The sequence below is a fragment of the Fomitiporia mediterranea genome (genome assembly GCF_000271605.1).
Source record: "Fomitiporia mediterranea MF3/22 unplaced genomic scaffold FOMMEscaffold_4, whole genome shotgun sequence".
Taxonomy (NCBI): Eukaryota; Fungi; Basidiomycota; class Agaricomycetes; order Hymenochaetales; family Hymenochaetaceae; genus Fomitiporia; species Fomitiporia mediterranea.
The window spans coordinates 2,477,838-2,542,787 of NW_006760389.1; the positions used below are offsets into that span (position 1 = coordinate 2,477,838).

At 44.6% G+C, this 64,950-nt stretch overlaps 19 protein-coding genes across 19 annotated transcripts in view; 13 read left to right on the forward strand and 6 right to left on the reverse strand.

The window, feature by feature from the left end:
* FOMMEDRAFT_105229 (STE-domain-containing protein) overlaps window positions 1–1,180 on the forward strand; it is a 6,403-nt gene extending 5,223 nt beyond the window's left edge. Inside the window, exon 5 of the mRNA XM_007264730.1 lies at window positions 1–1,180. This exon is cut by the window's left edge and continues 1,520 nt beyond it. Coding sequence (XP_007264792.1) covers window positions 1–440 — 440 coding nt within the window. The 3' untranslated portion in view covers window positions 441–1,180.
* A 2,248-nt stretch (window positions 1,181–3,428) lies between these two features.
* FOMMEDRAFT_18690 (MT-A70-domain-containing protein) lies at window positions 3,429–5,768 on the reverse strand. Its single transcript, XM_007264731.1, has 5 exons — window positions 5,470–5,768; window positions 5,053–5,401; window positions 4,892–5,003; window positions 4,529–4,816; window positions 3,429–4,466 (listed from the first exon to the last, which is right to left on the reverse strand). The coding sequence occupies exons 1-5, from the start codon at window positions 5,487–5,489 to the stop codon at window positions 3,541–3,543; spliced, it is 1,695 nt and encodes a 564-aa protein (XP_007264793.1). The 5' UTR covers window positions 5,490–5,768; the 3' UTR covers window positions 3,429–3,540.
* Window positions 5,769–6,367: 599 nt separating this feature from the next.
* FOMMEDRAFT_81320 (ubiquitin-conjugating enzyme) lies at window positions 6,368–7,635 on the reverse strand (the record flags this gene model as incomplete). The annotated part of the gene is made up of 8 exons (XM_007264732.1): window positions 6,368–6,463; window positions 6,537–6,608; window positions 6,667–6,744; window positions 6,810–6,844; window positions 6,901–6,998; window positions 7,057–7,074; window positions 7,139–7,176; window positions 7,546–7,635. The coding sequence occupies 8 exons, from the start codon at window positions 7,633–7,635 to the stop codon at window positions 6,368–6,370; spliced, it is 525 nt and encodes a 174-aa protein (XP_007264794.1).
* Window positions 7,636–8,560: 925 nt separating this feature from the next.
* On the forward strand, window positions 8,561–9,875 carry FOMMEDRAFT_154176 (uncharacterized protein; the record flags this gene model as incomplete). Its single annotated transcript, XM_007264733.1, has 2 exons — window positions 8,561–8,583; window positions 8,654–9,875. 2 exons carry the CDS (start codon window positions 8,561–8,563, stop codon window positions 9,873–9,875), a joined length of 1,245 nt encoding a protein of 414 aa, XP_007264795.1.
* A 462-nt stretch (window positions 9,876–10,337) lies between these two features.
* Window positions 10,338–11,528, forward strand: FOMMEDRAFT_120286 (uncharacterized protein). Its single transcript, XM_007264734.1, has one exon. The coding sequence runs from the start codon at window positions 10,478–10,480 to the stop codon at window positions 11,462–11,464; it is 987 nt and encodes a 328-aa protein (XP_007264796.1). The 5' UTR covers window positions 10,338–10,477; the 3' UTR covers window positions 11,465–11,528.
* A 332-nt stretch (window positions 11,529–11,860) lies between these two features.
* Window positions 11,861–12,586, forward strand: FOMMEDRAFT_166719 (uncharacterized protein; the record flags this gene model as incomplete). Its single annotated transcript, XM_007264735.1, has 4 exons — window positions 11,861–11,887; window positions 11,958–11,974; window positions 12,031–12,478; window positions 12,534–12,586. The coding sequence occupies 3 exons, from the start codon at window positions 11,861–11,863 to the stop codon at window positions 12,446–12,448; spliced, it is 462 nt and encodes a 153-aa protein (XP_007264797.1). The 3' UTR covers window positions 12,449–12,478; window positions 12,534–12,586.
* A 2,036-nt stretch (window positions 12,587–14,622) lies between these two features.
* Window positions 14,623–18,491, forward strand: FOMMEDRAFT_145672 (glycosyltransferase family 35 protein). Its single transcript, XM_007264736.1, has 17 exons — window positions 14,623–14,756; window positions 14,831–14,923; window positions 14,982–15,106; window positions 15,169–15,346; window positions 15,405–15,754; window positions 15,813–16,510; window positions 16,562–16,584; window positions 16,644–16,858; window positions 16,917–16,976; window positions 17,034–17,066; window positions 17,124–17,373; window positions 17,442–17,570; window positions 17,635–17,690; window positions 17,750–17,844; window positions 17,914–17,972; window positions 18,032–18,114; window positions 18,198–18,491. The coding sequence occupies exons 1-17, from the start codon at window positions 14,681–14,683 to the stop codon at window positions 18,276–18,278; spliced, it is 2,604 nt and encodes an 867-aa protein (XP_007264798.1). The 5' UTR covers window positions 14,623–14,680; the 3' UTR covers window positions 18,279–18,491.
* Window positions 18,492–18,905: 414 nt separating this feature from the next.
* Window positions 18,906–21,974, forward strand: FOMMEDRAFT_139630 (FAD/NAD-binding domain-containing protein; the record flags this gene model as incomplete). Its single annotated transcript, XM_007264737.1, has 8 exons — window positions 18,906–19,464; window positions 19,578–19,730; window positions 19,840–20,538; window positions 20,607–20,751; window positions 20,809–20,944; window positions 21,048–21,101; window positions 21,165–21,873; window positions 21,934–21,974. 7 exons carry the CDS (start codon window positions 18,906–18,908, stop codon window positions 21,264–21,266), a joined length of 1,848 nt encoding a protein of 615 aa, XP_007264799.1. The 3' UTR covers window positions 21,267–21,873; window positions 21,934–21,974.
* Window positions 21,975–22,858: 884 nt separating this feature from the next.
* On the reverse strand, window positions 22,859–25,162 carry FOMMEDRAFT_81223 (acyl-CoA N-acyltransferase; the record flags this gene model as incomplete). Its single annotated transcript, XM_007264738.1, has 3 exons — window positions 22,859–23,325; window positions 23,379–23,565; window positions 25,064–25,162. 3 exons carry the CDS (start codon window positions 25,160–25,162, stop codon window positions 22,859–22,861), a joined length of 753 nt encoding a protein of 250 aa, XP_007264800.1.
* Window positions 25,163–25,745: 583 nt separating this feature from the next.
* On the forward strand, window positions 25,746–28,235 carry FOMMEDRAFT_166723 (uncharacterized protein; the record flags this gene model as incomplete). Its single annotated transcript, XM_007264739.1, has 5 exons — window positions 25,746–26,388; window positions 26,450–26,577; window positions 26,637–27,236; window positions 27,295–27,897; window positions 27,964–28,235. The coding sequence occupies 5 exons, from the start codon at window positions 25,746–25,748 to the stop codon at window positions 28,165–28,167; spliced, it is 2,178 nt and encodes a 725-aa protein (XP_007264801.1). The 3' UTR covers window positions 28,168–28,235.
* A 90-nt stretch (window positions 28,236–28,325) lies between these two features.
* Window positions 28,326–29,811, reverse strand: FOMMEDRAFT_105250 (cyanamide hydratase). Its single transcript, XM_007264740.1, has 6 exons — window positions 29,441–29,811; window positions 29,324–29,375; window positions 29,017–29,257; window positions 28,893–28,942; window positions 28,828–28,840; window positions 28,326–28,718 (listed from the first exon to the last, which is right to left on the reverse strand). Exons 1-6 carry the CDS (start codon window positions 29,624–29,626, stop codon window positions 28,499–28,501), a joined length of 762 nt encoding a protein of 253 aa, XP_007264802.1. The 5' UTR covers window positions 29,627–29,811; the 3' UTR covers window positions 28,326–28,498.
* Window positions 29,812–30,005: 194 nt separating this feature from the next.
* FOMMEDRAFT_166725 (uncharacterized protein) lies at window positions 30,006–31,676 on the forward strand (the record flags this gene model as incomplete). The annotated part of the gene is made up of 6 exons (XM_007264741.1): window positions 30,006–30,061; window positions 30,113–30,152; window positions 30,199–30,310; window positions 30,369–31,081; window positions 31,152–31,262; window positions 31,322–31,676. 6 exons carry the CDS (start codon window positions 30,006–30,008, stop codon window positions 31,574–31,576), a joined length of 1,287 nt encoding a protein of 428 aa, XP_007264803.1. The 3' UTR covers window positions 31,577–31,676.
* Window positions 31,677–34,261: 2,585 nt separating this feature from the next.
* FOMMEDRAFT_27281 (kinase-like protein) lies at window positions 34,262–37,221 on the reverse strand (the record flags this gene model as incomplete). Its single annotated transcript, XM_007264742.1, has 13 exons — window positions 34,262–34,421; window positions 34,482–34,577; window positions 34,662–34,781; window positions 34,858–34,926; window positions 35,117–35,274; window positions 35,363–35,503; window positions 35,592–35,969; window positions 36,030–36,093; window positions 36,385–36,403; window positions 36,629–36,725; window positions 36,912–37,015; window positions 37,099–37,110; window positions 37,215–37,221. 13 exons carry the CDS (start codon window positions 37,219–37,221, stop codon window positions 34,262–34,264), a joined length of 1,425 nt encoding a protein of 474 aa, XP_007264804.1.
* Window positions 37,222–38,300: 1,079 nt separating this feature from the next.
* On the reverse strand, window positions 38,301–39,776 carry FOMMEDRAFT_166726 (uncharacterized protein; the record flags this gene model as incomplete). Its single annotated transcript, XM_007264743.1, has 3 exons — window positions 39,534–39,776; window positions 39,383–39,466; window positions 38,301–39,309 (listed from the first exon to the last, which is right to left on the reverse strand). The coding sequence occupies exon 3, from the start codon at window positions 38,838–38,840 to the stop codon at window positions 38,301–38,303; it is 540 nt and encodes a 179-aa protein (XP_007264805.1). The 5' UTR covers window positions 38,841–39,309; window positions 39,383–39,466; window positions 39,534–39,776.
* Window positions 39,777–41,534: 1,758 nt separating this feature from the next.
* Window positions 41,535–44,403, forward strand: FOMMEDRAFT_120307 (MFS general substrate transporter). The gene is made up of 10 exons (XM_007264744.1): window positions 41,535–41,860; window positions 41,917–42,112; window positions 42,187–42,347; window positions 42,403–42,524; window positions 42,598–42,610; window positions 42,677–42,977; window positions 43,059–43,198; window positions 43,260–43,369; window positions 43,424–43,542; window positions 43,614–44,403. Exons 1-10 carry the CDS (start codon window positions 41,729–41,731, stop codon window positions 43,811–43,813), a joined length of 1,494 nt encoding a protein of 497 aa, XP_007264806.1. The 5' UTR covers window positions 41,535–41,728; the 3' UTR covers window positions 43,814–44,403.
* Window positions 44,404–46,907: 2,504 nt separating this feature from the next.
* FOMMEDRAFT_139633 (P-loop containing nucleoside triphosphate hydrolase protein) lies at window positions 46,908–49,913 on the forward strand. Its single transcript, XM_007264745.1, has 9 exons — window positions 46,908–47,057; window positions 47,112–47,318; window positions 47,369–47,509; window positions 47,563–48,359; window positions 48,422–48,534; window positions 48,595–48,717; window positions 48,768–48,885; window positions 48,941–49,242; window positions 49,295–49,913. The coding sequence occupies exons 1-9, from the start codon at window positions 47,011–47,013 to the stop codon at window positions 49,820–49,822; spliced, it is 2,376 nt and encodes a 791-aa protein (XP_007264807.1). The 5' UTR covers window positions 46,908–47,010; the 3' UTR covers window positions 49,823–49,913.
* Window positions 49,914–50,019: 106 nt separating this feature from the next.
* Window positions 50,020–52,424, forward strand: FOMMEDRAFT_166730 (cysteine proteinase). Its single transcript, XM_007264746.1, has 5 exons — window positions 50,020–50,071; window positions 50,148–50,182; window positions 50,258–50,516; window positions 50,608–50,926; window positions 50,998–52,424. Exons 1-5 carry the CDS (start codon window positions 50,026–50,028, stop codon window positions 51,902–51,904), a joined length of 1,566 nt encoding a protein of 521 aa, XP_007264808.1. The 5' UTR covers window positions 50,020–50,025; the 3' UTR covers window positions 51,905–52,424.
* Window positions 52,425–52,751: 327 nt separating this feature from the next.
* FOMMEDRAFT_120314 (uncharacterized protein) lies at window positions 52,752–55,134 on the forward strand. The gene is made up of 6 exons (XM_007264747.1): window positions 52,752–53,057; window positions 53,191–53,397; window positions 53,465–53,580; window positions 53,637–53,847; window positions 53,976–54,425; window positions 54,491–55,134. The coding sequence occupies exons 1-6, from the start codon at window positions 52,770–52,772 to the stop codon at window positions 54,641–54,643; spliced, it is 1,425 nt and encodes a 474-aa protein (XP_007264809.1). The 5' UTR covers window positions 52,752–52,769; the 3' UTR covers window positions 54,644–55,134.
* Window positions 55,135–55,407: 273 nt separating this feature from the next.
* FOMMEDRAFT_145679 (uncharacterized protein) lies at window positions 55,408–57,826 on the forward strand (the record flags this gene model as incomplete). Its single annotated transcript, XM_007264748.1, has 15 exons — window positions 55,408–55,417; window positions 55,472–55,893; window positions 55,972–56,276; window positions 56,332–56,351; window positions 56,408–56,422; window positions 56,478–56,516; window positions 56,569–56,611; window positions 56,679–56,706; window positions 56,817–56,851; window positions 56,901–56,927; window positions 56,977–57,015; window positions 57,073–57,174; window positions 57,228–57,306; window positions 57,355–57,492; window positions 57,556–57,826. Exons 3-15 carry the CDS (start codon window positions 56,015–56,017, stop codon window positions 57,824–57,826), a joined length of 1,098 nt encoding a protein of 365 aa, XP_007264810.1. The 5' UTR covers window positions 55,408–55,417; window positions 55,472–55,893; window positions 55,972–56,014.
* Between the last annotated feature and the right edge of the window lie 7,124 nt (window positions 57,827–64,950).

Genomic DNA, 64,950 nt, shown 5'->3' on the forward strand with positions numbered 1-64,950 from the left:
CTGCAAATACGCTTGATGCAAGCCCACTCGGACCGGGTGCCGCTGCTTCGCGCGTGTATCATCCGTACCCAGTCCCGCAATATAGTTCAGCAGCAGCAAATGGATCTCAGCATTCCAGCCCAGCGACGTACCAATCACAGCTCGACTATGCGCAACAAACGCCTGCTACCCAGACGAACTCCCCTGCTGGCTCATCAGTGTATCCAGATGATCTTCGGTCTTTGATTGAACTTGATGCTACCCTCAATGGGTTTGACGGTTCGTCTATTGCTGCGACGGGCGTCCCGGCTTACACGGGTGAAGTCTACCCGGACTCTGCGCGGCAAGGGCAGTACACGTCTGTGGCGGACACATCGGCACCGACCGCAGGCTACTATGACATGAACACGCTCAACGGGTCCACACAGTATCCGGAGCAGTCATATTCCTATGGGAACTGATTTGGCGGTGGTGGCAGCGCGCCTCCGCGTTGATCGCCGCGCCGCGCGCCCTTCTCCTGGCACCCGGGTGGACCATCAGGCTACCACCATCAATCTCATGAGGCCCCTTTCTATTCCTTGCTGTGGCCGCGTCCATCTTGGATCGGATTCCGATTTTTATTTCAATTCTTTTCGCAAAATTCCGCAACTCCTACTTTACGGTATTCCGTAATAATGCATGAATGTCAAATTGCTGTCTGTGTTCTATTCTCTTTTTTTATTCTTCATTTGACTTCCCACTTAATCATCATTGGCCGGCTCATTACTTACATCTACATCATTTTAATCTCTTAATGATCTCTATTACCTTACCTCTTGCTTGAATTCATGTCTTGTGCCTGGCTGCCCATCCCTTCTCCCGATTTTTTCCCACTCACGTATCTTGTGTTTGTTATCCTCTCCTCTCACCTGTCCCGTTTCTCATTTCCCTTTGTGTTTCTTCAAATCCTTCCGATCTCCTCATACATTACACCTACCTCTATACGAAATCATCCATCAATAATAATTCCCTGGCATGCGTTTTGTTTGTCCGTTACGCATTTCACCTAATGGTGGCTCTCGACGGCCCAGCGTCGTGTTATTGTACATAGTAACATAGTTGACGGACGCTGATTTATTAACTCCTCCCTCACCCCCCTGTGTAGCTGCTTTGTTTACTAGTTGTTTCCCCTTTTCCTCATATCCGACTCTCCCGACTCTCCCCTAATCTTCGTACCGTCGCTGTTTCTCTTCCCTCTGCGTAAAACAAAACGTAGGTGCCAATCCGTTGTTACAGTATATAGCGTATTATGTAGTAATATTGTCAAAAAGTCTTGGTGAATATATGACGAGCATCGTATGGATTTAATTTGGTTGTGTGTATGTAAATTATAATAATAAGAGTATGAGTATGAGTAGTGAATGGTGGTAGCGTTTATGTGCCTAGCTTCTTTACTTAGTTGCTTGGTGATAGGGATGTTGCGTGTTAAGTTAGATTAGAGGAGATTCGTAGGAGATTCAGAGACAGGATGCGGAAACTTGAAGCGATGCAGTCATACAATTCATACAACGCGTACAGTATGTTACTATGCACGCCCCCCTAAGTCTAGACTCTAGAATACGAATGATCGAATTATGTAGTTGCGCAGCGCTCATTGTCTTGAGCGTCAATCTGGGCGCCTTTTCCGTCTTGTATTGGGATGCTCGTCAAGACGACCACCGCAGCCATGATTCGAGGAGTTGATGGATCGGACGGATCCGAGGAGGGTACTGATTAGTGTATAATAATAATAGTATGAATTACTTTAGGCGCCTTGCTAAATACTTTGTCACCACGCATGTCAAGGGAGCCACGTCATTCTCGACCTCCCCGGCGTCTAGTTAGTCAGTACGGTATCTGCACATTGATACATTTTGAGAGGATCGGGTGGTTTGTATGGATACAATCTCACAATCTTGTTTATGTTGTGTTATGCTATTTATTGTAGATTGGTAAACAGTACGATCAAGATTAATCTCGCTCAATCATGCGATCGAGCGAGCGAAGGTCCGAGCCTAAGTTGAAATTGCTGAAGTTACTTAGTTAGAACCCGAGACCGTGCTGCGCCGCTAGATCAATCTTGTGAGAAAGGGGCTAAGGAAGATGACCTCGGCGTACAGTATATCAAAAAGCGGAGAAATTAAAAAACATATGAAATATAGAATTCATTCTCAGTCTCCTCGGAATTGAGGAAGAGAACTCATTAAATACTCACCATTGAGAGAAAGTTTACTGGCATTGACAAGTAAGTAGTGGTGGCACAGAAGGAGACCTATCCAAATAAGGATGGCCGAAAGGAACGAGGTGGACACACGACGGTTACTGATCCACTGATCTGCCTGATGGCGCGATCGGCGCTAGGGACGCTGCACATGGAAATCTTATCTTTTTTGGCCACAGGGGTAGTAAAATAAACAAATAAATAACTGATTGAAATAGCGTGTGAATTCCAGGCTACCTCACCCACTATGTAATAACTATGACGAATCCCGTGTCTTTGTCGGAATAAGTAAGCCCGAGCACTAGTGGTACAGACTAAATTGCCACTGAAATGTTTTCCGTAACTCTACATTTCTTCCTTTCGTTGAGCCGAAAGGAAAGCACATCAATTTCATCCGGCTGTCGAGAATTCTGACAGAGGAAAAGGCTCGCGCCCGACTTATCCAATTCATGAAGATACTCCGAATTTTATATCAAATTATCCAAGACTATTAAAGGGGATAGATAAACGCGGAGATAACTATTATCCGTCTTTATTATCCAATAAGAGTCATTAAATGAAATAGACAGCCGAGTCCAAGACTTGAGAAACCAAGCGACCGATGGCACTTGGCGAGAGTAACTAGTCCCAAGCTAGACAAGGCACGATAAGAAACGCGCCGACCGATAAAAGGCCGAAAGGAACTTAAGTATATTAAATTCACAGCAAGGGATGTTCATAATCGATGATGCATCATGCTGGTGCTCCATGTGTACTCCATTTTATTGTTTAGTTGGAATTAAGGGTGGAATGTATATAATTCCGGATCAGCGTTGGTCGCTGCTAAGATGCTTCCGACGTTGGGTCGGAGATCACAGGAGTTAGGCACACGCAACATGGTATGGGACAAGAAATGCATGGTGGAATTACTGGAAGTGTGGTTGACTAGTGGGCTTGTATTCATGTCTTCATTCTTTGGGCCAGCGGTTTTGGTTCCTTCAGGCCTAGTTGTGATAAATATGGACAGTCACACTTGTATTTCAGTATACCCGCGTTGCTAACAAGCTTGATTTCACATTCACATTAATATTTCCGAGAAATGTAGAGTTAAAAGTTAACTTGCATTCCAGTGTTTTGTTCGCTACTGTGACAATATACCGGTAGATGTGATGTCTTTACTTCACAAGGCCCTTTAGCAAAGAGGCTTCGATGGATAAATGTACCAACAAGGCTTGAATTGAATGCAGAGCAAACGCTATAACATACAAATGCACAATACACGGGCAATGAGAAAGTAAGAACGTACTGATAGCTACATAAGTACCCAAAAGAGAAAGAAACATCTAATAGCCACCACCTCGCCATTGTCGCATTCCCTGTCCACCCATTCCCTGACCCATTCCCATACCAGAATTCATACCCATACCTCCCATACGCATCCCCATGTTATTCATGTTATTCATTCCAGACTGCTCGTCCGTGCCGCCTCCGCCACCACCATTCCACATTCTGCCGCCCATGAATCCTCCTCCTTGACCGGAGTCGTAAGTCCCTCCGTAACCTTGTGGGTTCATACCCATGCCCATGTTCATTTGACCCATTTGACCCATCTGGTTCATCTGGTTCATCTGGCTCATTTGGTTCATCCCAGATGTACCCATATTCATGTTCATCATCCCACTTCCAGGTCGCATAAGTCCTCCCCCTCCTCCGCCTCCGCGTCCTCCACCCGACCTATCGTAATTACCAAAGCCCATCCCACTCTGCCCGGTCGTACCCATCATTTGGTTCATCGGGTTCATCGACATACCCATTGGGTTCGTATTCATCATCGCGTCACTCATGTTCCCGCCCATATTCATACCCGAACCCATTCCCATTCCGACTCCCATACCCATTCCCATCATGTTCCTCATACCTCCCATGTTCCCGTTCATACCTCCACCCATATTCCCCATATTCCCTCCCATATTTCCTCCCATATTTCCTCCCATAACGCCCATGCTACCCTGAGATAACGACATAGCATTCATATTATTCATCGATTGAGCCATCATCTGCGGATTAACACTTTGTCGTGAAGCGCCTAAGCTGACTCCACCACTCGTTCCACCCATGCTACTCGACGTACGTATAGGGTTGTTAGGAAGGTTTGGCGAGCCTGTCATTGGTACTGCCGAGAGCGTTGGGTTGCTGACGGTTCGATCACCGCTAGTTTGTCCGCCGGGACCGCGGGGTGCGGGAGATTTTGGACGTAAACTCTCGATTTCTGAGATAAATGAAAATCAGACTCTTGGATTTTTTGGTATATTTCATTGAGGATATGGTTACCTGAAGAGTTTGGTACAACACACTTCCCTCCCTGAGCGAACTCCTTAATTTGAGTCTCCCATCTCTCTCGATCAAACGGCATGGCATCATCTTTCTCTCGGGCTTCTGCAGGAGTCAACTCGAGCTCATCCGCGGTGACTGTTACCCAACCTCGGCGCAAGGAATGATATCGTCCGAATAACTCGAGACGACGGGTACCAAGACAGAAGTTCTCGATTAGTTGGTACATTTCGGGTGGCTTGCGTGTGGGGTCTTGGGGGTCTCCTTCCCAGATAATTACATCCGTATCTGTTAAGATGATAATAGATGCCATTATTCCATTGAGCTCTGGGGTATATGCAATTTAAGATATAAGAGACTCACCGACGTTACAATGTACAAACCAACTATCAGTCGACCGACGAACTGTACCTCGGATTCCCATTAAGCAGTGCTGTTTCGTCCTTGTGAGCAAAGACGTCGTCGGTGGGTCGGTCTACCTCTTCTGATTAGTTGAAGTAATATGGTTTATAACTTGAACTTACACCCGGCCCCTTGTTACTTTCTTTATTCGTCTTAACCCAACAAATATCTTCACACCGTCTATACCCCCACTTCCCAAGGATTTCGCGTCCACGTTCGAGACCTTCACCAGCCCCACTTCCTACCCATAAGAATACGAAACTTGGATCCGCTGCGTAAGATGCTATTGGTAGTGCTTCTAGCTGCTTCCAGTTGAATGAAGACGAGAATGGCGGGTCAATCAGTATAACGTCGAACTTGAGTCCCTGTAATACCGTCTTCGAGGCGGGCATTGAAAGGTATGTGGGTGGGACTGCGTGGTCTGTGACTGCAGCTTTCTTAAGCTGTAGTAAGCGTTGTTGCTTGGGATACCTAAGAAATACCATATTAAACGAAGACTCAGAAAGAGGATTAATTAATTAATAACGACGAAGACATACTCCTCAAACCTCCTCTCCATCTCAGCACCAACGACCCAATCCTGCGGCCACTCACCCCCATCAACGTATCTCTGACTATAATCATTCCTTATAGTCTCTTCCTCAGGTATATAATTATGATACCTCGTGCATCTCGCTTTCTTCGCGGGCGCTAAGTCCGGACGAACAATACGTGGGTTAGGACGAACGACGGTAGACGCTCCCCATAACACATAAGTCTCGTTCGGTGAGAGTGGAGGAGAAGGGGATGATGTAGAGGAACGTGGAGGAGTCTGGATGGTTGGGAGGTTGAGAATTGCGTTGAGAGAGTCGGCGGCGTCGGAGGACGCGCCAGGCGCAGAGGTTAGAGAGTTGGCGTATTCGCGTAAGGCGCGCCGGTTTGCTCGTTGTGTTGTTCGAACATGCTCGAGAAGGGAGGCATGGGATGCAAGGAGGTCGTTAGCCGAGGAAAGAACTTCAGCGGTGCTCATCGTGCACCAAGCAACGCAGAACGACAAGTACACTGAACACTGTACACAGTTGTGATGCGGCTTTCAGCCTGAGTAGGAGCACGTGATCCAGACATGTAACAAAATACAGCAGACTCTAGGTGTACATGACTGCTTGTTTTATTTCAACACATGGTTTAACATCAATACAACTCTCCTCAAGGAGGGAAATCCAACTGAGAGAAGGAAATTTAACACTGGGAATTTAAATAGGAAACCGATAAATAGGAAGAGCCAAAGGTGACGCGGGGGACAAATGTGGGCTTGACTGGCCCACGTCCAGAAAAGACAAAGAAATAGGTGCAGAGACAGGGGGAAAGGACGAGGTAAAACAGAATGCGTGTATCCCGCGACAATCATCATGAAACACGTAATATTTCGTGAATGAAAACGAACGCTACAGGCCAAGGCTACTCGCCCATGGTCTCAAGGTACATGTCTACACTCTTCTGCGCCAAACGTCGTACTTTCTTCTGATATGCTGCTAAGTTCTCCCGAACCTCCTTCTGTTCGAGTGGGAAAAGTATGGAAAAGTATGAGACATCAGAGTATTTTGAGCTACAACAATCGTTTACTGACCGCTGCATCCACATTCGCAGGACTGTCCGTATTTGGTACGTCTGAAGATAGTAGGGAAATAACACTAAGCATCTATAAAGATATGTTGATTGTTATCAATTTGAAATGACAAAAGATAAAAAATTCTCACAATCGATGTGACGCTGTGAATGGGCAACCATCGTTCACCGGCGTCCTCGAAGCCATATTGATCTTCACCGGGAGGATGCTGGTGGAAAAGCAAACTGAGGTCAATACTGTAAGTATAAATGATCAGGGCCAGACAGGACTCACAAGAATGGAGATACAGACTCGCCCATCTGGATAAACTGTGTAAAAGCTATGTAAGTATATTTAAAGTTTGGAAAGACACGGTGACACATACTATTTGGGTGCCACATTGGTGTGATGAACTTCATAGTCGGTGGCTCATTGGGATAGTTTTCAGTGAAGAGGAGTTCAGCAACAAAGAATCCCTCAGAACTACAGAAATCATGAGTATGGAAAATAGTTAAGTGAGTGACAGAAGTAAGGAGCTCACTAGAGTGTATCGGGTGGACTTTGTAAAAATTGCAAATCAGGTCCTGCTTCAAAACGCCACAACTGCGCAGACAGTTACTCACCCGATGATAACAATTCGCCATTCGAGAAGGTTTTCTCCCTTCAATCCTAGAAAATAGGATAGAAGATTAATCTACGGTTCATACGAATGACTCGGACACGAAGAAGAATGTCGGTGGATATATGCGCAATGATAAGCCACGTCCTTCTCGCCACAACATGCGTTGCAGTCACACACGCGATTGCGTTGATAACTGCGAGAAGCAAGACAATGACGTCTTGCTCGTACAAATTGGTCGACCATCCTGGCGAAGCCAGATCCGATTCGGAGGTATCGGGACGGGTGGACATGGTGAGATAGTTTCTGCAAGTTCGCACGGCTCATGAAAGCCGCATACGGCCAGGGAAGGACGAAACCAACCCGCATGCAGGCAAGGATTACAAGCAGAACTGATCGTAAGGAGGAGACAAAGCGCTTACCAGCAGAGAACCCTTCAATCGGATGTGTGCTTAGCTCCTTCAGCTCACGTTTTAGCAGATTGTGAGCTGTAGACGCCATGCCTAGTTATGTGTCTGTCCCCTCTTGTACTGATGTGTGGCTTTGCAACGCTGCAAAGCAGAGACCTGAAGGATCGAGCGCCTGTGTAAGAGCTCCGTGAACGCGCCTGAGACTGTGTAGAGCACGTCAAGCGCACAGAGAACCGAGTAAAAGGCTAATCACACAGACAATACGCAGGAAATAAGCTGTTCGAAACGCTAAGATGGTTTCCTTGTGAAGACAGTAAGGGACTAAGCAGGTAGAGTGAGCAAGAGGAGAGGAGACGCAAAGATGGGTGAGAGGGCACAACTGGTAGAACCGCGTCGATGTACCGATTATCCGGCAACTTCCGGCTAGAACCGGTTCTAATATACGCCACACTTGCGCCCACAACCGTCATCTCTTCTTCGCTTTGTGCCTCATACAAAGAGAAAACAGTGGTATTGAATAATGCTTCTTGTTTTTCATGAAAAGGCTCAATATACAAGGTCGTCTTCTATGGTATAACAATGACTGAGTCTACATTGCTTGAGTCCCGACTCGTCGGATGCAACGGTCCTTGAGGTCACACTTATTGGGGAGGTTTGCTGAAACTAGTAAAACCCGTCTTAGTCTGCCTTCCACCTGTATCTAGGACGTTCTGCATTAAAAACACATTCCTACTACTCTCGACTACAGTTCAGCACTCGAGTACTCCTGTACAAGAAAGCAACACGGACTGGATATCAGACTCAAACCTGGCCACTTGGTTACAAGGCGCAAACACGTCCATACGTCCATGCCGAACATGACTTTGCTACTGCGGGTATTGCAGCACAAGACTCACACGCCAACTTGTTCTTTCAAATATCCTTGAGTATGCGGAATGCACATAGTCCATCTCTGGCGACCCAGGAACGCACGCTGAAGACATCATTTCTCCCTCAGCACGGGAGAAGCTACAGACATGTCATCCGATGATAAAATCGAGTAAGTCTTAACTTTCATGTCTCACCATGCCTTTCATTGGCTTTTCTCGCTGATCGTTTTTCATTTCAAGGATCGAGCCGCATGTGCTGGAGTACATGAAGCAGGTTGAACAGGGCCTCTCTCCTCGTGCTTCGTTAGCCGAGAAGCCCCTCGATGCACAGAAGCGTCTCAGCCCTGTGCTGTTGTGGAGTAAGCGCAGGCGGTCGGACCCTTCGCACAGGGACTCCGATCCAGGAAAGCCCATCCTGAAGAACTCGGAACACGATTTCGATAGGACACTGTCGCCAGATTGGCCGCTACCGCGCGCGAGTATTCGTCGGGGGAATAATGTTCCTTTGGATTTCACAACAAGAAAAGAGCCTCCGACTGTTGATCAGTCTACTAATGGCCAGTCAGGGTCGAATTACACTTTGGACATGGACATAGGAAATGACCTCTTCTATACTCCGAAGGGTATACTCTCAGAAAAGGACTATGACACCGATGACGGTCCCACAGTGGAGGAGTACGGTATGGCCTACAGTGGGCATATGGACGACTTTTATGCGGATCCTCGAACGCCCCTCCCAACGCCAAAGTTGCGCACGTCGTTCAAACAAGATGTTCCTTACCAGGGCTACCCGATGACACCGCAAAACACGACACGTGTCAAACGTCGTCCTCCTCCACTTGTAGACGAACTCGATATCCAGCAGAACCGCCCTGCCTTCCCCAGCCGTCAGTTCTCTGCACCAGCTGTTACGCCCTCGCCGAGTGAATTCCCACTTCCGCCGTCCATTCTTGCAACTGGAGGATCAGCAGGCAACTATGCGAATCGTGGGCAAACATTTGGAACGACGTCCACCGGGTTGTTTGATCCCACCGAACAACAACGCCGAGTACCTTCCTGGCGCCCATCTTTCCCTTCGTGGGGTCGTCGCTCTAGCGAGAAAGTTCAACGCCCAGAAACAGGTCGAACAGCATCCAAACGCAAGAGTAACTCTGGCATCGAACCAGATCCAAAGCGACGCAAAGTGCACTTTGTACTTCCTCCAGGTCATCAGGAACATCCACCTATGAGACGTCGGCCCACGCCTTATTACGAGCCGTTTTCAGCGAAGGTGAAGAGGGTTCTCTTGTCGTTCTTCAAACCGTTCCAGGGGAAGAGTGAAGAAGAGAAGGCACAGAAGGATGCTGCTAAGGCACAGAAGAAGGCTGCTAAGTTACAGAAGAAGAGGGAGAAGCAGGCTAGAAAGGAAAGAGAGGAGCTTATTGAATCTTACAGGCATTTTGATGACTTAGTCGATGAGTGAAGAAGAAACAGATGTTTGGGGCTCGAATAATCTACATTTATTACTCTATAATTTTTACTGCTTACCCTTTGTTAATTCATCTAATCCGACTTCCCTCAAGTAAGGGACTCCTGCCAATTCCATCCATCCCCTCTTTAAGATGATTAATCGGATACGGTCTCAGATCCTTACTGTTATACCTTTCTTTATACTTTCCGCTACTGTATATAACTATGTTTCCTGCTTCAATTATCCTAATGATCAATGAAAAATACAGCTAACAACTACTCGGTACAATAATAGGACTGCCATTCATTCTACACGATTTATGATATGAGTTTACTACTGTTTGTTTGTTTGGGCGACTACTATAAAAGGCCTACAACTACGCCGATCACTTGCAGATCGTCTTCTTGAGCACGCCTTCATGTTCAATTCTTCCGTCATCATGTAGCAATTCAAAATGTAGCTCTTTAGTACCCAGAAATGAGTTCAGGATGCATCGAGTCATCCCTTCTACCTTTAGAGGTACTCGTCAACGACGCCTCCTAATCACCAAGACGTCTCCCGTGGGTTCGAGCCACAATTGAGGTACTCTGCTCTGGCGGTGAAATCGAGCGGCGATGCATATATCAGACCTCCCTCCGGAACTGCATACTCAAATAATTGACTTCGCGTGTGAGGGGATTCCTTCTGTCGGGGAGCAATCGATCGTCCAGGCTTTGTCCCTCGTCTCATCGTACTGGTATGCTGTCGTAACACCCTTTCGATATCAATCTTTGCGGGTCTCCGGAGGGCAGGCAATTGTCCGGCTTGGGACTCTCTTCAGCACGCTTCCGGAGCGAGAGCGACGCGTGAGATATCTGGCGCTATCAGACAAACCTGTAGACGCTTGTATGGATGACGAGAGCTTTCATCAGCTGAAGGCATCAATTTCTCAGCTACTTGCCTTGCTCACTCCTTCCTTATATGCGCTCGCGTTAGAGTTGTCGAATCCGTTTTACGGGACTTCCATGTTCTCTGTATTGTGGATGTCGTCCGCGCCATGTCTCGAGTCACTATCGATTAAAGGGTATTACCCATTTCCGACTGCGCCGATGAGATCATCACGTTCGAATTTCCCCCGATTAGAGCATCTCTCCCTCGATGGTAGCGCGAATCCGGCGGGACTTCTATCCTACCGCTCGCTTGAGGCGGTATTCCCGAGACTCGAGACACTTGAGGTTCGTGGTATACGTAGTGCGTATTCTTTTTCACGGGAAGTACAGCACGCATTTGAGGAACTTGACAAACGGTCGGATCACACCAACTTATGCTCGCGAAAAGACCCATATCATTCACGTTTTCCTCGTACGCTCAAATTGCTATCGATATATCCATCTCCGGAGAGTAGTATTAAATCGTACAAGAGGGGACAGACTCTGCATTTCGACATGTTGAAGGTGTTCATGGATTTAGCGAACCGGGAGGAGAAGCTTGGAGGACCGAGAGTTCGGGTGGTAATCGATGGTTTGTTCACCTACAAGGATGTCGTACCTCCTCCACTGTTTACGTCCCTAACGGATTGCGGGGTGAATGGCGTAAACTCTCGGACTGTAGCTGTTGCATAGTTGATGAACTAAGCTTTCTGTTTTGCGTGGATGAACTATTCTTATTAAAACTAGATGGTCACGGGATGTACCATTGGCAGTGGAAGTGTATGATACTATGAGTTTGTGCCTGCAATGAAAGAATTGGAAATAAACAAAGTAGTAGAACGCGTTTCTCTGCAGAGCCACTCTCCTGATGCAGCAAGAATATCACCAGGAGTTCCTTCTTTAGAGTCTCGTTGTCTTGGCCAGCTAATTCACAGAGAGCAGGTGGTAGGAGAACATTTATTTATTTATTTTAATTTAATGAACGACATACAAATCGCCGGAATTGGTAATAGACGATCACCAAAACAGGAAGTCGTGCACGAAGGGCACGGTGCGTTCCGCGACAAGTGTAAGACTTGAAGTTGAACCATGTTCAGAGGATTCGTCAAGTCGAGGGTGAGTCTGCATCGTATCAACAAATAAATAGTGACAATGTAATGTTTTCTGAACACTTTATTATCACCAGCCAGCAGTTTCCATATTGTTCGTAGGCAGAGACTTTAGACGAGCGTAAAACGTCCTCATGAGCATATCCATAGTCATCACCCATCCTCCGCACAATCCTCTCGTGCGCTCGAGCTTCTACGCTCATCCTTAATCAACCCATACCCGCCAAGTAATCCTAAAGCAGGTCCATTGGAGTTTGACCTGGAAGTCGTCGAGTCCGCGCCTACGCCTGATCAAGTGCAGACAATCCTTGCGTATTTACCAGTTTCAACCTCAGCTTCTTCTCCTTCTTCAATTGCTTCGACGTTCATCTCGTCACATCCCTCGAGCGTTGGCGTCGCATCCGATGGACAAGTAACGTCGAAGACGTTGACTGAACTTGCGCGGTCGAATCCTGGGGCATTGAAATGGCCAATCGTGGTAGATTGGATGGGTGGAAGGGCCAGTGTTGGGGACGTTGATGGTGTACGGCGGATGTTAGATGAGATTCGGAAGGAGCAGTCGCCGTAATAAAGGCTAATATTAATGTAATGTGGTATGGTACGTCTAACAACAGCTCCATTGCACCGCAACGTTTAACTGACCGACCGCAAAGTTAACTAGGAGGAAGATATGTATTATATGACTTGTGGAATTTCAGGCAATCCCTCTCCTTGATGCACGTGCAAAATATGTCTCATTATCTGTATTGCCGTGCCTGAAGCCCGTGTTGGACGTATCTGTGCAAAGTGGAGAGCGTGCCTTGCAAAATGAGGAGGTTGCCAAGGAGCTACTGTGCGGCAAGTCTTACATATGGATTCGGAAGTTGCAAGGCAAATGGTATACCCTCTAACCTCCATGCTACCTTTCACCTAAATGAATCCCTCAGCTCATAATGCATATAGGAACGATAAATTGACTTTGGATTATGTAGAAGGTGGTTCGGCTAATATCTGGAATGACCCACAGCTTTACTCCTTTATCAACGACCTCGAACCTCCAAGACAAGCTCCAAGCGTTCCTTCAAATAACAACACTGACGGTCCCAGAACTTCAACCACGCTCTTTTCTGGCTATCCTCCTCCTACTGTGAACTCCAGCTCAACTAGGAATGATAATGAGTCTGATTCACACAGGGAGACTCAATCTACGCTCTTTACACCTCAACACCATCACCGCCGTTTCTCAACGAAAAGACCTAAGCTCCGTCCTCTACGATCAATCATGAAGAAATCGAATCCAGACCTCTCTGATCCGACTCCTCCTCCGAAACCTAGTATGCCATCAAGACTCTCTTGGCTACCACGACGAAAATCCAAGAGATGCGTTCGCTTTGTCTTCCCAGATGGACATAGCGAAGCAGCTCGTCCTCCACGAAGCTTCATCTCCTCAGTCTCTTCAGCTCTCAACAGAGCCGGGAGAGCCATCCTCTCAACTCTAGGAATTCATTCGCGTACGGTATGGTCGAAGAGTCAGGGCGAACGTGGGAAGGACGTGCGTCCGGAATTGGGGTTCCATACGTGGAGTGTAGATGAGGATGATGTTATTCCGATGAATAGTTTTAGGGAAGGGAGGACGAGGATGATGTCTAGTGTTGGGAGTCAGAGTTATATGGATTTGGGTGAGAGGAGGAATAATGGGAATTATTTCTGAATAGCTGGCTCTGTAAGTGTCTCTTCTTCTTCTTTGATTGGCTCTGTAGCTATAACTTGGTCGAATGGAAGATTGGCTATTCGCCGTAATTTATGGGACTTTGGATTCTTGTGGTATGCGAGTGAATGAATCTAGGTCCAGGTAGACTGTTCTTAACCGCTGTAACCTCGGGAGGTAGTTAAAGTGCAGTATTCTTGTGGCGACTTCTCTGCATCTCGAAGGGTGCCTCGTCCCGGCGATATTGGTGACTCGTGAGGTGAAAATACGTCTCGACGGAGCAAAGCTAGACATCGAGGCAGTAAGTTACTAACAGCAGTAATAAAGGACGAAGGCTGAGTTCTAGTACTCCATTCGCAGTTCCGAGTCGGCGTCACTCTTGGCACTTGCTGCGCCGGGAAGACGGATGAAAGTAAGAGCAATGCTAGACTGATGAGGTGCCGTAAGTTTAACAGGGACAAGAGTAGGACAGCCTAGAGTAGCGTTCATTCGGCGTCAGTGAGATGTTTCTCGGAGCACGTTCCTAAGAACCGTTCTTCATCTCGTCTTCCCGATAGACTTGGAGCTTGGCTTTCCGCTCGTCGTAGGAAGGTTGGTTGAGATATCTCTGGAGCTCTCTTATACACTTGCATTCGGCGTTCGCATTTGTGGCGTAGTAAGGGATCGGTTTGTCTGTTTATAGAACTTACGAAAGTGAAACTTGTGTTTCTCCGTAAGAAATAAACCGTCGGAAGCAAACAAACAAATCAACATGCACACAAGGGATCATTGAGTTACCTTGGAGACTTTGTAAGTTCCATGGATGGAGAGGAGAGGTAGAATTCTGACTGCAGAAGCAAGACGGTGATACTCCAAGGAGGTTCTAAGATGTAAAGCAAATGAATAGAACGACCTGGAATCTATAGATGTACGGTCATGGGTTGAATATCATCCTGCTTATGGCATAACGCTTGCCATTCTGGGCCAACCGAAGCCTACGTTCGGATGAGCTCGCCACTTGGCCGACCTTCGCGATAGATGATGGGCCATTTATCAACGTGCGTCTAAGTCCATCCGCCTTTCTTCTGCTACCTCCCTCCTAGACGCGTCGTCTGTCCAAGCGCGTCTTCCACAATGACCTCCACCATCGACACCAAGCAGATCGGCCAGCCGAAGCAGCGCCAGCGCCGCCATGTCCGCTCTCTCACGGGTATGGCTTATTGCTCTCTCGCCACCCCGTGATCAGCGTTCATGATTATGTCTGACGAACGCGCATATATACAGGATTTATTGGCGACAAAGACGAACAGGGCAAGGAAATATGGCCTCGCGGCGACGAGAAGACCTGGAAGGAGTGTTTGCGCGGCGTCGACGTTGGCAAGTTCATCTACGATCGAGCGCTTTCTTCCTTGGCTCTGACGCGATTTCATTACAGACGTCCCATCCATATCCAAGTCCATTGTGAACCATGTCCAGACTTCGCTCGCTCGCCAAGCGTACAACCTCGACGAGCCAGGCGCATATCAGGCGGTCTCTCTGTCTGCGCGCGATGACCTCATTGTATGCTCTAGATCTCGCGCATATAGCCTACAAATATATGACGTATTGGTTTTGATCTACAGATGAACTGGAATGATACCCAAAGTCAATACACACGCTCCGCGCCAAAGCGTGCGTATTATTTATCCATGGAATTCCTTATGGGACGTGCGCTCGACAATGCGCTTCTTAACCTCGGTCTTAAGAATGAGTTCAAGGATTCCACCGAAAAATTGGGCTTCAACCTCGAGGACCTCATCGGTCAGCTGCACTAGTTTTGTACTTCGCGACAAAATCCAATCTCAATTTGGTTCTTTAGATGTTGAGCGCGATGCAGGCTTGGGAAACGGTGGTCTTGGCCGGCTCGCCGCCTGCTACCTTGATTCTAGCGCGAGCACTGAGCTTCCCGTGTGGGGCTATGGTCTGCGCTACAAATACGGTATCTTCCAACAGTTGATTGCCTCTGATGGTTCTCAGCTCGAGGCACCTGATCCGTGGTTAAATAACACCAACCCGTGGGAACTTCCGCGTACCGATGTGACCGTTGAAATCCGTTTCTATGGTCATTCTGAGCGACTTGACAATGGCAAGGCTATCTGGAGTGGTGGTCAAGAGGTCATTGCCGTTGCTTATGACGTTCCGATCCCGGGATATCATACCAAAACGACGGTATATATGCTATTATTCATTTTTCTAGACAGTGAACTAAATTTATATTCTGCTACAGAACAACTTGCGTCTCTGGGAGAGTAAACCCGTTCGCGGCTTTGATTTCAACTCGTTCAATGCGGGCGACTACGAGAGAGCTGTGCAGTCCTCGAACGATGCGGAGACCATTACCTCCGTCTTGTATCCAAATGATAACACAATGGTTGGCAAGGAGCTGCGCCTTAAACAACAGTATTTCTGGACTGCAGCTAGCTTGAGCGATATCGTTCGTCGTTTCAAGAACCTAGGCAAGCCAATTGAAGAGTTCCCAGATTACGTAGCTATTCAGCTGAACGATACTCATCCGACTTTGGCTATCCCTGAATTGATGCGTCTACTCATTGATGAGGAGGATGTCCCATGGGACAAGGCATGGAACCTTGTTCAAAACACTTTCTTCTTCACAAACCACACAGTCCTTCCGGAGGCACTTGAGAAATGGCCTGTCCCGCTCTTGCAACACCTCTTACCGCGTCACATGCAGATTATCTTCGATATCAACTTGTTCTTCCTCCAACAAGTTGAGAAGCAGTTCCCTGGAGACAGGGATAGGCTTGCACGCATGTCGCTCATCCAGGAGGGTATTCCGCAGTATGTGCGCATGGCAAACCTTGCATGTATTGCCAGTCGGAAAGTCAATGGTGTTGCGGAGCTGCATAGTGAGCTCGTGAAGACGACGATCTTCAAGGACTTTGTGGATTTCTATGGCGTTAGCAAGTGAGTGTTTGTTATGCTTTGCTGAAGTCAATCTAACTCTTATTTCATCAGGTTCTCCAACGTTACTAACGGCAGTGAGCACTGACTACCAATAAATATTTATGAAAGCATCTGAGATCACACTTTTGCATAGTCACTCCACGCCGTTGGCTCGACCAGTGCAACCCACTACTGTCGAACCTCATCACCGAGACGCTCAAGTTACCGAAGGAAGTATGGTTGAAGGACCTGTTCCGGCTTGAGGGTCTTCTTAAGCATGCGGATGACCCGGACTTCCAAAAGAAGTGGGCTGCAGTCAAGCAGAACAACAAGGAGCGACTTGCTCGTTATGTTGAGAACCAGCTCGGGGTACGTTTAGCATTTAATCCTAATCGATTGCGCAGATTGTGGACTGAGCGCTTTGTAGATCAAAGTCAACACGAGGGCGATGTTCGATGTACAGATTAAGCGTCTGCATGAGTACAAGGTACTATTAATAATGTCATCCCCGAGAACATCGCCTGACATGACTTCTATTTCATAGCGTCAAACATTGAACCTCCTCGGGGTCGTCCATGTAAGACACTTCTGTCGGACTCTTATCTTGGACCAATGCTGACAGGTCTGATCCTAGCGTTACCTGGCTTTGAAGGCGATGACCCCTGAACAGAGGAAGAAGGTCAACCCTCGCGTTGTCTTCTTCGCTGGGAAAGCCGCTCCAGGATACTACATTGCCAAACTCACGATCCGTCTAATTGTGAACGTTGCGCGTGTCATCAACGCTGACCCCGATACCAAGGACTATCTTGAGATGTTCTTCTTGCCGGATTACTCGGTTTCCCTTGCGGAGACCCTTATTCCGGCTTCGGACTTGTCGCAACATAGTACGTCTTTCTTATCCTTTCTTACCTATATCAATGGCGTGTTTCTGACTCTGGACTCATGTTTGTAGTCAGTACGGCAGGAACTGAGGCGTCTGGTACGAGTAACATGAAATTCTGCTTGAATGGAGGACTGTTGCTTGGTACTGTCGATGGTGCGAACATTGAGATTGCGGAAGAAGTTGGCGAGAGTAACGTCTGTGAGTTGGGATCCTGTATATGCATACATGGCGTGTAGTGCACCTAACTTTTTGCTTTACATAGTCTTCTTCGGACATTTGACACCCGCGGTCGAGGAGTTGCGTTATCAGCACACATACGTAAGCGCACTTTGTCTTTCATTTGGGAAGGCTACAGACTTAAGTTTTGCTTCTTGAAGCACCCTGTTCCTGTAGAGGAGAAATCTCCCGCGCTAGCAGTAGTGCTCAACGAAATTTCTGCAGGCCGCTTCGGTGATGGTCATGTTTATGAACCGTATGTCGTCTCTGGGATTCTTTATCAACCAACTCTGACCATATTCACTTTCCAATTTCATTTGTATAGGCTCCTCAACACCATTAGAACCGGTGACTACTACTTGATCACAGAGGACTTCGATTCTTGTCAGTTGTCTATTCTTCGTTGGACGTCGAACATTTGCTGACAGAATAACCCATTCTAGACATCCAAGCCCTTGCGATGGTGGATGAAGCGTACCAAGACCGCACAGAGTGGATCAAGAAGAGTATCCGTACTAGCGCGAAGGTCCGTATATGCGTTCCACCCCGCCATTTTTACTGAAGAACTAACTTGTTTATTTCCCCGTGCATTACCTTTCCGCGATGCAGATGGGCAAGTTCAGCTCCGATCGCGCCATCATGAACTATGCCGATGAGTACTGGAACATTGAGCCGTGCAAGGTTCACTGAACGTTCACTTCCAAATTGCCCTCCCGCGAGTCTGGAGAAAGGTTTTGTCAACACAATTTACAAGTGTCGTGGTGGTAGACAGATAAATGGACGCTGTGAAAAATGTGGTTCTTCTGTCCTTTCATATTCTGTTTCTGTCCAAATTTCCACAAAAATAACGAACATTGTCAATAGGCGCGCATGTATTGGGGAATCGTTGTGTAGAAATAAATACATGATTTTGCATTGATTTAAAAAATATTGTTTCTCAATTGTTTGTGTTTATTTACTATGGACGAAAATCCTTGCCTCACTTTAGATCTTAGCACGCGTCCTATGTTATGACCAACAGCTTCTTGAGTTGCAATATTACTAGCTTCTGGACACGACACTATGTGGGCTAGCGTGAATATATACGAAGATGCGGCATGGCCCTTGATACGTGTTATCTACTCATAAATTTGTTCCGCTCGTTCCCGCTGACGGACCGTGTCTATCTGTCTTGTGTGAACTCGTGGTCTTCAAGAGCACGCCATGCCGTGGGCGAATTTCCTGTGTATTTCTGGATTCTGGACTGGGACCAGGAGCGTCCTGCTGAATGTCTGCGCTTAATATCCCAAGTACGCACTCTCGTAGCAAGATATAATAATGCAGGCTAGGACACCTCGTCAAGTAGCTCTAAACTGGTTATCCGCTTTCTCTTTCGCGCTTATCGAAAGAAAAAATGTATCTGCGATATGCGAGCTGTTTCTTCCTGAGGGTTGGTTACGCGACTCGCTGGTTTTGAGTTGGGATGTCAGGTCTCTTGAAGGACGAGATAAAATAAAGGGGTATTTGGAGGAGCGGTTACCGAGGGCGAGGTTTGTAGAGGGGAGTATGAGATTGGATGATGAAAGGCTGGGGCTTGGGCCGAGAGCGTTTGAGCTATCGAGGGAGGTGAAGGGTGTGGAAGCGGGGTTTGTGTTTGAGACGGATGTGTTTTTTGGGCGAGGGTTCGTGCGGCTTCAGCTTGACACGACCCAGAGTGAGGATGTGAATAGTGATAATAATTGGAGAGCGTTATCGGTGTATATCGCTGCAGAGGATATAAAGGGTCACGAAGAGGCAGGGTATGAGTTGGGACTTTATGCCGGACATACAATTGCATGGGAGGAGATTAAGGCTGCGAGACAAGAGGCGATAGAGGCGGATCCTCAGGTTCTAATTAGTGAGTCTTTCAAAACATTCATATTTCATATTTCTTCCGCTGTGCAGCCTATGTTAATATTCTGAATTTTTTCTGCCTTTTTGCTGCTGCTGCTGTTGTTGTTGTTGTGATAGTTGGCGCTGGACAGACCGGATTGCAGGTAGCTGCACGATTTAAACAGATGAACATTCGGACGATTGTAGTTGAGCGGAATGAACGTGTTGGTGATAATTGGCGGAAGAGGTATCCGACGCTTAGTTTGAATACGCCGAGGACGCATCATACCTGTGAGTTTCTCTTCTCATGTATATCCATTGAGGAACAACAAACTTGATCAATTACCGAGCCATCACTAAACGAACACTCTCTCGCGGCTTTGAAATGCGCATTACACAGTGCTATACGCTCCTTATCCTCGTACATGGCCTATTTTCACACCACGCGATAAGATTGCTTCTTGGTTGGAATATTACGCGGAGTCGCAGGATCTTGTCGTTTGGACTTCGACAACGCTGCTTCCCGGACCAGAATATGACTTTTCGGCGCGCCGCTGGAAAGTGAAACTCTCCTGGAATGGGACGATGCTTACTATTCATCCAAGACATATTGTTCTCGCGACGGGAACATTGGGCGATCCATTCATCCCTACAATCCCAACTCTTCATCTCTTCCGAGGGACGACGTTACACGCCTCTACATACAACGGCGGGCGAGCATACTCCGGAAAACGCGTCTTAATCGTCGGATCCGGAACAACAGCAGCAGATATCGCTCAAGACCTGCACGAACGCGGGAAAGCCGCATCTATCACTATGCTCCAACGGCACCCTACACTCGTCGTCTCGCGGAAACTTGCAGATACGGAGTTTCAGGCTTGGCCTGAGGGTGTGCCTGTTGAGATTAGTGATTTTCGGGTGGCGGGTATGCCACTTGGGTTGGCTGGGCGGATTGCGAGGTCTGAGAGTGAACGGGAGAGGAGGGCGAGGATAGATGGGGCGCTGAGGAAGGGACTTGAGAGGAGGGGGTTTAGGACGACGGATGGACCGGGTGGGGGAGGGAGACGGGAGTTGGTGTATGAACGTCTTGGAGGTTACTGTATGTACGCGGTTTCTCCGTATATGATCTGAGTAAAGTAAACGTGACTTCGCTCATTGCTTATGCAGGGATCGATGTCGGCGCTGCAGATCTTATTATGCGCGGAGCAATCTTGGTCAAGTCCGATGTCGAGATCGCAAAATTCGACGAGAACGGGACTACTGTCGAGTTTTCAGACAAATCAACTCTGGATGTCGATGTGGTCATATTCGCGTGCGTGTTTTTCAATTTTTATACCTATTCTCTGTCTTCATTACTCGTCTACTTTAGGACTGGATACGAGAACATCCGACCGTCGATGAGCAAACTATTCGGAGCGGAAACGATCGATCGGACGAGTGAAGTCTGGGGCCTTGACAATGAAGGAGAATTGAGAGGATGTTATCGACCTTCTGGACATCCTGGAGTGAGTCTAGTGCATCACTGCTTTGCTTATGTCTGCTAGCGTTCGCTTTAAAGAGCATTGCTCGGAGTGAACTTTGCCCCGGATGCTGATGTTTTTCCTTTAGCTCTGGTACGCAGCTGGAGACTTCTACCACTCGCGGTACATGTCTAAACAGCTCGTGAGTAAACTATTCTGTTATATATTTATGGCAATAGTTTCTTGACATTGCACCACATTTTAGGCATTACTGATTAAGTCGGATGAGCTAGGCCTTACGAAATTTGAGAGTCCTGCGGCCGCAGTGCCCGTTTGTTCTTCACCTGACTCGAGTGCTTCCACTTGATTTGGTTGCATTGCGCTCATCGGCATAGAACAGCGAACCGCTTGTCGTTTCTGACAATTAGAAATGTCCAATACGCATACATGTTGCCTTTGCTTCGTTATTTCCCTCAAACTTCTATGTTCTTATTACAAGTTAATCTTTTACGAGCGATCCATTTCTTTCTGCACGTGCTCGCGTCCTCCTTCAAGCTCCCAATCATCCCAGCATGTCGAAAGAATCGCGTTATGACGTCCGTTTCCGGGGTGCAGACTTGCACGCTCCGCAGAGGGGGGAACACCGATCTTCCCTTCCACGAGGGCGTTAGTCCAGCGGAGTATTCCTTCCCACTTGAAGCCCATGCGCTTCGCACAGCGAACGGACGGAGAATTCTGTGAATCGGCTTGCCATTGGACACGCCGCAACCCGAGTCCTGGACCGTATTTCTGTTCACCTTTGGCGAGGTGTGCAGGGAGCTCGAGACAGAAGTGTAAGAGCAGCCCGACGGCGTTGGACGTGACGTGCGTTCTCTGGTACTTTGGGAAGGTCATTACGTATCCGATTTCGCAGAATTGGTGGGTGAGGTTTGTGTATATAAGGGAGATCATTCCAGCGAGCTGTGGAGACTCTCCTAAGCACATGGTAAGACTAGTTGGATGGGATGAATACAGTGGTCAGCGGAAGAGCTGACCTGTTTTATCAAATACTGCAAACGTAGCCGTCGTTGGATCTTTGTGCATTTTGTTCTCGAAGAAGTTGTCCTTGACATCCTCGAGCGATGTAGGAGGATAGACGGAAAAGTAAAACTTGTACAGCTCCGGATGCGGTCTCACTTGTTCAAAGAACTCTTTGGCATGTAGTTCAGGCTAGAAGGTGGAAATGGCGCATATAGTCAGTTGTGTCGATCGGGAACGTTGACATTGTGCAGAGTCGACAACAAAACAAGACAAACATTGAATGCTATGAGCCTAACTCGTTCGCTCTCCAGATCGCGAAGAGGAAAGACGAAATTCGGGTCGAATTCTGGCCCGAGCTTTGGTTCTTGAGTTATCTTGGACATGTGGCAGTTGAGAGTGTACATGAGTATATGTGGTTATAACGCGGTGAGCCAGTGCTGCGTCTTTTATTCTCGGATATTGAGAATCAAGATGTGACTCGACTGAAAGAAATAGATTACACAATCAACCCAACACGTCGAGGAAACCACCGACTTGAACCAAATTTATAACCATAGGCTTTCATAAATCATTGCGCAAGAAAGAAGCGCATAACTGTGGTGTTCATGGAAGCAAACGGGTAAACAGGTAGGTTAGGTGGCTGTATCATCCCGCCATTTCCCGGACTTGTGGACCGATAAGACCGCATGGTTAGTAGTATAAGCGCGGGATCTAGATATAAAGAAGCACTTCAGATACATTTTTTGAAGTACGCGCATATAGATTCTGGCGGGCGCTTGTTTATTTAAATATTAATTGAGAATTTGGTCGTGTCGCACTCATTGGCATGGTGTGTCAAAGGACCCGCCGTTTCTGATAGTTAGAATACTCCGATACACATATACATTGACTTTGCTTTGTTCTTTCTTTCACTGCCAAGTTCTTGTTGTAAACCGTTTCCTACAAACGATTCATTTCCTTCTGTACGTGCTCGCGCCCTCCTTCAAGCTCCCAATCATCCCAACACATCGAAAGGATAGCATTATGGCGACCGTCTCCAGGGTGCAGACCTGCACGCTCTGCAGAAGGAGGAGAACCACCCTTCCCTTCCAAGAGGATGAGAGTCCAGCGGATTATGCCCTCCCACTTGAAGCCGATGCGCTTTGCACATCGGATGGACGGTGAATTCTGGGAATCGGCCTGCCATTGCACACGACGCAGCCCGAGTCCTGGACCATATTTCTGTTCACCCTTGGCGAGGTGCGCAGGGAGCTCGAGACAGTAATGTAGGAGTAGCCCCACCGCATTGGATGTGACGTACGTTCGCTGGAACTTTGGGAAAGTCATAACGTAGCCGATTTCACAGAATTGGTGGGTCGTGTTAGTGTATATTAAAGATATCATTCCTGCGAGCCGAGGAGATTCTCCTAAGTGAATGAATAGTAAGAGTGGGGTATGGTGAATAAATATGATGCTAAACGGGAGGATTTACCTGTTTTATCAAATACTGCGAACGTAGCATTCGTCTCTACTTTATGCATCTTGCTCTCGAAGAAGTTGTCGACGAAGTCCTCGACCGATGTTGGAGGGCTAACGTTAAAGTAGAACCTGAACAGCTCGGGATGCGGCTTCACTTGTTCGAAGAATTCTTTTGCATGCAGTTCAGGCTAGAAGGGAAAAGAGTGCATATAGTCGGTTACGTCCAATGACAACATTGTGCAAAGTCGATAGCAAATCGGGACAAACATTAAATAGTGTGAGTTTAACTCGTTCACTCTCCAGGTCGCGAAGGGGGAAAACATAGTTAGGATTAAATTCCGACGTGGACGTTTCCTCTTGGGACATCTTGGGAAGTGTGGTAGTTGAGAGCGTAGCTATAATGCGGCTAAGTTGTGCTGCGCTATTTTGGTACTCGGGTGTTGAGAATCAAGGATCAAGATGTGACTCGACCGGCAGAGATCGATTACACAAGCAGTCATAACCTACGAGGAAACGCCCCTCGATTCGAACGGGCTTCTCAGGCTTCATAAGTTATTCGTAATGTTTTGCAGGTAAAAAGTGGCAGGGTTGTGATGTTCATTGAAGCAAACGAATAGACAGGCAGATCAGGTGGATGACCATCCCGCCATCTCCTGTATTTGAAGTACGTGTACTTGAGTACATACAGTGCCTGGACGTCTATCGCGGGAAGCAATGCCAATTATATTGAGTGTTATGCTGCGGATGATCCTGTACGGCCTTGGGCCAATATTTACTGTCTGTATCAGCTGTTTCCACTTTATTTAATACCACCATAACATCGTCATGCCTAACAAGGAAGGATAAAGAAACATGATTCTTTATCGCACGTATTGTTCAATCTATTGAATCCTTCAATTTTAGTGGCGTATTGTTTGCCGATTGCTAGAAGCAGTCCATTTGCTGCTGAACCAAATTACGGCCTCCTTCAAGTTCCCAATCATCCCAGAATAGCGATAAAACACATTCATGGCGACCACTTCCGCTACGCAAAGCTCCGCGTTGCGCAGAGGGAGGAGTGCCAGGTTTTCCTTCCAAAAGGACAAGATGCCAATGAAGTATGCCTTTCTTTCTTGAATCCCATGCGTTCTGCACGGCGGATTGATGGTGTGTTCAATGTATTTGCTTCCCATTGAACACGTCGTAAACCAAGTCCCGGACCATACTTTTGTTCGCCCTTGGCAAGATGGGAGGGAAGTTCGAGGCAGTAATGTAGGAGCAACCCGAGGGCTTTCGATGTGACGTGCGTATGCTGGAATTTTGGAAAAGTCATGATGTATCCGATTTATATGCTTTGGTGGGTCATGTTTGTTTCTACCATAGAAATCATCCCTGCTAGCTGAGGTGATTCCCCTGAAATAAGATAAAACATTAAGAGTGACCGGATTAGTTGGGAAGTGTCCCTTACCAGATTTATCGAATATCACAAAGATGGCCGTTCTTGGATCTTTAAGTATCATATTCTCGACGAAATTATTTGCGAAGTCTTCAAGTAATTCGGGAGGATTAACAGAGAAGTAGTACCGGTACAATCCTGGATGAGCCTTGACTTTCTCATAAAACTCTTTGGCATGCACTGCAGGCTACAGAATGTAGGTACGATCAATCGACAAACGCGACTATGGGGATCGATTAAAAAGCACGTACATTGAATGGTGTGAGTTTTACTCGGGCAGTCTCGAGATTGCGGACTGGAAAGACGAAGTTTGGGTCAAATCCTAGTGCAGATACTTGTCCTTGGTCCATTATCGATGCATGAGATACGCTTGGTAAAGACTAAATTTGGCGTATTATGCCAATTATATGGTGACTCGCAAGCCAATTCATATATTTCGTCAGCGATCATGACTAACTTCTGATTAAGGGACAATAGCGAATGCTGGCAGCTGCCTGCATAGGCACGAAATTAGGTGGTCGGTCGTCGCTTGAGGTTGTTTCATGTTACTGGACTCCAGAGAATTAGTGAAGTGAAATAGCTGAATTAACCTGGACATGGTGAAGGTCAGTCTGGTAACGTCGAATGCTCCTTTCCGGTTGAGCTTAGAAGTACGCACGTGCATACTCCCTACCTTGCCTTCCCGGTCTATTCATCATCACCCCGTACATGATGTGACTCATGAGAGTCATTGAGTTATTGCTTCAGCAAATCAGAGGGCGTTGGGATGAAATAAGGTGATAGAGTTCAGTTCAACATCAAGAATCAATTCAGTTACAGTACGGGCGTCAAACGTTGAGCGTGCGAAACATGACGTAATGATAATATCTCGCTTGCAGACGACCATGCGTTAGAAACCTGCTTTGTTTGAGATATGAGTTGATTCTGCCCGCGATGCTCGATACCCTGCCTCCCGATGTTCTGGATTACATAGCTTACTTCTCTGGTACACATTCACTGCTTGGCCCTCCCTCAGGTCTACTGCCTCTCTTATGTCTGTGCCGGTCGACGAACGCATCTCTTCGCCGCTCTGTTAATCCACATCTTTATGGGCGTATCTTCGTAGCTAAGTTTGATCTTGCAGCGCCACGTCGCCGACTTGCACGCCTCTTTAAGCACGATACCACTTCGGTCGTTTCTGTGAATGCGCTTGCAGATGAACTCATCCGCCGATTTACAATTATCAAGTACTTGCGCACTGAGCTTCATGCTCGATGTTCCAATGATGTACCTGGAGATGAAAGTATGATCAATACCCCTGATACAAATACGGATGCAAGTGATAAGCTCGATGAGCTCTTGTGGACAGCTTTCTTAATGGTACTTGAAGACGAGGGACGGAACACTGCGCAACTTCGCCATGCACGAATAGATGCATGGCTTGCCGTTTTCTGGTTCGAAGCCCAAGGGGCGTCTGGCGCGAACCGCGCGTTTTCCATTGATCGCTGGCCAGTCGCCCCAGCATATAGCAAGGATGTTCCACAGAAGACAAGGCATGCCCTTGCAATGTGGTTGCTTTGGTTCTTCCTTGATCCTGGTTTGTGTGCATACCCTCTGTTAAACTGGAGCATGTATTCTAATTATTAAGAAATGTGCAGCTGCATACGTCGCAAATGCAGACTTATACCGGCGTGCAGAGACGATTCTCAAGCTTGTCTCTCTCAATGCTCCCCTGGCATGTTCTCTTATCCTTGCTTCCCTTAAAATTGCGCACTCATTGTTTCCTGTTTGAAGTATCCATTGACTCATCTCCCTTGGACATCATTTAATCCAGAACCACTGCAGTTCCATTTTGGCATCCCAGGGGAGCCGACTACGGTGCCTTTTGACCCACGCTCAGACTTGAACTCGTCACCGAAGCAGTCCTCTGCAGAACTACCCTTTACGTATTTCTCTTACCCTCTGCCCAGATTGACGCCCCCACCGCTTGCGGTGCCTGCGAATTTAGCGTTACTCGCTTTGCATGCGCGAAATAGGCGAAATGCCGATACCATCGAAGGTGGCCTTGAGTTGCTAGAACTATTGGGCCCGTCTCTTGCAGAGGCGTTCATCGCGCTGCCTGGGCATATGAGACATTTCGACACCAATTGGCTTCGGAATTTCCGTACAGGCCGGAGTGAAGAGATGTTTGATGAATATTCCCTTAATGATTCGCTCAGAGTCGCAGAGTCAGGTGCACGTATCGACAGCTACCGTTGGGAGTATGAGTGGCTACGGATGGTGTATGCAGTTGATGAAAACGGTGTACCATTTGGCACGGCGGACGAGCAAAACTTGAAAGCGGGGACGAATTCCAATGGATTGAAACGAAGACGTAGTGAGAAACGAAGATACAGGGCATACCAACCTGGTAGTTTTGAAGGGTCGTGGGAAGGCACCTTCACTGTAAGTATCCTTGTTTTTCTTGATAGCCAGCGCAATAATCTAACGCTCTAAAATCAAGTATACTGAGTTCCATAGCTTCGCTGCTCTCCTTGCTGGCGCCAAGCCGTCAAAGCTACAAGATTGCCTGATCGGGCAGCACAGCCAAACTTGGCGCATACGCGAGTATCATTTGCTTGCACCGGTCGCTTCTTCTGTATCCTCTTCGACTTCCAATTCTTCGTCTCTCCCTTTCTCATCATTAAATTCGTCAAATTCCGGCCCTACAACACAGTCTAATGGTACCACAAACGATCCGATTCCACTACCAATTGGCGACCCGGTCTTCGCTCACATTCCGGACGGTTACTCCATCGAAGATGACCCGTCTTGGTTACGCATAACCTTACCGTCTTCTTACTCTCCTCCACCTTCATCTTATTCATCTGGTACGGATCCGCCTCCGTTGGTGTATAATTACACGCGCTATCCGGGACCTGGGTCGAATGAGGTTAATGGAAGCATCGAGAAATCATCAGCTGAAATCGGTGCAGATAGAGGATCATATGCGTCTCGGGTGGTTGATATCCTAATCAGAGGTGAAGGACATTCTGGATGGGGAGAGTTCCGCTTGATAGGACGTGTGAGACCAGTTGATGGCTTTATCACTATACTGAAAGAATACGTCAGTCCCTTTCTCTTGCCTTTGTTCCATTTTTCTGTACTCGACGCTGATATTGTATCATCGTAGACGGGTGGAGACCGTGGTCGCTGGTTATATCGAGGATACCTCGTCGGTGGAGGTTCTGAAATCTTTGAACGAGGAGTTGGAGGGAGAGGAAGAGGAGAAATAGCTGAGAGTAAAGGATATCTGGTGGGACGCTGGCGAGATACACTCACGCCAGCTGAAACACATGGATACGAGGGTGCTTTTGCGATGGCACGCAGGCGATAGACAATATGAAACTTTTCCATTATAATTGACTACGACAGCTATGCTTTATGGTTTGACAGCCAATCTGGGCGTCTCGATGTTAACGAGAATGTATAATAGTTTCTCTTTTCGTCCAGCCTTTGACCCTTGATCAAAAAACGGTTCGAATACAGGTTTTACGGAAGGAATAATCACAGTATGAATTTATCTCCAAAATCAACATTGTTAATGCTACATTATTCACCCGCTCCTCCTCGAGTATTGCGCATTTCACCGTTATTTCCACTCGTCAATAATCATTGATTCCATTGTACCCAGTCCCGTAGCCCACATCCCACAGTCACAAAAAAAATCAATCATATTTCGCCATGACGCTGTTCCCACGAACGTCTGTTGCAAAGTTACTCTGAACACCTTCGACCCAATTGGGTATTTCGAACGTCGAAGTGTGACACCATGGTTTGAGTGTGAGTTCTTTCTCGATTGTGCGTGAGAAGCAGTTGGACCAGCCTTTGCGTGGGAAGGCGGCGCAGGTTGTTGCGATTAGGTCTGGGTGGATCAGGTTTGCACGGCTAGAAGCGGAAAAGATGAGTTAGATTGAATGGAGACGTCGGAGAAAATGAAGGAACATTAGGGGAAAAATTAAATAGTTTGATTAGAAAGAGGATGGAGAAGACGTACAGTCCAACGTTGTCTAAGTTGTGGGCATTAACATACTTTCTCGGGACTAGGAGCTAAACACTCACCAAGAATAGTAGCAAGTTGTATGATCTGCCCGATCATTGTGATGTTCCCACTAAACATACATAAACAAGCGTATCAGTAATCCAAATGCAAGGATTCTCAAAGTGAGTTAACAAATGGACAAACCCCTTGACGAAAATATCTTGGTGGCGTATGATAGCTTCGCATACACCATCCGCCTGATCTTCGACGCCGCCATTCGCGAGGAGGAGCTCTCGCGCGACGATCGCGCCCTTGAATTCGAAAGACATTTTTGTAGTCGCAAGGAATGCATCTGCTGTACCGATATCGTGCAGAAGACAGGTGAGGTAGTACGTCTCGGAGTCGTATGACCAATCGGGGAAGTGTGTCTTGACTAGGGCAGTGCCTTGAAAACAGAATTAGCATGACTTCCTTGCGTGCTTTATGCATATCGAAAGAAAAAGTAGCGTACCGTAAATGTAGACACGGTTACTATGATTGTATGTCTGTTCATTGAGCTTTGACTGATTGACACAGTATACATATCTTTGAGTAACAGAATGAATTTAAAAATAGTAATGAGACATGCCTTTACAAACTCTTTGACTTTCTGCACTAGAAGCGAGTCTGGGATAGGGATGTCCTCAAATTTGAAAGGGTCTTGTTTGGGGCTTGTTCCAGAAGCAGTGGGATGATCCTTGAAAAGCACATCCGGATCTCTAGGAACAGGAGTATACCCGTAGAAGGACACTTTCTGGTTGTCTGAAGGAGCCATCTTGTATCTGAGTTATGTGGATTCGAAGAGAGGTACGCTGCGGGTTTTAACCTGTTCGTCTAGGAGTTCTTAGATGAATTGAGGACTTGCTCCGTCTCCTGCCCGTCTGATGGTGAACTCGCTCAGTTTAAGGGGCTGTATGAATAAGGGTGTAAGGATGTTCGGAGAGTAAAATTGGAGCTTTCTTGGCATATGATCAGAGATGCTTCGTTGTTATTCAGACACAGTGAGAGAGCAAAAGGCGAGTTTGGTTACAAGTCAAGTCCACATTGACCGTATTAGGGAATGATCGACGCTAAATTAATCACGTGCTGTGTGTGCTGGATTTTTCGTCTCGAACGCTGCACAGTGCGCTTACTTGTGCTTCATTACAAGCACAATGAATGCGTCGGTGGTCGCCTGTCTGGTTCGACCTGCACGGCATGCAAGCTGTCGGTATGTGATGAAACTTACGTACCACATGAACACATCATAATTATTCAACAGAGGCGCGTTCCTTCCTGCACGCTCGGTGACACGGCTCCAGGTGAGTTATCTGACTGCTTTGTTGCAAATATCTAAAATACTCTCAGCGATGTAGACCATTACCCCACTCTAATCCCTTATTACTGCCATTTGGAACTTCTCGGAGTTTTTCTTGGAATCCGTTTGGACGAACGCCGAAGACAGAGATACTGCCTTCTCGTGAGTCAATTATTGCACGTGTAACGAATACTGGGTGTTGATTTTCGGCCTTCGTCAGCACCACCGCCTGAAGCACAAACGCCCTCACAGCCAGCGGTAGAAGAATCTGCCCCAGTGACGGGGGCTGTGTCACAAGCTCCTAGCGATGCTGCGATCCCGGACGTTTCTTCGTCTCTCAACGCCAGTATACCCGATACTATCTCAGATTCTGTGTCGAATGTGGCTACTACTTTAGCATCACATCCTATACCAACACAATATGGTGATATGGCTGCTTTGGGTCTCGTCAGCTGGACACCAGCAGGCTTTTTCCCTTGGCTACTTGAGGTGGTGCAGGTCTCAACAGGCATACCCTGGTGGGGCGCCATTGTCATAACTACAGTCGGTGCACGAGCCATGCTAGTCCCATTTATAATCAAGAGCAACCGTATGCAAGGACGGCTTGCACCGTTACAGCCTCAACTCACCGAGCTGCGCGATCGCGCGAACAAGGCTAAGGTAGCAGGAGACACCTTTGCAGCTCAGGCAGCAATGCAACAAAACATGCAACTCCTCCGCACGGCGGATGTGAACCCTCTTTCTTCTGTTTTTACCGCAATGACGCAAATAATAGTGCAATTTGGTTTCTTCCTTGGATTACGGAGGATGTGCAATGCACCTGTTGAGCAGCTCAAAGTTGGCGGATTTAATTGGATTACAGACTTGACGGCTACGGACCCGTTTTACATCCTACCTCTTGTCAACTTCTTTTTCGCCAATTTACAATTATCGGTGCGAAACTAAACCAAACTCTGTGCTATCTAGACAATTGCTAACTAGCTCTTGACTTTGTTCACCTTAGCTCAGCCGACGTGACATGATGGCTGTCGGAACTCCTTCCGCACCGCATATTGTGAATGGATTCCGATTACTCACGGCTATCTCCATCCCTATTTTAGCCAACTTACCAGCCGTACGTTCTCAAGTCTCAAATAATCATACAACGAAAGAAATTAATATCTGCTCCGATAGGGTCTAAATCTTCATCTTATCACCTCAATAGCGTTTATCAGCGCACAAACACTTGTCCTACGCATCCCAGCTGTACGTAAGGCTGTATCTCTTCCACCGCTACCACCAATTCCGAAGACACCGTTGCCGACAATGAGAGGCACTCTGCGTCACCTGGTAGAGTGGTATAAAAGACGAATGGTGGAGGCACAGATGGCGGCTGAGGAAAGACAACGAAAAATGCGGGTGGCTCAGAAGATGACGCCGCGCAAATAAGAGGTGATTTGTGAACTAGATTCGATATGTGGGAGGTTTATGTTACCTTAAAATTATTACATTGACTGTGGTGCTTGATGACTTAGCATTTAAATTAATCAAAGATTCTCACCACTCACTTCTTGAATACAGCTTACATGGCCCCAAGCCGCCGCCTGGGTTTAACCTAACCACTGGAAATTCTAAAATCGTTTGTGCTACAGCTCACGGACCGAAATGTAACAAACATGCAGGTGTCCTTTCGCTGGCCTGCACAATATCGCATCGGGTTGCTCTTTTGTACTCATACACTTCATAGCTCCTTGTCTTCAGCTCTGCTTGTCCCAGGGGTAACAGCATCCAGAGTCTTTCATTTCTCTACTTTTCTTTAGTAACTCTTGTCTGTTCTACGGAAAGACATGATGGAAACAGGTGGAAGATTGGACTTTGATACTGGCGAGAAGCTGTGCGTCCCCTGGCTGAAAAGGATGTTCCTCCTGGACAGCACGAATCAGTGCTTCCGCCTTCGTACTGTACGGCCTTACGCGCGTTTTATACTCAACAGGGTAACTGAGAATACCCGGGGTGAAAGCGACAACTGGCTCAACTTCCCTTCCATCTTCGAACACCTTAGTTATGCTAAACCGTGACACAGAGAGGCTCTGTCCAATCGTGCGTGAGAAACAGCAACGCATCAGCCAGCTCACGGCCAGGACAGACACGACGACCGAAACCAAAGGCAAACTGGTGAGGGTTTATCTCGGGTGCGCGACCATCAGTACTGAGGAAGTGGTCAGGTTTGAAAATCATTGGATCGTGATACTCCTTGCTGGATACTAATGTAGTTTATCCTTGTCTGAAAAATATATTGTTAATAAGTTTATTAATATCTGAATTAGTGAAACACTGAAATGTCTTGTAAAGTATAATATAATATAATCATATTTGTATTGCTAGAATAACCTGTAATCAATTAGAGCAATTGTTGACATACAGGTGTGTGGCAAAAGTGTTCGTCTTTCCTCAATAGGTAGGTACATTATTAATCGATTTGTGTTACCTATTTGAGCTGTCGGAGACGCGTCAAACCTTCGTCTCGCGTCTCTGACTTGTGTGAACACAATATACCCACAAAAAAACATAAACATTAATTTTTGTAAAGTATATACTTAAAACTTGAATACATTAATTAAAATTATAGCTGTCTATAGCTTGTTTAGAAAGAAAAAAAAGAAAAATAATGACTTTAGTAACCAGTGTTTCCTCCACAAGCAATAACAACTGTATCAACCCTCTTTGGCATGGATTCAATCTGTTTATTAATTTGATCCAATGTAAGATTATCCCAAGCTTCCCTAGCCATTTCCTTCAATTCCTCCTTAGATGTTGGTGTCCTTTGTTGACCTCGAAAAATGTTCTTCCAATCAAACCAGACTGGTTTAATAGGATTGACATTAGATGAAATGGGTGGATGATCAATTTGAGGAATATTGTTCTCCTGCAAGCATTGCTTTGTAACTCAGGCTGTGTGGCATCTAGCATTATCCTGTTGGAATAAGAGGCCAGGACGTTCGATTCGAAGCCAATTGAAGATTGGAATAAGGACAGGTAGTAAAACTTGCTCCTTGTACCTTTGTACAGTCATTCCTCCTCCTCTCCCTCCAGGATAATCAAGAATAACAAGAGGACCTTTGAAGTTATGAGCAATACATCCTCAAACCATTATCCTAACTGGATTCTGGTATGGCTTTTCAAGAATGCATGATCTTTCATAAACTTCATGTGGTTTTCTAGTCACCCAAACATTTCCAATGTTTCTATCCACACAAAGGTAGGATTCATCAGAAAAAACCACATTATCCCACTCCTGAACCCTCCAGTGATGATGGTGTCCTGCCCAAATAAGTCTTCTTGCCTCCTGAATTGCATTTCTCTGTAAACATCTCCTAACTTGTCTTCTGTGATAACCATCCTTTACCAACTCCCTCCTAACTGTTTCCCTACTGATTCCCATGTGGTTTGCAAGGTTTTTAAGAGGCATGAACCTGTGAGTAGTAGCCAAATGAATGAGAAGCTTGTGTATGATTCCATCAAGGAGTTTTGGACGTCCAGAATGTGGTTTGTTAGAGGTAGACTTAGTTTCCTTCCATTTCTTCCATATTGATTGAGCAGTAGTATGGGGGATCTTCAGAACTGCAGCAGCATGACAGATTTTTGCTCCAAGACGTATAGCACCAATGAGTTGATTTTTTTTGGGTGAGCTGAGTTGAATACAAGCCATTTTGTTTAAATTGAGCAAAATTCTTTATTTTTTTTGTGCTTTACAACATGCAGATCACACGTTGCAAAGCTTTGATCTACCTCTAATTTCTACTAATCACTTACAAATGGCCTTACCTTTTGAGGAAAGACAAACACTTTTGCCACATACCTGTATTATAGAAATCTAGAATACAAGGTATAAAAATTTGTAAAATATTCTTCAATTTATGTAGTATACTAAAGCTCTTATCCCTTGAGCCACTGGAAACATTAAGACAGAGTATATTGAGTTAATTGAATCATGATTATGAACAATGCAGGACAAACCGGATTCTCAAGTGCATTCCTTGCTGAGATTCTTTCTCTATAATTTTTCTTTAGTAGGCTTTCTGCTAAGGATATTGCTAAAAATATTATGCAATCACTAAACATAGAAAGTCAACGTTATACAAATTCCAACTTGCCTTCAGCATTCTTAATCCACTCGTCTGTGTTGAATGTAAGTTTCTTAGCAAACTCTGTCCTGTTCCTTTCATTCATGAGCAACTGTGCCTCCCTATCTACTTCTTCCTTAAATCTCTTTCGCTCTTCTTCTCTTCTCAACCTTGCCAGGTAATTACAATAAATTAGAAAAAAAACGCAATTAAGGAGAGAATTACTATACCCTCGTCGATTTTGAACTTCAAGCTCAGCCTGAGCGGGTCCCCACAACTGAATCGGAAAAGTATCTAATCCGTGGAGCATCTCCCAGAGCATTACACTTAATTTACGGTTTTAGAACAATAAAAGGAGCACATTTAATACTACCTGTAAAGACCACGTCTGAGGAAACAAAGGAACATACCCAAGAGCCCAGGTGTCCACCTTACAAGTCGCTACCCTATTTTCGCCCAGAAGTTCGGGAGGAAAGTACAAAACGGGTCCATAAGGAAAACCGGTAATAACTGTAGGATCTTTTGTCGAGCTACATAGTAAATTTATTCGACGTCATTCCATCCATGTCTCACTAATAATAATAAAATAATTACAGATCCACTCACAGACCAAAGTCTACAATTTTTACGAGCGAGCTACTCTGGCTTGTGTACACTAACACAATGTTCTCTGGTCTTGAGAATAGTGCTCAATTTAGATTATTTGTAAGGTGGGTGGAAGTAGAACAATAGTCACTGACTTGATATCCCTATGTACGATTCTTTTATTGTTCAAGTAAACGAGTCCAGTCAAAACTTGTCTTGACGCAAGACATTTGCCGTGGATTTATAAGTTAATGGGAACATATAGCGATCTTTCACTCACTTTACGATAGATTTGATCCGAGTCAAGTCCTTTAAGGGACCATTGTCGTATAGGACATCCCCGATATCAGGACCTTCAAGATATTCAAAAGCAAGGCATAATTTCTTGTGGTCATTAAACGGAGTCCCAGAATACTCAAATGATTCAATAAATTTCACCTAAATACGTCATGGTGGGAACATTAGACTTTCTAGTTTCACGGTGCTAGACTATAAGGTTAGAAAGAGTTTTTTGTTCTCGACTCACAATAGATTTGGGACATTTTGGGTCTGCCTTGAAGTTTGCTAGAAGTTCTGCTTCAAACTCTTGCCTGGCCTTAGTGCTTTCCTTCCGTGTGGGTTCCATTGCTTTCACAGCGTATGCTGTTCCATCTTGAACCCTACATAGCTATTATTATTATTGAAGCATGGGTTGACGAAAGAGACAGCAAAAAAATTAATCAGAGGATATGGAATATAAATTTGTACGAACGCACATAGACGTTTCCAAAGCAACCTGTTCCAATCTTCTTCCCGAAGACATACGATTTACTTGGCGCTCCCCATACTCTAGCAACATTTCCTTCAATCAGTGTCACTTGAGATACTTGCAGATTACTAAGAGATTTCTGAACAAGGTCCATTTCCTGCTTTATGCTATGCGATGAACCGGTTCGCGACTCCGTGCGCTCATGGTGCTTATTGTTTACAGTTGGGAGATTCTGCTGGTTCTTTGCTTTATGGGCTTCGCTGCTTGGTCTTCCCTGCACAGCCGATACCCTTTTCCCTCCATTGGTCTTAACGGCAGGTGCATCTCTTGTACCCTTGCGGTTCCTTGACCTTCCTGACTTAGGAGAGTGTGTGGGACCCGTCGGCTTTAGCGAAGATGCCATATGTTAGCAGACTAATGTGTGGGTAATATTTAATCAACTGACCTCAGGAGACGATGGGATTAAATAGCTTGAAAGACAAAAATAACTTCCGTTCATTGCATCTTGTCTGTGAGAAAAAAGATTGAGGAAAAAATAGCGCTGCAATTCAACATTTTTGCACCCGCCACAAAACATCACATGGTTATTTTTGCTATTGATCGTAAACATCGATCGTTAAATGCGATGCTGTCAGGCTGATAAGAGTTTACTTGCTTAAGTCAACCAGTCCAATAGAAACGATCAGTCCAACCAATGGCAGATACGAATTCGTGGAAAACAGCCCGGATACAATTCAGATTTGCAACGTTATTTTGAATTTGGTTATATGGGGAAAGGTTTGTTCTTGCAAAGGACGTACCTCCCGAGAATAGCAAAGACTACAGCAAGATAAGGCGGGACCCCTGTTCAAATGACAAATGTGGACAGATTCAGAGGAGTGCTAGTATTACCCAATAGTCAACCCGAGTTTTGAAGCAATAGCAATATCGCAGGTGTACATCGAAGCACAGTTTTAGATCCGGTACCAGAGACCCTACAGCAAGGGTAATTTCCAGGAATCTGTCCCAAGTCACTTCCCGATGTTTTCACACTTGATAACACACCGAAGCCAGGATGTGTCATAGATCCAAGTAAATGAAACGGCCTGAAACAGTATCGGCCAAAGAACCGATTGGATGCTCTCCCTGTAGATGAGTTAGCCTATGATATTCAAGGGGAGCTGTGGCATATTCTAAAGAAAAATGGGATTAGGATTAAGTGATCGAGACTTTAGATGATCGAGGCTCTTGGCGATCGAAGCTTAGACCAGTCGAGGCTTTGGATGATCGAGAATTATACTGAGTCGCAGTGACGTGGTTCAAGTGATCGAGTCTGCTGTTAACATACGTCAATGTGCCAGGTTCCGACCTTGTTCTCGCGAGAACAAATAAGAAGTGTGCGAGCTGCGGGCTCAACGGGCATGAAAGCGAAGTACAGCTCCAATACAGAGTCTATTATTGAACGACAGCATCTCTGAATCTGCCATCATGTACGCGACAGTGGGAATATTCTCTTATTTCCCCAAAATACGTACCAACGATCGCCACTTAAATTGATTTCAATATATTCGCCGATCAAACCTAGGCATCTGCAGGATTAAAAGTGTTCGTTTGCGTCAGTTACCAGGCTTGACCTGTGCAAGGGACTCACTATGCATCTTTGTGGCGTCGTTCTGACTTCTCTTCGGCGAATGATGTTCAAGAATATGATAAACTTAACTTGTCTTCCCAGGCCCTTAGCTCCTCCTCTTCTCTCTCCTGAGCTGGGCTGGGCCAGGTCAAGTCAACTCGACGCATACTCACACCAATATCGGTGCTCGGTGGATTAGTACTCCCGGATTAAAGTGTATTTATATCCTTCATATTCGGTTTATCCCGTACATGTGTTCAGTATTTTCAGACCAGTGCGAGGTCATTTTGTATGCGTAAAAAGGCGGTTGCCGACTGTATGGCAGTTTAAATATACTCAGCTGTTAGAATGTGAGACTGTCAAGACCCACGTTGTAAAACTAGCAATGTAGTAACGACCCCACGTCCAAGTGCGGATGCGACAGTCTGGCTTCTCTGAGTCTCACATACCGTCACAGACTCACAGCCAAGCCACAGAGTTGCTGGTGAGGGTAGGTGTACAAATGGAAGACGAAGGTGCGAAGAATGTCACACGGCACCGCGACACTCCACATATACGTACACCACCGTAGGTCAGGTCGAGGTATGGTCGCAACACAGGGCACAAGTGCATCCGAATCCAACCTTCTTCAGTCTCTCCAACCCCTCTTCTTCTTCCTTGTGGCGTCCTGCGTGTGCTCCGCTTTCCCTCCCTTACGATTATTCCATGATCACTTTCGCTTCTGATGTAGCCTATTTGTATGCTACATGTTTCCGTTAGGTATGGCATGCCGATTAAGAAGACAAACCACTAATAATAGAAGATAACATGAGTGAGGTGTTAGTGTTCGTAACCAATTGGAGCCGCGCAGAGAAAATGCGGTGGATCGCCCAGTGTATGCTAACAAAGTAACAGTCTTTGGCCAATATAGAACCAGAATTGCCAAAGGCCGATTAAAGTGAGCACAGGCCGAGTCTTGTGACCAGAGCAGAACGTCTTTGTTCAAAAATATACGTATGTTGCCGAACGTTCTTCCATACTCGTTCGAAGACTTTGCAATATCCAGGAATGGTCTGCAGAGGATCATGAGCACCATGAATCCAATCACTTGACATACAATCGAAGTAGTCAATCACGAAAGAAACGCGTCAACAGGGCGGCTTTGGGTTGTACATCTCGAATACCACAAGTGCGACGCGGGGACGCCGCACGTCGTATCCCTATTTGTAAAAAGGCACGAATACCAGTCAGGAGAGAACACAGATGAACTGATCCAGACGCATAGAAGAAAGAGTCCGAGTTCGAAGGCACGGAATATGGATTCGACTCGTCGCGACAGCATAGTTCACCCGTCCACAGGTCCATAGTTCGTAGTTTCACATATTCGGCTCGTCCCGCATGCCGTGGTCGTAATCTGTTAGTTTGTCTGGTTGACTTGCCGAACGAATTCCCTTGCCTCGCCTTCTTATTCTTCAAGTCACGTAGAACCCCACCAGGCTCCTGGAATAGACCCAAAAGTCCAAGTGGTAGGTGAACCAATCTCGACGGCAGAAAGTGTATGTCTGATAATGCACACGCGGATGGGCTTTCTTGAGAAAGGTGATGATCGGATTGCGAAATGAATAGACCGTAAATGACCGTAAACATAGATGAGCCACTTTCCGACATAACGACCGCGTGAGGATAACGACATGAATAAGGAAACACGGAAGGATGCGGACCAAGACCGGCCGTTATACAAGCACGTTGCGACGCCGCCTCCTGGCTTTTGCCACCCGTAAACGAGGCAAAGTGAAGAACAAGCTTGAATGAGAAAAGGCTCCCTAAACTGCTATGAGCGCGTCTCTTTATCCACTTCCATCCCGTTGAAGTTTATCCAAAGTGATCGCGGGCGAGTTGACTGTGCATGTGGCGTTCTAGAAAGCTTTTTCGCGAATTGGGAGCTCAGCCTCGAAAACCAGAAAGATTTGATGGGGAGTTTGGAATGCCTGGTTCATGGCGCAGAGTAGTCTCGGCTTCAGCTGGCATCTTAAGGTGGTATCGATTGACTTTCTCGAGTCAGGATGACTTGAGAGAATGGAAATTGAATAGACAGAGTAGTTGTCTATTTAGACAGTTGGCACATGGCTATACAGTTCTGGCAAATGTATATTAACGAAGCACAATGAGCAATCGCAAACACGAATGGAAGAGAAGAGTAACAGACTCACTACCTCCCTTCTAAGCATGTCTTCCTCACTAATTAGGATCAGCCTCTTTTCCTCCCTCACTCGAGGAAGTTCAGCATCTGTGACCTGTGCAAACAAAACGTTGTCTCGTCATCCATGTGATGCGGCGCTTCGATCATCCGGAGCGACCTACCATCCGATGATAAACGTGATTAATTTACCGCCGCTGGCGCTGCTGTGCTGCATGGCCCATGTACAGTAACGTTGGGAAAGGTATACAACGAAGCAGGTGGTGTATTTCAGTCACTCCCATCATCAGGTTTTGCTTGTTTTTTTTCCTCCCGAGTGACCCGGCCTTTTCGGTAATCTGTGTACCTCGGGCATCGATGCATGGAAGTGAACAACGGCTCCATGGAACATAGAAGTCATCACCGATCATCCAGCTCTCCGCTGTTCGCTATCCCAGTTGTTCGTTGCGATAGCGAGCAATTTTTGCACGCGTATACCCCGCTCCACTCGGTTATGGCAAATAAGTCAGGATCCGTTACCAATGCATGCAGAGAAGGGTTCATATCCGATTTCTGAGGGAAATCCTGTTCGGCACGACAAATAAGCCAAATCGTGTTCTATATTGAGCGGATAAAGAGCGGTCATGGAGGATCTGGGGAGTCCGCCGCAAGTCCGCGCTGAGCACGACGATTGTTGATATGCGGAATAGCTGAGCAATTGGTCTGATGGTATACGTATTATATGTGCGGATGACCATGGTGTTTTGCGATCCTCGGGTATGAAAAACGAAATTGCTACTTCGACCCGAGGCGGTAGGAGGAAAGCAATTCATCGAATATATCAAGACGTCTATTTTTTGACATTCCGGCTGCCATGAAACGCTTATACGTGCAATTGTGGGCGCCTCTATCAAGCTGGCATGATCAAATGCGGCTTGCAGCACCGCTGAATTGACCGCTAGCCGAGGAGATGAATCATCTCGTCCAAGATGCATTTCATGATCACCGGGACCATCCAATTCGATCTAACCGCTCTTCATATGGTGGTATACCCATGCCGCGGCGGCAGAAAAGGAGGAGAATATCTAGATCGGATTTATTAAATAGTGGCGGCTGTCGTAAGTTGATCTCGCCACCTATCAAACACGCAAAAGCTTGATTGACTATACTTACCCTTATGCTGGTTTCGTATAATGAATACGAAGGACGTGCCGATGCTCCGTAGCGCGTCTGTGCGCATCGTTGAAGCAAAGTGCTGAGCTGCGACGACGTTTTCTGCGTTGGGGCAGGACGTCGAAGACAGACGCAGATCTGAGGACAGCAATGGGAGGGAACACCTTCCTAATATGAACGACAACGACGATCGTTGTCGTAACCTTACTGTAACTCAAACAACAACCCACCGGAGGCAAACTCTGTTTTTGCCAGGCCAGGACAGTCTGCTCTGTCAGACTCTCTCCCACAGCCTGCTTCTCACAAGCCAAGATATGCATGTGGGGACTGAAGACAGTCTGGTTGTTGCCCTGGTCGCGCCGTCTGAGATGTTGACGCTGTAGAGATGCCCGATCCTTCGGTGGTCTCACCTGCCTTCTTCAGCCTTGTCATGATCCTCGCCGCAGCAAAAAAATAATCTGATCCATCTCAGCAACAAAGTTCCGGGTAGCAGTGTGGAAGAAGTGGTTATTTCCACGACCGCACTGAATATTAACTTCGGGAAGAAGAGAAATGAACGGGAGGTGCGGTATCTTGCCGAGAATTCTTCGCAACCATTGGTTCGAATCAGGTCGTGGGCTGATTAGGAGAATTGGGGGGTAGCGGCGCCCTCGAGGCGACTTCGGTCATGCTGCCTGCCTGCTATTCCTGGCAAAACCTGATATGCTATCAGGGCGTATGTGAACCGCGGACGGCCGAGGCTCGGAACGTTGCTATATGCGCCCAAAAAGCGCGGTCTGTTTCGGTTTGTCCTTCTCCATCTTCGCCATTTAAAATATTCCAACAAAACTAATTTACCGCGGGCTTAATACTCCAGGCCTCATGAGAACGCCTCCGAACCCGAGCACGCTCTGTTATACCCTCGCATTCTCTCGTCAGCCTCTCTGACTCCCACTGCCGAACGCCGTCTGAAAACATACCGCACCGCTTGTCTCCTCCTGCATTCTCAGATTCCGGCCGTTGTACACGAGAACTCTCGCCCTTCTTTCTTAGCGAGCGGACACGCTGCACAGAAAGCGTACTTCACAAGTCCCTTAATTCAGTCTTCTCTCATCGCTATCCCGGTTGCTTCTTCCTAGCTCGCCTATTCTCTCCCCTCTTTAAATATCGGACTTCGTGGCGCCTAATTTCTGCTCCCCTTCCTTTGCTGGTTTCGTTAGACAACTCAATGGCTAGCTCCAGTAGCACAAGCAGGACCACCTCCTTTGACGATCTTGAAATGTCGACAAAGCGCGCCAAGTTCCATAGCGGGGACTCACCAGCCTCTGACTCGTCTCATTCCTTCGCCTATGACGGAGAGGTGAGAAGATTTTGATTTCACGCAGAAATTGATTAATATTAATATTTTCTCTTCAGCGATTAAGCAGAGAACGAAGCAAAGGCGAAGAGCGGTTCGGTGACGAGCAGCCTCGCGAAAAAGTGGAGGATGAAGAGGCCGTTCAGCGGACTGAAGAAGTCCCTGACACTGTACCACAATTAACGTTCCCGGACGGAGGATGGAAGGCATGGGGCAACATCGCCGGATGCACGTTGATCTCCTTGACCGCTTTCGGTCAGTAGGATAATTCATTATTCCTTTATTCCGACATTTCCCTACGTATTGCTAACGAGCGCCTCCGGCCACAGGTCAAGTAAATTCGTTTGGCGTCTTCCAAGGTCACTATGCGACTGACCAGCTTAGTGACCGAACAGCGTCGGATATCTCTTGGATCGGAAGTGTCCAAGTCACACTTTTGTATATTTCTGGTCTATTCCTGGGCAGAGTACTTGACGTGTACGGTGCAAGAGTATGTTTTTGGCAGTCACCTCAGCCCTCTGCAAATTCATCTGAGAACTACTTAGGGTCTTCTCACTGCCGGATGTTTATTGTCAACTTTCAGTGCCTGCATGCTCTCACTTTCGAAAACCTATTATCAAATATTCTTGTCGCAGGCTATTGGGATGGGCCTCGGAGTTGCTCTCCAGTACGCTTATTCGCTCGTTCTTCGTGTATACGAGAGCCATTACCCTAATTGTCTTACGTCCATCATTGCCTAGATTCTATCCTCTCGTGAGTCTCTCGATTTTAGCAACTTCTCACCGTACCCAACATAGAACTGAATGGTCATTTCTACAGCTCGTCATCCCTGCCCACTGGTTCCGAGCCAAACGGGCCGCTGTAGTCGGCATTGTCGTTGCCGGCTCGTCGCTGGGTGGAATCATCTTCCCCATTATGCTCTCAAGACTGTTTGACAGCATTGGCTTTGCCTGGTCGGTCCGGGCCATGGCACTTTTCATGTTTGTGGCTCAGGCCATCAGTATCCCGTTCATCAAGGAACGGCTCCCCCCATCCAAGAATAAAAAAATATTTGATTTCGGTGCACTAAAGGAAATCAAGTTTCTACTCCACTGTCTAGGAGGTTTCTTCTCTGCATTCGGTGAGAAACTAGTCTTTTCAAGTTCATTGTCGATCGGTGGAGTCGCTGATACCGTGTATTTTTTTCTCTTTTTTTATTCAGCGATTTTCACGCCATTTTGGTACATTGAGCTGTTCATGCTGAGCCGCGGGTCCAGTGCCAGTCTCGCTTTCTATTCCATTGCCATCATGAATGCCGCGGGTATGGTCGGTAGAATCTTCAGTGGTTATATTGCGGATCGTGTACGTTATCGAACATTTCCGCGAGAGTCATTGCTGACAGCGAGCCGCTTGATTCGTGCAGTTAGGTCGCTTCAACACTGTGGTACCTATAGCTGGGTTGCAAACCCTCGCGGTCTTCGCAATATGGACAACTTCTATGCGTATACCAGAAACCATCATATTTGCCATTCTGTACGTACTCCCGTACCTACCATTTGATTGGCCCCTGACAATAGCTATTTGTAGATTTGGCGCAGCCAGCGCCTCTTACCTCTCAATAGCCTCCTCCTGCGTTGCTCAAATCACCAAAGACCAATCACAGATCGGCACCCGTACAGGAATGTTCATGGCCGCTATGGCACCTGGTGAGAGCTCTCGCTATGACGCTTCCTTGTACCTCATAAGAATGCGAATACTCACACAATCGTGCTTCTAGGTATTCTTGCCGGACCTCCTATAGCCGGCGCGTTGCTGTCTTTACGATCGCAGAAGTCGCCGCATGCAACTGGCGGGGGTGCTGGCGACTTTAGGTATCTTTGGGCACAATTCTTTGGCGGCGCGTTACTACTTGTAGGCGCATGCTTCGAGTTTGCAGCGCGCGTGGCGTGCAGCCGCAAGATTCGCACGAAGGTGTGATTCCACATGCGCAAGTTGCCGACCCACGGGGTGTGCTTCTTTTTCAGTGGAAGATCTTGGGTGGACCATGTGTTGGGCGTGATTCCTGCGGATTCTTTTCGTTTTTTACTCAGTTTCTCTGGATGCGGATGTCTGATTTGGTGGGCGGGATCTGATATCGTATTATTTTTGTTGACCGGATGGGAAGGGCTTGAGGTGGTTCTTAGGGTTCACTATTCGCAGCTGATACGGAACGCCGAGCGCTCGCCCTACATTGGGCTTCTTCTCCCTGTGCCCGAGGAACAGTTAAGGAGAGTTCGTCCGACTGGGGTCGGAAGCGGATATTGCGAGATAGCGATGGTCTCATCATGGGATATTTGCGATGTCATTGTGCTGCACTGCTGGCATGAAGCAAGTGGAACCTTCCAATGATTCTTACCCAGATCCAGTCTTCCTTTCTACCATTTTTCTTGCATATACTTCCTTCCCTTATTCAGAGGACTTCGTCAACGCCGATGATCATGGTCTACGAATAATAATGTCTTCATCCGTCATGATTGCACATAGGAACACTGTATTTGTATTCACATTTTTTCTTTCCCCTTTTAACCTTCTCCATCTCTTCTCCCAGCAACACATTTCTCATGCTCATGACGGAATCATCGCGTTTATCGTTTGACGATCAAAAGTTTGTATTTACCCATTGCACATGATTTTTATTCCCTATCCCATGACCATTCAGCCAGTTGCCCAAGATCTTCCCTGCTTACCATATCCTTGCGTTCGCCACTGCCATTCCCAATTGGATAGTACAGTCCATAGTACATAGTTGAATCTCCTTGGTGATTCGTCACTAGCAGTACATACAGGAACCGGAACAGTTACATAACTTATACCTTTCCCTCTTTCCATTTGTCGACGATCGAACTCTTTTCCGTAATGTCCGTGTTATGTTTCTGCAATACGAATACAATGACGAGAAAGTCGCTATGTACGTCTGTTTCATAGATTTTCATACGTACGATACTGTGTTTGACCCGCGGACGACCGGTGGCTGAAGGCGCTAGAAATAAAAGAAGATGCCCTTGATTTTTTCTTCTTGATTTCATGCTGTGTGATGAAAAGATTTGAGTGATTCTAGCAGCTCAAATCTGAACCTCCGTGCAATACAGTCTGTTTCGCCTCACCTCGCCGGCGCCTCGACCTGAAGGCATACCTTCCGGAAGCACTGCAGTGCATCATGAAGATGGAGTCATTGTAAGCAACCATTAGCAATCCTCAAGGGATTGAAGCAGCCATGTACGAAACCTGGTGCTTCTGTTCTATTTGAGTTTAGTCCGTATTGCATGATGGACCTCCACGATGCCCAGCACGTGCGTTGGAGCCACAACGAACCCATCTAGATGCCATCTAGACGTTCATATCCTAGCACGTACGAAACTGATCCGTCCGAGAAATACGGTTTTTACTATCCCGAAAAGGCTATGGGCTGCGTTATTCGTTATTATTACTCCCGTCAACTGTGCGAAGAATCGCGAGGACTTGCCTTCTGGAGCTTGTTATTTTTGATGGCTCTCCTTTCTCATCGCTAAGCCCTCGGATGATAACCTCCGTTCTCGGGGGACCATGATGCGATTTGAATAAGCAAGGTTAAATGTTAATCCAAAATCGGCTTGGATCCCGGACGGGCGTGAGGCGGGTTTTCCCCGTCTATACGTTCGTTTCCGAGGGAAACGAGTCGGTATGTCCGCGTAGAGTCCGCTATGCCTGAACGCCTTGTATACACGCGAGTGATATTTTGAGATAGCTGTTAATGCGAGTGTATGCATGTGGTTTTTGCCAAGACTCTTGGGTGCCTTGTCAGCATTTTAGACTGCCTTTTGGGAACTGAATCGATGGGACAGACTTATGGTGTGCTATACGACCCGAACGTAAACGCACCGATATACAGTACATCCCTCTCACGACTGTCTATATGAAAATGTTATTCACGGCGGATTTAGCTGAGAAATTATCCGGTTTATGCGCGATAATGGCTTACTATCAGATAGAATCACAGTTTAGAACGGTAGCTGAGGCAGCAGTATTCTCACCGCTCCTTTGGACTTTTAATTTGTTATTTTCTTGGCATATTCGCTGAATTGAGTCTATTGCATGTTTTGTTTTTCCTATGTATCGGGGAACGTGTGGTACAGGCAAGAAACCATTGGCTTATCGCGGAACCACAAGGAAACCATATGGTATCACCTCCGGGGTTGCCGTCATACTATTGCAAGACTTCCGCCCTAAGCGCTTTGAAGGATGTGCCGTAAAATCCTGCGAGGCGAAGCCGGGAGACGAGAGTTCACATTAGAAGGCTACGAGCAAGGTTCGGGATCCCGTTGGTTGTCGTTCCTCTAAAGCAATATAGCTAACAATGGTTACTGATTTCATTAAGAGCAAGAACCGTGCATGCCGAATCTTAGCGGCTAAGGCGTGGTGGATCTCGAGTTCTAGTTCTAGTAGTGAGAGTCGAGAGACGCGTTACGTTGAAAGGACTTGGAAGGAGTGAGATCTGAGATCACGTGCTGTGAGTAATGGACTCTTTCATTTCACCAGCTCTTTGTTCTACACTTTCATCCACGGGACGAGGCGCTACCTTATTTTTGTGCACAATCTGTCAATCTGGCTTACTATGAATCAATTTACGCTGCAGTGCTCAAGCAATACAGCCAATATAGAGTACAGTTCTATGCCACGCGACGCGTCACATCGGCTTTCCGTGTTTCACACGTGATCCTGTCACCATGAAAAAAGTATTGACCTGCAGGTAAACCATTTTGTGAATCACAACTTCCTTCGTTCCTTTCCCTCTACGTTCTGTCAAGCTGGCGCTGCACTCCTCCCATGCAGGGAGTTCTTTTGCATATCTGGTATCCAGAAGACCAAAGACTGGTTCCAAAGGCAAACAAGCCGTTGCCTTACGTCTTCGTGCGTTTATCGGAGGTCGATCTTGCACAAATGCACGGGCACAGTCGACAGCTGCTGCGTTAAAACCACGCAAGCTCACTCGGGCGCAAAGGGAATGGCTTCTTCAACAAGAGCTGAAGAAAACCCCATTCATCCAGGAGGAAGTCCCGACGAGATATGACTGGAGGACACGAGCACGTTCTCGAACGGTAAAGGCAGACGATCCAGCTCCTGAATTCAAATTGAGAGAATCATACAAATCAGGGCCAATGCAAGCCGGCCGGTTCTTGAAGCAGATTCAAGCCTATAAATCACGGTAGGAACGACTATTTGTAGTTGCTTTACTTCATTTTCTGACGGACAGGCACAGGTTTGAACCTTTAATTCATGCGGAGCAAGAAGCGGAAGAAGAAGTCATCAAACGTCGTCTATCGACATGGTCGCTGCGGCGATTGAAAGAGGAGGGATATTGTATGACGGATCTCAAGGGCTTTTGGCTTCTTAAGTCGAAGGATGATCGCTCTGTCGCTGGATTCAGATTGAGCCCTGGCGTCAGCTTGCCGCCGCATGTTTTCACGTATGTTAAGCAACTATCCTCATCCTATTTGAAGTTAACTTTTGGAGTAGATATGGCTCGCAAGTATTTGTTTCTCGACTGGATCCTTTGAAGGACGAACCGCGAAGGGGGAGCGTAGTCAAGGTAAAACCCGAACAGATTGACCTTGCCTTCGACGAAACATTTGATGATCTTCCAAAGGACTTCTGGAGGTGAGCTATTCTTCAACCTTGACCTGATGGAATTTGACACTAGTCCAATAAAGATTGGACCTTGGCACATCGAACATCGCATTTCAGCGAATGTACGATGCTATAAACAAGCTTGCGAAAGATCCAGAAATGATTGAGAAGGATCCACAAAATTTGTCGGACAACAAAATGTACCGGCTTGAAGGCACAGGGCTTCGAGATGTCTTGCTGAAGTCGTTCGCCGAGCCTAAAGAACTACAGCGACAGTCTCATCACCTTCAAGATCCAGGGGAACAGCATTATCTTAGTCATGACCAGCTTGAACATGACAGCAGGATCGATCAGGCAGGCGGTGCACTCAGTGAAAACCAGTTGATTCAGAGTTGGGCGAGACGATACCGACAACCTGATCCCGTTGTGGTTGAGGGCGACCCTCCTTTGAATCACCTGAATGCGTCCCAAATCCGAGCGATGGCGATGATGATTGGTGAACGAATCAGTCTCATTCAAGGTCCACCTGGCACAGGAAAGACAAAAACTATCGTCGAGACTGTCAAGCTCTTGAAGGGTCACTTTGAAGTTCCGCACCCGATTCTTGTGTGTACCTTCACGAACGTTGCAATCGACAATCTGCTAGAAGGCTTTGCGAATGGCGGGTTGAAACCTCTCCGTGTTGGCAACGAAGGAAGCGCAAAACCTGAATTACAGGAATACATGTTTGATGAACAGTTCGATGGACATCCGAAGAAGGCGGCAGAACTTGACCCTCTCATTAAAGAATACGAGGAATTAGACAGTAGGATACGTAAACTTAGGAAGGATATAAAAGCCCTCGAAGATGAAAAACCTACTAATTGGATAGAGAAGCGAGGTATAAACGTTTCGGATTGCCAGTTCTATTTGAAGTGCTTTTACTTATTTTTTATCCCTTAGAAAACATGAAACTTGATATGGATAGAAAATCTTATCGATCGTACATTCTGAAAGCCCGGGCGCGTTTACTACGGGAATCAATTTTCTATGATATTTGTACAAAAGCGGATGTGGTGAGATCTGAATTCATTGTTCTTGGCTACCGCAATGTGTCTAATGTTACATGTGCACAGATTTGCACGACTAGCATAAGGTCAGCATCGTATTATCTACAGACCATGGATTTTCCTGTTGTCTTCTTGGACGAAGCATCCATGTCAACAGAACCTGCATCTCTTATTCCTTTAATGAAAGGCGTATGTGGAACTTTGTGTCTATTCTGGGACTTTTCTAAGCCTTTTTATAGTGCAAACACTTGGCGCTCATCGGGGATCACAAGCAGCTTCCGCCTGTTGTAGTGAGTCGAGACGCACAACAAGGCGAGCTAGATGTTAGTCTTTTTGAACGGTTAATATCCGAAGGAGGTGAGATAGCGTATTTCCATACTGAAAGCTGGCCTCTGACGACAAACGAAACAAGACGTTCCTTCAGTGATGTTAGACGTGCAATATCGTATGCATCCCGGCATCTCGAAGTTCCCTTCCATGGAGTTTTATGATACCATGCTTTTGGATGGAACAGTTCACGCTGGGGAGGTTATCCCTTCGCTGATGCCACTTTCGTCTTCGCATCTCGTTGCTCATCCTGAGACTGGGCATCGTCCTTCTGTTATCTTTATCGATCATGAGGGTCCCGAGGCAACGAAGAGCAGAAGTCGAGTAAACTGGACGGAGGGATACATCATCTGCAGTATCGTTGAAGATCTTCTGCGATTGAACCCAGTAAGTGCTTTACTTTAGATTTTTTGTGACTTCGCCTCAAAAGTCATGATAGGACCTTCTCGGAGAAGATATAGGCGTCATCGCACCGTACAAGTCACAAATGAATCTTCTAACCCGATTGCTGAAGAAGGATGATGAGGTTCGCGATCACTTCAAGGCTCATCTAGGAGATCGGGCGTTAGAGGTCCCGAACATCGAAGTGAAGACTGTAGATGGATTTGAGGGCCGAGAGAAGCAAGCCATTATTTTCTCGACAGTTCGAAACAATCAATTCGGACACATTGGATTCCTTGCGGACCGACGACGGCTTAATGTCGGATTGACGCGTGCCAAACGTGCGTTGTTTGTCGTGGGCAGCATGAGTACACTGGAGAGGGGGAAGTATGGATATCGTTCATCTAATGTTGATGTGCCTGAGCAGGAGTTTCGGACCGTAAGCAAGGGTGCGCTTGCGTGGCGGAATTATGCGCAGCACCTTGTAGAGCAGAATCTGGTGTATCGGTTAAGAGGCGACGACCTTGTAAAGGTCTTGCTGCCCTACACTTCATTCGCTGACCGTGCATTGAGATATTTTTGCTAAGGCCAATGCTCTTTTCCTGCTGGTATTATTGTAGCCTAAATTACTGCCCTTACCCGACTGTCCTTGTGTTATTTGATCTGACATCAGCAATTTACTTATTTGGAAGGAAGCGTCTTTGAAGCCCCTTTGCCTCTGCCTCATCAGCCTCCGCAAACGAGGCCTCGAGGCAGCAAAGCACCCATCCTACTCCCCTACTTAACACAATGGCGAAGAAACACCCGCGCCATACGGCGCCATCCTTGAGACAGAGTGAGTGGCGATGTGTTTATCGCGGTCGCATACGTACAGTACTCACCCTCCTAACCACGATGTGCCACGACTCCAGCCCGCAAGAGCACAAGGCAGAACAGGGGTGCAGCAGTCAGTAGTATATCTACCCGGTCATTTTCTGCGCTATCTGACAATGAGATTAAAATTATTTTGTTGTGTGTGTAGCTGGTTTCCGATCCGATTCAGAACACGCAGCTCTTGAACGATCAGCTGCGCGCGCTTGGCTTGTACCCCGCGCCCACGCTCGGGGACGGCAATTGTCTCTTCCGCGCACTCGCCGACCAATATTATGGATCGCCCTCGCAGCATCTTAAGCTTCGACAGGAGATCTGTGACTGGATGGAGGCACACAAGTCTCGCTATGCGCCCTTCGTTGATGACGAGCGTGGGTTGGACGTGCACCTCAGGTGTATGCGACAGCCAGGTATGCCAATTGCTAATTAATCTCATCTGCTATTTGCTCATCTCAGACTTGTTTTTTCAAACGTCTCCTCTCATGAATGACTTTTATTCAGGTACTTATGGTGGACATTTGGAGCTCACTGCCTTTGCCCACCTGAAGCGCCGGGACGTCAAGGTCATCCAGCCTGGACTTGTCTACGTTATCGAGTGGACGTCAGGGGCTGACCTATCTCCCACGATTGCGACGTCTCCGCTTAGTGAGCAGCCTCCGTCACCACCGGCAGCACTAAGTGAACGTGACGCAAGGCGGGCACGACGTGAGAAAAAGCGAGAAAGGATGGCCAGGGCTAAACATGCGGCACGAATCGTGCAAGATGATGTTGACAGTGACGAGGAGAACGATTCCTCGTCATTAGGACCAGTCTACGTGGCGTAAGTGTCAAAACTTACATCATCGCTTGTTTGCTGTAAAATTTATTTTTCCCACCAATTTGCCTTCCTAGTTATCATGACTGGGAGCACTTTTCATCCGTTCGAAACTTGACAGGACCTCACACTGGTATTCCTTATGCTGTGGAGAAGCCCGTTACAACAGCACAAGCGTCTCTGGCGAATAGACCGGAGATCACTGCACTCTCTCCCCAATCCTCGTCAAGTTCGATAGAGAGTTCCCCGGTTGAAGATGATGAGGACGAAGATGATGAAGATGAAGTTGCCGAAGAGTTGGGCGAATCCCAAGATCCACCTGAAACGATCCCACTTCCTGTTTCTCGTTCTCCATCGCCATCTCCATCATCCGAAGCATCAACATCAGGTTCCGCGCTATCTGTCCCTCCTGTTCCAGGATATAACTGCCCGCCTGAGTCAATGCAGAACTTTGCATCAATTCTCCGCAGTAATCGTTCGCCCAAGCGTGCCTACGATGGAGTGGATGAAGCGGCAGAAGATTCACAGGGAGAGGCGAAGCGGTCGCGACGAAATTCACCGCATCGACCGGCCCGGAACTTAGGATTGAAGTCGAAGATGGATACAGAGATTGATCCTGACGCCGATACACCTGAACTCCTTTCATCAGGAGAGTCGAGTTCCGGCTCGTCCTCACCAGCTGCTACGCCTCCGCCGTCCATGGTAGTCGTTCCTCCGTCTCCTGTGACTCCTACGAAGCCTTTAACAAAGCGAGAACGGAAGAGATTGGGACTACCGAAAGCACGTTCGGCCCGTGGGTCTTCTGCTTCAGCAGCAAACCGAGCAAAAGCGAGCGCTGGAAAGATTATCGTACCAGGTGGAAAGTTCAGGAAATCTACGTCAGGCACTAGTACGCCTAAGCCCGACTCGACTGCTTCTGAAGAGTGGGAAAAGAACGGAAGCGGGCGTGTCGACGTACGTGGGTTCAAGGAACTCAAGATTTAGCATTTACGCGACCCGTAACTCTGGAATCTCTCGGCTACCCGATACACGGCGGTAACATCTCATCGCTTCATTGTCCTTTGATTTTTTTTTGCTCCTTACCGCACGTTTTGGACTCTGCACGCATACTGGACCCGCAACAGCATCTATATCTCATTCTTCATATCACATCAAGCATTGTCGCAGCAACCTACGGCTTCATTCAAATCATTTCTCTTCGTAACGATCCCCTTTATCTGATCGCATCAAGCAGCTTGCTTTTTTATATTCACGGCATCCTGTCTCGTTAACGAATTGCACATTCAATGTTCGCGCAGTGCCATGCACAGACGTATTTATCGCACTCTGGCCATTATTGATCCGTAAGGACACGGTTGAAGATTTTGCGTGACTGATTCATTATTGCGCAGACTTTCCGTCCTTAGAATATGTATACTTTGGCGAGTCTTTCTTTCATGTCAGCGATACCTCCATGAACCACGTTCCATCCGCTTACGATACCGTACTCTCTTCACGCTTCAACCACCGTTTTTATCAGACATAGTACTTCATAATCATACGTACTTTGTTGCTTGCATGGATCGTAAAATTGTAGATTGACTTGTATTATCAAATTGTATTCAGGATCAGAGTGATAAGCGAGATCTGATCGACGTGGCGGAAGAATTACTGCCTTCATCTGAATCGTCATCCTGGTAGAGTGCTGAGACAGAGGGAAAGACATGATACACCCTGTAAGAAATGCAGATTGTCAGGCCTTGAATAAGATTGTGTAGAGGTTGTTATTAAAGATAATTAATTATAATATTCCCTGCGGCGCGACAAACATGGCCAAATAGGGAAAAGAGTGGGCCGCAATCCGACCGGCATGTGCGTTAGCAGGTCTCTCTATTGCGCTCAGCGCGTAGGCCATCGCTCCTCTTCTTTCGCTCCGACCACGATGCAGACGGCTGGATATCGTCCATCGCCAATGCATACAGCGTCTCCGACACCGACAGGTGACCCTGTCCGCGCTTCTGTGGCGCACCTGCTTGCCCGTGCACACGGCATTCCGTGTTCAGCTGCCGCACAGGCATTTGCCCAGCTGGTGCAACCTGCAGCACGCTTTGGCATCGCACTAGATGTGCTGTTGCCTCTCTTATCTGGTCAAGCCGAGGTATGTGTGGACCGTCCCGTTTCAGCACGGCGAGAGGTTTCTGTGCTCGTGTCGTAACTGAGACGTGTGTGCGCGGTGGCTAACGTGTTTTTTACATGCTGCTACGCTCTGTAACTTCACCCATTCTGACTAGACAACACGCCGTATACTGGCTGCATACATTTTGTACTACATGTATGCGACCCATCCGATAGCGATAAATCCGTTTCGGAGTGCGTTTGCGGAAGTATTTGTTCGCGAGCGAGATGTGTCGCGTGCTGAGACTGAGCGCGGTGGCGTTAGTGAGAATGAGCAGCTCGTCTGGGTCCTCTGGAAGATCCTAAAGGGAGATGGAAACGACGTCAGTCCATCTACTTCTCTTTATCGTGTTCTAACCGAGTACTGAATATGAGCTTCTGAACTTTTAGCTTGGACCGTATTCGCCTGCAACCTTGGCACAGTCGCCTCTTCCTCCTAAGCTCCGTGCCGCTCAACTTACTATTGACGATGCGCTTACCTTAGACGATGATGAAGCGCCAGGACAGTAAGTTTTGGATAAACCTAGGATTTATTTTTACTTATTCAAACTACCTGCATCAGAGTTTCAGGTGATAAGCGTACGCTAATACAGTCTGGGACAGCAGGTGCTTCTCCAGCACCTTCTGCAGCACGTACTCCAATTGAGGGTGCGAATGAAATACGGGCATCTCCTTTGCCACCAGGTGATGACTCTAAATTTGAGTTTTTGGAACATGGAATGCGCCTCCTGCTTGCCGCATGTCAGCGGGTCTTGACATTGTCAGAGCAAAGAGTAAGTGGATGGCAACCACAGCAAACTTTCTCAGTTTCGACTCGGATCCGCCTAACAGCCGCGCTGGATTCATTCATTTTGCTAGTGACTTCTGTCCCCGTGCTGATATTATCTTCGTTGTTCAATAGGTAGTCGTGCTTACCCTACCGCACTTCGCACCGCATACACTCGTTCCATTACATTCTCTGCCACCGCTTCTTGCTCTCAACCCGGCACTAGGGCATCCCCTCATCGTCGCCCTTCTTAATACTTCACGGGATTCTCCGTCCGGCTCTTCGTTCACACGTGCCGATGTATTCGATATCCTTCGTCAATTGCCACCCACGTTACCCTCCTTTGACATTCTAGGCCGTCTGCTACGCGATCCGACAATCGTTCCTATCGCCGATAATCTCGACGATAGCAGAGAAGACAGGCAGCAGATCAACGGCATCCCAACAACGACTATTGCCGACCTAACGCGCACGGAAGTCCTTGGGTCGTTTGTTCTTAATGCAATAGCTTGGGTCGAACGGTCGGAGTTGGAGGCAAGGGAAGGTCTGATCAGCGACGATCGCGCTGCGAAAGGCGTTCAGAATGTCCGTTCTTCTACTGCTCTTCTACTTCGCTCTTTAATATCCCCCGCTGACCCCGAAACTTTCAGTTGTGCCGGTTCTATAACTCGCTGATCAAGCTCGGTCTCATCGATCCGAGCTCGGACGTTGAGTCGGCGGAGATGGCTCACTTTGCGCTCGCACATGCCAACTATGAAGATGCCAATGCGCTTTATCGTGTCCTCGTTATGGGGAAATTCTAACCCTTCTTCGGAAACGAAAACTCATTTTTCTTCTTGGTTTCTTCGCGACACCAGAAAACGAACCAGGCCAAATCGAATACTTCAAATCAAACCAACTCTCGGAAAAGGAAAATAATAATTAATATGCGAACATTTTTTGGATTGCGCATGGCTTGATAATTCTCTCTTCTCCTTCACCTCGGAATCGCGCAATTGAAAAATGGTATTACTTTAGATGGGTTTTCGTATTGCTTTTCTGTCACTCTTTTTTTCTGATTAATTGGCTCCCTGCCTCTCGGGTCTATCTGTCCTTTACCGCGGTTCGCTCTTGTCGATTCTTACCCCATGTTTGCAAATGCATCACTCCTACCTCTATCATGCCTCCCGTCCTGTCTTTTTTTACCTCAGTGTCACCTGGCAGCTCCTGTCTTTTTATTAGATATTTGTAGTATTTTCTCTCTCTTTGATATGGTGGATTATTACGACTTGTATGCACATAGGGTGTTTGATACTGTACTATGCCTACGTTCGTTTAGCATTTAACATCCCATGTATGTATGTACTTCTCCTTTGTTCGTGGAGTTTATATCGACTAGCTCGATTGAAGACAACAGAGCCAACTTCTGTTGGCCTTGTATGCGTTATGTAGCTGAGGTCATTTCCCTTTCGCCTTGTTTTCTACATACATGTATGCTATGCGATCATTATCCCAAATAGGTAGTTGTTGATCCTTCAAACGACATGTTTCATTTTGCTTTGTGCCACCTCAGCCTCACACCATCTGACTGAGATGAGGTCAGTGTTGTCCTTCTCCATTATGTATTATGTACCTGCTCATATGCAGTGCAGATTAATTTTGTCGTCTAACCTTCTTACCGCTGGCCATTACGACGCTAGATATGAAGTCTTATCAAGGTCTCTGACAACTCTGCCTCTCGAAGATTGAACAGGTATTGAGATGATTTCGAGACGCTTTGATTCGGTATTTTTATCTCTGTCGCGGTGGCTTGAAAGTCGCAACGAAGAAATTACCTCTGTTCGTTCGATCGTCGAGACTAATCTTTACGACAATGCTAAATGATCACATCACGCATGATCAACGATGGTGTTTCGCCGGCCGGTTGTACGCAGTAGTATAACTTCCTTTCTTCCATTCATCTTTCATCAATTACCCCAAATCTGACATGTTTCGACAGTTGAGATGGTTGTGCTTGATGCTAGGAGAGCCATAGCTTTCAACGGTAAATATCAGAGTCCATATGGCGGATGCGGTGCGTTCTCATCTAATTTGAGTTTCGGGGATTGATGTATATTGTGAACCGGCGTTCGCATTTTTGTTACGATACCAGTAGAACTTGTTCCATCGTCTGAAGCGTGTGCGCCTTGTTCTTAATGGCATCAAATCAGGATGACCTTGTATCATTTGTGGTCCTTGGTTCAAACTCAGTTAGAAAGGTGGGTAATAAGCCAAGTTGCAGCACTGATATACTGCAGAGACTCCTCTCCACTTTCACCTTGGCCCTAAACAGTGTTCTCCTTACTCGCCTCGCAATGTCCTCTTTGGATCCTAGCCAGGCTGTGGAATTTGTCTCACAAATCGAACTAACTCAGTACACCCAGATTGCGGTACTCGCGGTTTTGATCTACGACATTAGTTAGGTGTTCTACACTGACAGCTTTTGAACCTGTACACTGATCCATATATGTAGTTATTACAATGGGAGAGGAGGTGCGATTCTCTAATATCACATTTGGTTGCTGAACTCATTGTGTGACTCACAACAGGTCGAATATTTTTGGGTAAGTCCTTGTGCTCCTTCAACTGAAACTGTATTAACAGGTGCATGTTATCAAGTCTAGATCACTCAGTCCAACCAATTTAGCCTTTTTCTTTGTAAGACATGATTTATTCACTTTCAAGTGGCATGACATTAACTAAGGTACAGATACGCTACTCCGCGCTTCTGGGGAGTATATTGAGCCAATATCGTCAGTTATCATCTTGCAAATCGCTACATAAACTTATTACCTTCCTTTCCACAACCTACTTTACAAGATCTGTCAACCACTGCCAATACATTTATGTTCGTCGTTTATTTAAATATGCTTCGAACTGAATTTGCTAAATTTGTGTTGTAAAGATGTATGAGGTGAATTAGGCTGTAATAATTCTCTCTCGACTAATGTGCAAAATAGGCAAGTTCTATGACTGGGGAGGCTCCATATCGGGTACGTACTTATTATGCAAAGTTGGATTCTGTAATGACATTATTATTAGATTGGATAATAATCCTTTGCATGGACTGTCAGTTTCACTTTCACTCTTTGCATATTTCGTTGAATGAATTCCACAGACATTCTGTATCTGAGGATCCGCGCCGTATATTCTTTTGGTAAGACCTAATGATACCTCGAACCCAAGACGGATACCAAATACCGATAAACCACAGAAACCCCGCATAGAAAGATAGTCATGTCTATTCGGATTCTATACGGTTTAAATGCTACAATAAGTCTTGCCAATCTGGTTTATGGGATATCAAAGGCAAACTGCAAGTACAGTTCATACTTTCCTTTTCAAAGACACTTATCACGTGGAGTATAGCTGTCACTGCCTTTGCCTATAACGGGTTGAAAGTCTGTGTCGATAATAATCCTGTTGTTTGGGCAAGATCAGTTTATTGGTTAGCACTGATCTTCTCAATAATTGCATACACACTCACTGTCTTTAGGTCTGCTCCATTATGCTATGAGACTATCTTGTTGTGCCTTGGTCTATATAAGGCTATGGAAATTAGGAAGTCTCTGGGTTTTCGTGGGTTAAGCTTATTGAAGACAATTATTTACGATCAAGTTGCATATTTTGTATTGTGAGTATTTGTCTCTCCCCCTCCCCCCCCCTCTTAAAATACACATGCTCAAATATTTGACAGGGTTATGATTTGCAGTATTGCGAATATTGTTCCAAACATAGTTGTGGAACTGGTACAGCGATCTTCATTTCTCTCACTCTTTTACATCTTGGGAAGTGCAAGCATGATTTCTCTTCTTGGGAGCCGCATGCTACTACATTTAAAAAAAGCTGCAGGAGAAAGGCTCGAAGGTGGTGATAGCTTTCGAATCTCGTCGAATTTAACTATTGCAGAATTTCGGGTTTACACAGCCAGACAGTCCAGATTTATCGAAGGCGGCGAACGCGTGTAGAGCAAAAGTACAGTCATGTCAGAATCTTAGTCTGAAATCCGACATTGTGTAAACAATATAAACAATTTTCAGTGAGTTCTTTTGAAGAAACATAACATTTTGTTGTAACATGTAGTCCCTCTAGCTTTTCTTACACAGCTTTGAAGACTTTTTAGCTCGACCAAATCTTGTGGACTTTCCAAGCAGTAATGGACCAAGATCAAATTCTCATACCTGTTGGATCCACAGTTGCTATTTGTTGGTTAGATTTTGCCTGCCTTGGATTTGAAATCATCTTAAAGACAGGAAACACTTAACTATTCCAACATCAGATTCAATAGTTTTTCTTCCAATCTTTGCTTAGTTCATAAGTATTTCTAGACTATGGAAATCACTTGTTGTTTCTCATAAATTAGTGTGTACTATAATATATATGACTGTATGTCTGTCCTTAACCTTCTTCACAATTTTGGATTTTCTTAATATGGCTATATTTGTCAGACAGTAACTTTACTAGTAAGATTTGACTTTCTGAGTTGTACCTATACTTACTAGCTTTTAAAGTATTCTAATTTACTCTACTTTTAGATGGTTGTACTTGAAGTACAGCTTTCAGTAGCAAATATTAAGCCTGTCTGACAGATACTATGTGTTTTGATGTACTATTATCTGAACCATGTGGACCTTGATCTTAAGAGCATCAGATTGGAAGCACTTGGAAGCATTTGTCATCCTTGATCCAAACACAGTTGTGTAGTAGATAATAACTTGAAGTATAGTACTGTACTGTTTCCTTACAAACAAGACTTCCTTTCATTCACCTAAACTTAAAGTAGCTCCTTCCACCCACAATGTCCTCTTCAGGTTGTAGAGTATATTTCCCAGAATCACCTGACTTTGTATACTCAGACTGTAGCAATTGTAGTAGTGTTGGACAGTTAACTTGTAGTTACTTACAATATAGTTATCCTTATATAGTTAACTACAAGGATAACCACATACCTACATAGTCTTGCCTCTGAAGGTATGTGGGTATTGTGGGTAACTTAATTACATAAGTAAATAGATCATATATAGTTTACTTTAATATGGACCAGTTTCTACAACCCTGAAAATGACTCTATAATAAATAGTAGAATTTTCTTTAAAATGACTCTTTAACACCTTAAAAAAAGCTATTTGTAGTGTTTTTGTTAGGAGGGGGTTACTTTATTGTCTGTTAATTAGTTAGTCTATATATACTATATAAGTATGTCTCAGATGTAGAATGTATAATAGAATGTATTCTATCATTACTTGTTATTGTTTGTAATGTAGTTTATATTATCTGAGACATACTCTTGTGTAGTCTCATCTTAACACTCTCCTTCAAACTCTTACTAGGTCTAGTAGACTTGTAAAATGTTTGCTTACAGTATGTATAGATAGTTTAATCATTATAACTGTATTGTATAATTGTTTGTTTGTGTAATATGTTTATAACTTGATGTAGTTAATAATAATATTATTAGTATTGTAGTAATGTACTGTCTGTTCTGTGTACTGTCCATTCTGAATGTTATCTACTTTGTGTTAAGTTTGTCTAATGTTATATTAATTAAGTATATTCAATTAGTTTGTTTGTTCATAGTATACTGTTCAATAACAGTATTGTTATTATAATAGATCATTTGTAAATATTATTAAATAATTTGTAAATGCTTTAGAGACCTGCAGAATCTTATTAGCATGTGTAGGTATATATATGTGTATATTTAAATCATAAATACAATTGCTTGTTTTGTTTTATTGTTTGTTATTTGATTGTATTGTTTGTTATTAAGTTTGTTTGAGTATTACTAGTAATTTCCTTTTACTTTGCTGTAAAACTAATGAATCACACTAGTAAAATGTATATTCAGTATTGTAATAATATCCTTCTTTAATCATTACTGTCTGCATTTGTCTATGTTTGTCTATGTGTTAAGCATTCAGTAATAGCTTATTTGTGTCTTTGGATTAAAACTTTACATTGATTGTATATTGTAATATTAATAACAATATTTGTTTTTGCCAGATTGCTTCATTCTAAAATCAATAAGGTTTTATACTAACATATATTTGTTACATAGATGTTATATCTGGCTACAGGCAGCTTGCTATGTGTCTAGGTACATCATATAGGTATTATATTATGAATGCATCATCTGTTTGTATTGCTTTGTACTATTGTTTATATTTATATATTAATTTATTAATATTACATTCTGTAGTAAATTGTTTCTAACACATCCTGAGTAACTATGTAATCTGTCACATTATTTATTCAATAGTCAACATAATTATCTGTTGTAAATCATTACTAACATGCATTTGTATTATTTATTATAATATTATTATGAATTGTTACAATCATAATGTCATGAATATTTATAAATATTATAGCTATTGTTCTTTACTTTTTCTTTTGTAAAGAATAGTACATTGTAACACAATCCATATATAAGTAATATATTGGATTATGTTTACTATAATTGTCTCCTAGCATACTTTAGTTAATCTAGTACTGTGTACAATTGTAGTATTTGTTTGATGTTTTATTTGTTAATTGGTTTGCTAGGTAAAACATTTTATACATTGGTTTTATTTATTTTATTTGAATCATTGTATAGATATACTTATTAGTATCTATCTGATGTATTTCATAATATTATAATACTGTTCACACTTGTATTTGTGTAGTAAGGGCAAATTAATCATTTGTACAAGAATCAATTTAATAGTTTTATTTATTTATATATATGTGCTCCATACTTGTTTATATGGTTATTATCTGTATACTATTTGGTTGTAGTTATGAATTATATTGCAATTATATTTGTATTATTGTATGGATATATTATTTATTGTTTTATGTATGTTCTAAAGTATTATTTTTGTTATTCATCACTTTTATCCATGAACTATAGTCTGGATTAATGAATTATTTTGTTATATGATATGATAATTGTCTGTATTTTATTTATTTCCATATTAAACTTTGTTAAGTTAATTGGATTATTATATTAATATTATTTGCCAAGTATGAGTATTTGTTTTGTAGTAGAATTATTATTTATTTAAAGTTTAATCATGTGTTGTGTTGACTTCCATTATTCATTCTGATCAACATAATTTTGCTTCATACTAAATGATTTACCTTTGTTATCCATTATGTCTGTCTATTACTTTTATTACTTATCTGTACATTTTGTTATTCTATTTTCTGTAGTTTTCTATAGTATCTGTATTTCTGTAGTGTTTGTATTGTTATACTTTCCATTCTGTTCTTTATATTTAGTTATTAATTGTTTGTGCATATTATTCATTTTCTCCCCTTCAATTCAAGAAGGTATTTCTTTAAAGAATTGGATATTTTGTTTAATTTGTTTAATTGTTTACTACTTTCTTTTGTATGTTTTTCTGTCATTGTTATAATATAATATTTATATATAATAATTGTAATCACTTTCATGGTTTGATTTCTAATTATTAGTTTTATAAAGTAGTGTGTAATGTTTGTTATGTTTGATAATAAGTATTATGTGTCATTACTATTATATCTTTGTTGTCATTAATGTTTGTCAACTTATATAATGTGTATTTTGTTTGTTATAGTAGATAAGTATGTATTATGTACAATATACAAGTTATGTTTGCACTCATTATCTTTTATTAATTATTGTTCATAATTATGAATGAATATTATTTTTATTTTTTATTTTTTTATTTTTATTTTTATTGAAAACATATGGTAATTTGTTTGTGTCTGTTTTTCATATTATATTATATTATCCAATGTCTTAAACATTTTATTTTTATTTATTTATTTATTTAATCATATTATATTATGATTGTTTTTATTGTAATCAGTATTATAAGTGTGTCTGTAATAATTTTATTCTTTTATTTGTTGTACTAACTGTATTAGTGTAATACTTTGCTCCTACAAGCTATATTGTTACAATGTAAATTTAATAATTGTTTGTTAAGGTATATACACTATACAGTTGATGTTACTATTACAACTTCAAAATTTATTATGTAATCAACTGCTGTAAAAACATGTTCTGTATAATTAAGTTGTATTGTTATGTTGTTTTGAGTATAATAGAGATATAACTCTTTTGTTTGTTGTTAGTATACATTTACACAATTGTATTAATGTGTAAAGTAGTATCATTTGTTTAATAATTATAATTTTACACTTGTCTTGTACTGTAGTTAGTATTTACACATTACAACATTATTCCTTTGTGTGTAGTTAGTTTATACACTCTATAGTATTGTTTTTTTGGTTTGTAGTTATTTATTATACTTGTGTATATCTGTACTTGTCTATATGTCTTAGATATGTGTATTATATTCAATATCTAATAAGTAATTACAATATCCAACATGTAACTACTGAATCTGATGTGTTTCATAATAATTGCTTGACTATAATATGTATTAATTATTTTATTGTTCTGTATTTGTTCCATTAGTTCTATCTGTAATATTATTATTATTATTGTTATTATTGTTATTGTTATAGTGTCTGCATTTGTATTATTGTTTATAATACATGTTAAATGTTTTAGTTATTCAATTTAATATTCTGTTTAGCATATATGCACTTGTTTTGAGCATTAATTGTTCAGTCATAATATTGCTAAAATGTTATTTTTTGATTTATATTATAACATATGTGTACTTGTTAACAGTGTCAATCATTTAAACTATTATAATGTTAATAGCAAATGAGTAGTGTTTGCTTTCTCAATCTTTCTAACATTTGTCCATAGTATGATCAGTTATTTATAATGACATGATCTTTATAATATTATAGAATATTTTAGTAATTAAATGTTATAGTAAGTAATACTCATTATAGTTTCAACATTGCCTGTATAGATTACATTATTACTAGGCTGATAATCATAATTACTAAGACAATAATTATATAATGTCTGGGTTGTGTGTAGTACAGTAGATTGTGTGTCTGTAGTGTATTGATTTGTGTTTAGGATACTCAGACAGGTGTGTTGAGTTCTGTGTCATAGTATACTGTATGTATGTATGTGATCTGTAGAACTGTATAGAGTATAAATGTAGTAGAGTGTAGATAAAATGTAGGCAGGGAGTACAAGGCTTATGACCTGTTAGGAGGGGGTTATGTGAGAGGCTTAGAGGGATTACACAAAGAAGAGAGATAGTAGACTCAGCTCACTCTCTAGTGTCTTACTTTATTGTCTGTTGATTAGTTAGTCTATATATACTATGTAGGTATGTCTCAGATGTAGAATGTATGATAGAATGTATTCTATCATTACTTGTCATTGTTTGTAATGTAGTTTATACATCTGAGACATACTCTTGTATAGTCTCATCTTAACAGTTTTCCATTAAGGAAATAGTAGTACTAGCTTGCAAAAAATTACTAAATTAAGTGATTACAAATTTGGTTACACACAATACCCTTGTGAGGATAACCACACCCACACAGACTCTGAGTTAATTACATGTAGGTATCCTTATTACCCACACACTAAAAAAGTTAGCTGTCTAACACTAAATTACAGTTCTGGCTTACAACATTAGTTGAGTAGTAAATGGCATTGTGTCTGGTATTAACATACTAACAGAATAATGTAGTCATTACAATAGGAGAGAAGGTCTGTTTTCTTCATTGTATTAAGCTAGGCTACTTACTACTTGATTCATGTCAGGTTGAATATTTTTGGGCAAGCCATAACTATAATGTTTCCTTAATTGAGACTTGCTAACAGGTGCATTTAATCAAGACCAAACCACTCAGTGTGCCTAACTTCACATTTTTCCTAGTAAGATTGTTGCTTTGTACTTTGTTTGAGTAATGCCACCTGAACATGTTCATAGATACACTACACTACTCTTCTTGAGAGCATCTTGAACAAATACAATTTAGTAATTAATATGAAATGGCTGTATAAGAGTCATTAGGCTTCTCTTTTCATTTTTCAGACTGGTCAATTAATGTTAAGCAATTTATGTCTGCCATCAGTTCATTTACTTTAAACCAGATTTACTGATTTTTGTAATGTAAAGAAGTGTGCCTTTACCTTGGATGCACAAGCTTTTCACTGTCTAATACACAAAATAGGTATTCTTGATGCCTGAGGAGGTTCCATCATAGGTATGTACATAATATGCAAATCCAGCTTGCAGAATAACTGTAATATTAGATTGGATCATAATTCTTTGCATGGACTGTCAGTTCCAACTCAACTTTTTTTATCTCTGTTACTGTAAAGGAGCTCTATAGACATTTCATATCTGAGAATCTGTGCATTGTATTCCCTTGGTACATCACGAAAAAGTCTTAAGTATTATACTTGCTTGTAATCTTGTATATTTTATATATTTTATAAAATTTGTCCAATTACTTATAATCTTCCTGGGGGGTTAAGCAAGGAAAGTACAATGTTAAATAAGCAAGAAAAAATACTTTTAAAACTTGGCAATTTCCAATATAATTTTATAAATTGTCAAGTTATACAAGTGATTATAATATACTGCCTAAATTACAAGGTTAAGACATACTTATTAATTTGTGACAGTATAATATCTGCTTATAATGCTTACAAGTCATTACAAGTGTTTGAATAGCTTTCTTAAATTCTTTTGCTTACTATACAATTTATATCAAATAATTAATCAAATATAATTATATTTAAATTATAGAATACAAAAATAGGAAATAATACACTATTTCTACAGTCCCAACCTCTACACCACCAGCTGCCTCTGCCTCATTATTCTGTGAGTGGGATTCGTGTTGGAAAAGGATGAACACATCCTCAGGCCGTTTGATGTAGTCTTTGTCACCACGTTTGGTCGTCACTCAGGACCTGTGAGTCAAATTGTGTGTTGAGGTCGAGCAGGTTGTGGAGGTTGAGGCTGCACCTGTTAGACAGGTTTAGAGTAGTTAGCAAGTGACAATAGGAGATAAAAGGTGGACATACCACGACAGCATGCAGTGAGTGTGAGTAGTGCATACAGGTTGAGATCCGGAGCGTTGAACGAGTTGATTCAGGCTGTAGACAAAGCCGTATCAGTACACGTATGCTACATATTCTGACTGTGACGTGCAATTGGGGGGAGCA

Excerpts from the sequence above, each read along its gene's own strand:
- FOMMEDRAFT_166730 (XM_007264746.1), top strand. The coding sequence starts at position 50,026 with ATGGCGAAGAAACACCCGCGCCATACGGCGCCATCCTTGAGACAGA. Across the intron at positions 50,072-50,147 it reads GGCGCCATCCTTGAGACAGA|CCCGCAAGAGCACAAGGCAG; the intron begins GTGAGTGGCGAT and ends CCACGACTCCAG. Across the intron at positions 50,517-50,607 it reads CAGGTGTATGCGACAGCCAG|GTACTTATGGTGGACATTTG; the intron begins GTATGCCAATTG and ends ACTTTTATTCAG.
- FOMMEDRAFT_18690 (XM_007264731.1), bottom strand. The coding sequence starts at position 5,489 with ATGGAGAGGAGGTTTGAGGA. Across the intron at positions 5,402-5,469 it reads ATGGAGAGGAGGTTTGAGGA|GTATCCCAAGCAACAACGCT; the intron begins GTATGTCTTCGT and ends GGTATTTCTTAG. Across the intron at positions 5,004-5,052 it reads AAAGTAACAAGGGGCCGGGT|ACCGACCCACCGACGACGTC; the intron begins GTAAGTTCAAGT and ends CAGAAGAGGTAG.
- FOMMEDRAFT_139633 (XM_007264745.1), top strand. The coding sequence starts at position 47,011 with ATGCAAGCCGGCCGGTTCTTGAAGCAGATTCAAGCCTATAAATCACG. Across the intron at positions 47,319-47,368 it reads TTGCCGCCGCATGTTTTCAC|ATATGGCTCGCAAGTATTTG; the intron begins GTATGTTAAGCA and ends CTTTTGGAGTAG. Across the intron at positions 48,886-48,940 it reads ACGGTTAATATCCGAAGGAG|ACGTTCCTTCAGTGATGTTA; the intron begins GTGAGATAGCGT and ends AAACGAAACAAG.
- FOMMEDRAFT_145672 (XM_007264736.1), top strand. The coding sequence starts at position 14,681 with ATGACCTCCACCATCGACACCAAGCAGATCGGCCAGCCGAAGCAGCGC. Across the intron at positions 14,924-14,981 it reads TTTGCGCGGCGTCGACGTTG|ACGTCCCATCCATATCCAAG; the intron begins GCAAGTTCATCT and ends ATTTCATTACAG. Across the intron at positions 17,845-17,913 it reads GATGGTCATGTTTATGAACC|GCTCCTCAACACCATTAGAA; the intron begins GTATGTCGTCTC and ends TCATTTGTATAG.
- FOMMEDRAFT_120314 (XM_007264747.1), top strand. The coding sequence starts at position 52,770 with ATGTGCGTTAGCAGGTCTCTCTATTGCGCTCAGCGCGTAGGCCATCGC. Across the intron at positions 53,398-53,464 it reads TAAAGGGAGATGGAAACGAC|CTTGGACCGTATTCGCCTGC; the intron begins GTCAGTCCATCT and ends CTGAACTTTTAG. Across the intron at positions 54,426-54,490 it reads CTGCGAAAGGCGTTCAGAAT|TTGTGCCGGTTCTATAACTC; the intron begins GTCCGTTCTTCT and ends CGAAACTTTCAG.
- FOMMEDRAFT_105250 (XM_007264740.1), bottom strand. The coding sequence starts at position 29,626 with ATGGCTCCTTCAGACAACCAGAAAGTGTCCTTCTACGGGTATACTCCT. Across the intron at positions 29,258-29,323 it reads TAACCGTGTCTACATTTACG|GCACTGCCCTAGTCAAGACA; the intron begins GTACGCTACTTT and ends TCTGTTTTCAAG. Across the intron at positions 28,943-29,016 it reads CAAGATATTTTCGTCAAGGG|TGGGAACATCACAATGATCG; the intron begins GTTTGTCCATTT and ends ATGTATGTTTAG.
- FOMMEDRAFT_120307 (XM_007264744.1), top strand. The coding sequence starts at position 41,729 with ATGGCTAGCTCCAGTAGCACAAGCAGGACCACCTCCTTTGACGATCTT. Across the intron at positions 42,348-42,402 it reads TTGACGTGTACGGTGCAAGA|GGTCTTCTCACTGCCGGATG; the intron begins GTATGTTTTTGG and ends AGAACTACTTAG. Across the intron at positions 43,370-43,423 it reads ACCATCATATTTGCCATTCT|ATTTGGCGCAGCCAGCGCCT; the intron begins GTACGTACTCCC and ends AGCTATTTGTAG.
- FOMMEDRAFT_120286 (XM_007264734.1), top strand. The coding sequence starts at position 10,478 with ATGCATATATCAGACCTCCCTCCGGAACTGCATACTCAAATAATTGAC.